Genomic DNA, 72089 nt, shown 5'->3' with positions numbered 1-72089 from the left:
GGAGCCTATCGTCAGTCCGCCTGTCTAGGAGCTGTTCGAGGGTCAAGTTCTGACTAACGCAAATCGTTCTAACTTCATGTTCCCTATCAGACTGTAGTATCGTATTGCGGTATATTCATGGCCAACCTGTAGTACCAAGGGCCCTGTTCCTCAAAACTATCGTTGCACTACGACTGTCGTAAGTTTGCATTAAAGTATGGCAGTTAGCGCTACGATTGCTTTGTTATGTCTAGTCCGTTAGCTAAATTAAAAAAGCTGAAAATGCTTTGAGGAACGGGGTCCAGGACCTCACCAACAAGCTTTGATGGCCAACCGGTCAACTCTAAAATCTATTACGGGTACCTGACCTACACATAACTGCCCTGCTGCGCATAGTAATAATGCGTTGATGACAGTGTCTCTATTTAATCCGACATAGTAATTTATATAAAATATACATCTTACTGACAAACGTATCCCACGCCAAATGAACCGAAAGCCATGTCCTCACGTTTCAGTTTCCTTGACACCCAACGTCACGCCACACGTTCCTGTCTGTGTATCTGTAACGAAGAAACCCCGAATGCATAAGGTGCAGTCACACCAGCAATATCCTTCTGATGGTACTTGTGGACAGATAGATTCATACTATCCTATCTTCAGTGTCACTGGCCTTCGATCTTCCAGACCTTGGACGATTCTTTACGTCGCCAGTGGCCACGTGCTTTCTGAAAAGTCAACTATTAACTGTGATGTTGGCATAGGACGTCCTTGCGAGGTATTTTCCTGGTCCCTGATATGGCAATATATAGCCCTTTTATATTGTTTTGTCATCTGTAGTTTACATGTTTTAGTCTTAATTACTTGTTTTAAATTGAAATCTGTGATAATCTAGTTGTTTTAGTGTCCTTTGCTGACAGGTTCTTAAAATTTACCTTTATTTATTGTACCGTTATAACGTGTTTGTAGTCACGATATGACTGGAACATTGCCGATATGACTTAAAATCTTAAAGGTAATTGTTTACACCTCAACTGAGTTTAATTTCTACATACAGTCTTCTTCTAGATCAGTTCCGAATATACTAATTTATGATATTTCAGGCTACTCATAAGAGGTCACCCTTGCCACTCCACCATTATTGGAATTTAACCATTACATGACTGTGCTGATCGCTTATGTCTCACCTGTGTAGCCATATCATTATTTAGAGATATGAAGTCAGTATTCTCGACCTCGGGAATGGAATATATACTATATACATCTCCCTGAATAACATATGCCCCGTCAGAGTGCCTACTGAACTATACCTACATGTGCACTATGGGCACAAATATGGGAACTAATGATTTGAATGTTCATATATGAAACCGTATCGTAGGATTGCAGCTGAAATACACGCATCATGTATGAACAGCACCTGTGAACACAGAAGCCAAGGTGTATGTGCCCACAGAGGAACTTATAATCTTTAATGCAACTGTGCTTAGATCAAGATTTGAAGTGACTCTGACGCAGTATCCCAGTGAAGAGGTAAAATGTGTGATTGTTGGTACGATAAAGAGTCAAAGAAGGTGAGCCGATAAATGGTAACGAAGAGTGAGCCGATACACCGGAGTGTTTGGCAATAAGTGTGTAATGGTCTACACGTTCGGTGAAGAACCCCCAACAGCTGAGGTGCAATGACCAGATTTAGCGTCTTTTGTTGGTTCCATTCGCTAGCATTATCTGCAAGATGACAATGTCAGATCATATTGTACCCATATCCACTATTTGGACGTTCGCAATCGGAGGGATAGCGTCAGAGATCCAGTGCTCCCCAACGTGATCCAGCTTCGGGTAGCTCTTCAGGCAGAATAACGAACCAGGGACAACCATGCTCAAGTTATTTACCTGTATGCCATAATAACGTGGACATGTATGGCCCAACATGGTGGACACGTCAAATATTGTTATACACCCCAGAAACATGCGCATCCTATGCATAACACCTTTATGGGTGACAACTTCTTTATTGTATTCACCTGACGAAGGAGCTGGGGACAATTAAACTGACAAGGGGCAGGAACAACCCAGCAATGTTGTGACATGCAAGTTACCATTCATAATGTTAGCCTTTCACTTGAAAAACAACTTCTAAATGGCTCTCACGAACCTCATTGCACATTTGCTATCATGTCATCAGTTCCCGTCTCTTAGATACAAGTGAGCGGTGCGAGATCTATTCGATCTGTCGTATTTCTGATTTTCTTGCCAAGGGGGGATTTTGGTACCGATTGGTAGCCACGCTACACCAACATTTTTTCTGGAGCTCAGAGATGACACAAGTCCTCTTCCAAAACATTATCCAATGACATTATTCGTACGTCTTTCTATTATGTTTTAATAGTGTTTAAGAACAATTTGCTGATTATTCACTAATACTGATTTCATAACGATTTCAGAATGTCATATTTTGTGAACTGATTTCTATGTTAAACTGAGTTTGGAAATATCCTAATTTTACTAGATGTTATGTCTAGTCCGTTAGCTAAATTAAAAAAGCTGAAAATGCTACATAGATGAAGCTCAACTACTTCCCCAGTTCCTCGGGGAGAATCTTGGTTTTGAACAAACCATATCCATGTTTTTTTCTTCCACAAATTAGGTATATTTGCCTTAACGTAAGCTTTCAATAAGGCAAAATGAAGATGAGAACCTTGAGGGACATAAGACTGAATTTATCTCCGACGAACACAAGATCATCCCATAACTGTAATGCAAAGTTATAAGCGTTGTGATGACGTAGCTGAATTCTGAAAGTTCGGGAAGCGATGCCTATATTGCTGTCTAAATATTCATCAAGAGAGAAGACACCATTAAACATTCACTTGATGTTGTGGGAGGACGATGAAAACCCAAAATGTCTATTAGTGATGTAAATATTCAGGTACCGATGTCCACCGTGTCCTGTAATAGTATCATTCCTCTTTTCACAAAGAGTGTGAAACAACGCGTGCCGTCAGTAATGCACTGGCCAAAATATCAGTTTAGCTTGAGGTATTTTTTATAATCGGATTACACAATGCATAAAGGATGTACAGCAACCAAGTTTTGAAAAGGGTTAGGCACATGTTTCATCCACTACATACAGTCATTTACTGCTCTTGGGGACATCTGTGTCTGTGACGGTATTGTGACAAAGTCAGTACGAGGTGTGACCACCACGAGCATCGATCACTGCTCTGCATCGTCTGGGCATGAACTGAACGAGTCGTCGAACCTGTCGTTGTGGAATCCTTCTCCACTCACCCTGCATTGCATAGGGCAGCTGTTGTAGCGTCTGTGGTTGAGGCTGTCGGCGTCGCACACAAATGTCCAATGGGGTTGGGATCCGGTGATTTGGATGGCCATGAGCATGTATTCGTGAGTGGACACTGGTGCTTTATAAATATTCCTATTATTATATATTTTACAGATTAAGATAGGTATGCAGCAGAGAGGGTTTGGGTTATCCTCGCACAGTTAGGCCGGTAGGCTTATCATCAGCTCAGGGCCCTCGCTCCCTCTACATGCAGCCCAGACAGCGAATGAGACTTCTCCCAAGAAAAACTGCCTATTTGAACCCACCAAACACTTTCCGGAGAATATGAAGGCTCCCCAAGGGCTGTGGAGAACCCGGGCACTCTCCTGATCTGTGCCAAGAAATCAGGAGGTACCAAACCAAGGGCACCAAGGGCACCAAGGGCACCAAGAACAAAGGGGAGACTGACGACAGTGTACTTGGAATGTAAGCGAGACATTTCAAAGGCGAGGTCCGCATATTTACCATGCTTTTCCTGAATCTTGCCAATCACATGGCTGTCAAAGGGGACAGAAAATTCAATCATATAAATAATTTCACTGGTTATATCAAAAAGGACAAGATCAGGTTTGTTGGCTGGAATTTGTCTCAGGCTGTATGTTGGCCTATTCCAGAGAAGTTTGAAAGCATCATTTTCCAGGATGAGCTGGACTTGTTCAGGGTCATACCATGGATGGGATCAAAGCCACAGACATGGCGGAGACGATAGTAAAAGCCATGCCATCATGTCTTTAAAGATATGCTGTTTGTGCCAAGAAAGGGCATCCACTGACAAGGTGTTGGACAGTCTCTGTAAATTCATTGCAAAGACGACATTTCATATTGATGTTTTCTTTAAGAATAAAATTCTGGCGATTGCGAGTGGGAAGTGACTGGTTCTGAGCAGCAAAAAGGAACCCTAAGTTTCACATTTGAGACCAGCCGACTTCATCCAAGCGATGGAGTCGGTTGGATTGTTGTTATGCTCCACACAATGCATGTACACACGATGCAATGGCCTCTCAGACAGCTTCTCCACAAAGGACTGACTCTGGGCAGACTTGGTGAAGGATTCACCTGGTTTACTCCCATTGCTGTACCGTCCAGCAGCACATCACCATCAACAAAATCAATTTCAAATTTCAGATTGTGTCCAATAACCTTGGCACGCTTAAAATAGCCGTGGAATTCCTTGCTTTCATCGTGAGTCTTGACGTGCATCACCAGGATCATCCGATAAATAAATATGTGCAAAATTTCACATTAAAATCCTGTCATGAAGAACCTCCACATTAATCAAACCTCGACATCCAGAATTGATTGGCATATATAAATGATTAACGAGAGGAACGAGGGTGGTGTGCTCTGTTATCAGACATGATCCTTCTGGTCAGGCGGTCAAGACTCTGGATGTCTTGTTTTGTCCAATCCACTACTCCAAAGGAATAGGAGAGGACTGGCACAGCAAAAGTATTGGTGGCTTTGACCTTGTTTGGAGCATTGAGTTCTGAGCTCTGGATTTTCTACAAACGAGATTTGTACTCGGCCCGAAGTTTATCTTGAATCTGGGCATTCTGGAGCTTGTCTCGAACTTGCATTCCAAGATATGTGTATGCCTGATCTTCCACAAGATGTTCAATAACTCCTCCCCCTTGTACCCTGGCCGATCCATCATCGGTTACCTTGCCACGTTTCAAATGAAGAGTATTACATTTGTCGTGTCCAAGTGTCATGCCAATATCATTTGAAAAGGGCTCGACAGGGAGAACCTGTTCTTTCAAATTGGTATCTCCTTTTGCATGGATCTCGATGTCATCCATGTAGAGGAGATGAGTAAGAGGTGTTCGGGATCTGTGCTGAAGAGGTCCGGGATGGTATCCCTCCTCCATATTGAGCAGAAAACTCAAAGGATTTAAAGACAGACAAAAAAGCAAAGGACTGAAGGAGTCCCCCTGGAAAATTCCCCTTCTGATTGGAATAGATTTCGAAGTCTGCACCTGCCCGTGTGAGTACATCTCAAGTTGAGTCGACCAGCAACTCATTAAAGACTTGAGTAAATCAAGTAGTCGCTCAGGGAGTTCAATACACTGAAGAGACTTCAGAATCCATTCTTGAGGGACATAGTCGTATGCTTTGTTGTTGTGGTGATACGCTTTAGCCTCTTCCGAAATCATTTCTGTACAAGAAGTTGATCCTTGCACCCCCAACATCCCTTTCTCGCCCCCTTCTGTTCTCTGTAAATTATCTCATTGGAAGAGTAGTAAGATGACACGAGGTTCGTCAAACACCCTGTGAATAATTTGCATTGAGTATTCAAACACGTAATGGGGCGGAAGTTTTTGGGATCAGTCAAGTCTCTTTTCTTGGGGAGAAGTATCTTGCGACCTTTGCAAAACCATGGAGGAACATCACCTGTGTCCACAAGAGAACAGTGAAGAAGTGGTGCTTGGACACAGGGAAACAGATTCCAATACCGGTTTCGAATGCCATCAGGCCCTAGAGCTGTATTAGATTTGGACTTTCTAATGACACTTTTCAGGCAATCTGGTGAGATGTAAACGACAAACGACCTAGTTACTTTCTTATGCATTGCATGGTCATAATCACTGATCCATGGTGCCTCCAGATTACATTTGGTGGGAACAGATCACAACTGTTTCCAGAACCTTTCACTGGCATCCATATATGGGAGGTGGTTTATCATGCTCACCATCACCACTTGTTTTAAGTTGCCTATAGAATTGTTTTTCATTATTCCTAAACATTTTATTTTGTTTGATAAATATGTTTCTCTTTTCCCATTTTTTCTTTCTTTCTGTCCAAATTTTTAGACTTAAGGGAATCGACAATTTGGAGAAGTACCTTTTCTGTTGTTGTCTTGTACTGTAATTTTAATTTTCTCCAAATTGCCTTTTGTCGTCTAGACATGGGATTCCCTGTTGATCTAAATTTCAGGCACAGCTCTATCCAGGATATATGTTATCTTGTTTGTGCTAATTTGAGTTGGAACCGTGTTTTCTTTGGTTTATTGTTCTTAGTATTAGAAGACTTTTCTTCGGAAACCGTGTGAAGTTCCTCCAAAGTTGGAGCGGCAGCATAGAAACAGCAATTAATTTCATGTAGCGAACAGTCAGCAGAGAGTTTGATAGAAATAATGTCATTTAATAAATCAATTTCATTTTTAGGAAAAGATATATTTGTTTGTTTGATTGGCCTCCGTTTTCCAAAAGGTTTTATAGCAGATATTTCATCATAAATAGAGTGAAACAAAATATACACAGGGTTTTCGGAAAGATCAGCAACTGAAGATGAGGAAGAGTGAGGGTCCAACATTTCGGGACCAATTGGCTGTAGGCCGGAAGAGTTTGTTTCCGGAAGAGGAAAGAGGTTAACGCGAACGTTCACGACAAGTTTTGGGTCTGCTGCCACTGGTGCATCCTGCTCATGCAAAAGTTCCTGACGGGCACTAGTTGTGGGTTGAACTGGCTCCCTTGGCATAAGATGTTTAAGCCACTGGAGTTGATTTCGGAGATTTTGCCCCGTCAGGTAAGCATACATGGGCATGGCATTGTCCCAATGCAGCTCAAGCAACTTGCCATTGATACGTGGATTATCAGGTCATCCAGTCGCTTTCGCACACTCTAGTAGCGTGGATTTTAAATGTTTTGGCCAAGATATTTTTGGTCAGGTTCTGTGCTTTCCCCTGGGGCAAGTCCCATCTCCAGTGTGGTTGGTTTGACTACCGGAGGATGGCTGACTAGGCTGCGGAAGTGAATTGAAACTTTCCTCTTGGCTATCTGTAACCCAGTGAGAGAACCAGCTTCGTAGGGTCAGCCTTTACTGGGTGATGTGCGTTTGGTTCAGGGAGTATGATTTTCCCCTATCTAGGCCCACCGCGGAGAGGTGTACCTCATGGCAACTCAGTCACATTGTTGTTGGCAAGGTAGTCCATGGTAACATGTACAGTATGCGCTTTGACGTTGTCTGGCGGGAATAAGGAGACGTTTTAAGGATTTCATCACGGTAGCGTACAGTAGTTACATTTCCCTGTACGTGCACCAGATCTGTCCTACCATTCAGGCATATGTCTGCCCACATCATGACACTTCCATCTCCGAATTTATCAACTTCACGAATACAGTGTCGAGTGTAACGTTCATTTCTCGGTAGACACGTGTCCTACCGTCATCGCGATACAAGAACCGCGACTCTTCACTAAACCAGATCCTCCTCTAGTGCACTAGCGAGGGTCCATTGTCGAACTTTCCTGCACCACTGCAGACGTGCACGACGATGATGATGTCGCAGAACTGGTGCTGTATATGGTCGCATTGGTCATATCCCATGCTGTCGTTGGCGATTTCTGATGGTTTGAGGTGATACTTTATGAAATCCAGGAACATTGTTGGCTGCGTATGTTGTTGTGATTGTCGGGTTGCGCAGGTGCAACACCCTGATGAAGCGACCCGGCGGCAGAGTTGTGACACTTGGCCTACCAGTTCTCGGTCGATCTCTTCTAGAGTTGTGGAGTCCAGTTGTTGTAGCGTTGCCACAGACGGGATATGGTACTCTGCAGAAGGCACGTTGAAGGGCCTGGCTACTGATGACTAACTTTCTCCAGCTTCCAGACGTCCAATGGCTCTGTTTCTACACTCTTCATCCAGTCTTGGCATCTTGAGGGTCGCAAATACGGAACAGCTTAGAGTGATTCGCAACGGGACTGTCACATTTTTCCCCATTGGTATGAAGTTTTAGTGCCCGTATTTTCATGTGCAACATGCTTACAGCTTTTTCTCCATGCGCGTTTTAATTCAAGGTGCTGTATTTTGGCCACAGTTCAGCAAATGTTGTGTTCTTGTGCAGTAAATTATTGTACGGGTTGTACTCACAGTTAGCAATGACATTTACTGTGATTTCGAGCATTTTTTTAATTAAAACATTCTACTTTGAAAAACAGATTTCAGCTATGCGTTTCGTTTTTAGTCTAGTATATTAACTAGTGAAAATGATGAACTTTCAACACTGAGTCATCATAAAATGATGCCCTTATACGACAATAAAGAACTATCGCGTGGGTCTACACATAGACGATGAAAACACCTTTGTCCGAAACACTCGCCATCATCTAGAATGTATATATTTACCAATATTCCAGCAATATTACAGTGAGGACACCAGCATTTGGCTTGCAGGGTTGTTCACTACTTTGATATACTACTCAAAAGCAGTTAAGATCCACACGATTTTGTCATATGACTAATAGCACTATTTCTTGACATGGCCATGGCGCTGATATTGGTGGAAACGGAATACATACCACATATTTAGAACATGACATGATCCGCTAATCCGGTAAAATTTCACAAGGAACGCAACCCACCAAATTAACGAAGTTTCATATTTTCTAACATTTTCAAGCTACCTATTATAAAAATCGAATAAATAAAAACTGTGCCACATTTTCACAGTGAACGCCTGGACGTACGTAAGAAGATGGATGAGAATAGCATCACCTTTTCAAGTTGGTTACTTGATCTGGTGCTCATTTGAGTGTTTTTCAGTAAGCTCACATCAGAGAAAAGATCCGTTTGAAGTTTTAAAGGCCCTCTGAAAAAAACACATCTCTTTGCCTTATGAAGATGTTCAGTTGAAATGCGTCATTCTCATAAATGGAAACTCGATGCATCTAAACCACTAGGTTTAAAAGTGTAAATGGGCGATTATGTTTCCAATCAGCCTTTTATGAGTTTCCGTTTCTGGAGACCGATATGAAAATCGATGCAACGTAGACATGTAGCCCACGTGTCAGTACGCTTTGTAATGATTTATTGACATGTCTGTATGATAGGAAACAAACGCAGGTATCAATAAGAAGCGTTGGGTGATATAAGCATTTAAAAGCTTTAAAATATATATCTTATCGACGTTGGGGCCGGATTTCTAGGTTCCCATGGATACTCCAGAATTGCTTGAATTTGTAAACTTGCCTGATCGATTTAAATTTTAATCGTGTTATATGCACTTGGTGCTCCTCTCACAAAGCCACCTTTACGAAGGTTAACCTTGACTACCATTCTTTAACATTGCACTGAAGTTACCTTATTGACTTGCGATCACCTTATATTGCTTTGTGGAAGGAGTTCCAGGTGTGTAAAAGAGTACATGTGTTGTTATGAACATTCTGTTTTCGGAACTGAGAGAAATGTAAGGGATTTCAATGACTAATATATAGGCGATGAATCCAAATGTAACTACAGTATACGCCCAAATCACAATGTTTTGTGAAACACCAGATTTGAATTAGTTTTGATTGAAAATGACATGTTTATGGTCGGTCTTTCCGTCACTCGCACCAGCAGAAGAGAGGTACGAAGACGGGTCCCCAACCAAGTCAGTGAATCTTAGCTTTCCTCTACGTACGTTGGAACATGCGGTGGACCAGCAGTAACACAGTATCTCCACAGAGTCTAAATACCGAAACATAAAAATCACCCTTGAGTGTGGAAAGGCAACAATACGTTATTGTTGAAGCTTAGTTGAAATATCCATTATTAAAAGAGTGAGTGTAGTTCCACACCGTACTCAGCAATATTCCAGCTATATGGCGGTGGTATGCATATAATCCAGTCTGGACAAGACAATCCAGTGATCAACAGCATGAGCATCGATCTACGCAGTTGGGATACAATGAGATTGGTCACCCAAGTCATCGTGGCTGACCAACCGATCCCGATAGTCGCCTCTTATGACAAGCATGGGTTCCTGAAGATCAGTTCTAACCCGGATCTTCACGGGTCATTATAAAAGAGATCTGTGTTCTGCGATGGTTAAAATACTATCGCTTTTTAAACACTGAACGATTGAGGAACTTTCATGTGGCATAAAACTAAGACACCTTCGTTTACTATAAGAGAGGTTATCTGTTGAATGGATGGATGAACTTTGATGTGATTCAGAACAGTTCCTTCTAAATACTTCATCAAAAGGCAGTGATTGTACGGTGCATCGTACGGTCCCTGCAGACGGACCTGTCCTTTGAGTCTTTTGGGTGAATATTGCTTTTGGAACACTTTCCGTGTGGTATCTTGAAGAAATTGCATGTAACATGAAGTTCGGACATGCCTACCACGAACCTTACATCATATATAGATTATGTGCGTGTATGTGCGTCTGTGCGTCTGTGTGTGGCCGAACATGGAAGGATATATGTTCATTTTGACTGAATTACACCTTCAACAAAATTAGGCTGTGTTAATTATGGTCTGCGACCAGGTGTGCGACCAGGTGTGCGACCAGGTGTGCTATTTTCTGTACATAATTAGCAGCCGGCTGACTACAACATTACTTCTCACACAAAGTAATTGAGTTATATCACATGTCCATTAATTGGAAGGAAAGCCAACCGTGCCACTCTTGTAGACGGTGACCTCTTTACCTGCCACCACGTGGGAGTCAGCTGTTGATAGATCATTATGAAATCTGAGATTCGAACCAAGGATCACGAATGTGGACATGATTCAGAGGTACGACTGTGGAGACTGGGTTTTTTTGTCCGTTAGATTGGTAAAGAGCTACTATAAACGATACTTTTGAATCTTGCATCAATATCTGGTATATTGTCCAGCGACATTGGCTGACGAGACCTCACATTCGGTGCTATGTGTGAAGCCCCGTCCATTTTGTCATCAGTGATTTGTGTAGACGAAAGATCACAAGGAAATGGATTTGTTCCGTAGGTCAGACGTCCCCCTCTACTGTCCACGCTCATTCCAAGTAAAATCGGCAGTAAAGCAAATATACTTTTCATTCTGCACTGTTGACTCCCTGTTGTTCAAGACACAGGCATTGACGATCCGCCCACGGCGATGTCTGGTGCATTCAATCTGGAACAAACGTCTGCATGTTGTGGTTGTGCCGCTCTGCTTTGTAACACTCGTCATCAACATATGAAACACACTGAGAATAAGGGACAAGACTCCACTGTAGCATGCTGGAATACAGATATTGCTGAGAAAGTAACTGCTGTTATGTTATAGCGTAACAGATCTGCAAACTACAACGTGGGTGAAATAGAATCTAGCGATTTGGCAAGACTCGTCTAAAGAATCTCATCACGCTGACGGTGACTCTTTAGTCGGAGGATAGCATTAAAGGAATCCTTGATGCGCTGATGTGCACTCGTGCACCAATTTTTGAAAGATTTGTTCATTTATCCCTTTCGTGTAATTCTAGCCGTCCCAAGTGGAAATAAGACAGACTTCTGCTGCAAACAGCAGTCTTATATGCGACCCTTGTTACGAGAGTGTATTTTCTGTAAATTGTGTTATTGATTAAGTGATAATCATTATTGGGTCTCAGTGTTTGGAGCTTTGAGTGATAGTGATTTTGGGTCACGTTTCGTATAATAAATGTTCAGTGCTATTACTGCTTTGGCAGCAGCCTTTAATGTAGCGCTTTAGAGTTACCTCCCTTTGAGTATCTGTTTTGATTAATTGTTGACCTCAGGGGGAATTCCACGTTAATGACGATGGAGGCACGTGTGCTCGCATATTCAAGAATCAGTGACTGTGTATATAATGGCTGGTTGTGTTGACACACACAGGGACACACACACGGATATGTTGGAGTAAATCGTTCGGTTAAAGACCAAACTACCTGCCTTCGTCAACGCTTGACCTAGCCGGCCGTGTAACATTCAGTAATACTGTTTCTCACTCTCAAACCATGACTTTGGTGAGTTGATATTTTATATTTGTGGGCCTACCTTTAGAATACAGCACCACAAACTTTAAAGACACGTCATAATACTAATTTACGCAAGAGCCACATCACTCCAGTCTACTGAGCTACAACATCACTACAGGTTTCTGAGCTACAACATTCCATGCCTCCAGGTTACAATATCACTTCAGGCAGCAAGGCAACTTTATCCTTTCATATCACTGCACAGCAACATTTATGTCAAATGCACAGGCTATTTTCTGGAGTTGATGTATAAATGTCTATCAGATGTCCAATGAGTCAACACTCAAAAGATACGTAAATAATAATTTATTCAACTTGAAATACAGTTGCATGTTTAACTTCTGTCAAGTACACAAATACCTGGACCACTGCACACATGTTTTGACAAATTAGTGTTTGTAAATTGATTATCCACTGACACATTATGAAACCTTATGAAATACTTTTCAGTGCACTGACAGATAATGGAACAACTGGTGTGTTGCAGTGGGGCGTGAAGTACGAGTAAATATACTTTTCTAATATCACTATAGCTTGTACACAAACACAATTTCAAAGTGCTTTTAAAACAAACTCAGTATATTCATAGCATTTACAAAATAGTAATAGTTCCGAAAGGTACTCATTCTTATTATATCAAATATACAAGTACAATAAAAAATACTTTAAATTGGTCACTGTTACAATATTTTTCACGTCATATTATGACGCTGTTCTGAAGATGAACCAATTGTAACTGACCTTTCCACTGCACCATTGTCCAATTTCGATGCCAGAAGCACATTACATCACTGGCAAATGGGAATAGGTTCTCAACACAGTATTCATCCATACATTTCAGTACTTCCACAAAACAGCTGACAAACCATCAAGGCAAAAGTCTGCTTCTGTTTATGCTGTATGAGTGTTTAATGGCTATTTAAACAGTGTCATCATGTTATCGTGACAGACAAGCCCTAAGCAGCACCAGTCTAAGATAGTTACCGTTTGGCTGAAGGAGCAGGCTCTGAGCCAATGAAACTGAAATCCAGAAACTTACTCACTCCTGGCATAACTAAGGGACAGCGAGGAAGTGAGTGGGGTGCCACTAACCTGGGCCTTCTTTCACAAAGCACTAAGGTGATGGTAAGTGACTAAGGTAACCTTAGCGCAGTGTTAAAGAATAGGAGCTAAGCTTAAGGTTAACCTTAGTAAAGGTTGCTTCGTGAAAGGTGCCCCTATTTGTTTGCAAATTTTTTTAACTAATCTAAACCATGGTTGGTTTTGTCAGTGTGTAATGTGTTCCAGGCCCCTCGTCATCCTGATGAGCAGTGGAGGTCCCCATCTCAGTGCCTCCAGCCTACATCATGTCCGTCCACCATCTGTGGCTCCAGGAAGCCACGGAACATGGAGCCATCAGCCAGCCATCTGGCTCCATAGCCTGCAACATCACACAACATTCTCATAAGTCCATACACATGTACACATACGCTGCCATTTAGGTTGATACAAAAAAAAAATGGCGATTAGGTGTCTCACTCTGAGAGTGTGGGTTTGAATCCAGGATGAATGTCAACCGAGCAGCGTACAAGAATCCATATTCTACTAAGAAAGTGTATACCCAAGAAAACTTTGACAACTTTCTAAAATGCATTTCGTATCATCAAAAATTTAGTAAAAATATTATGCCTGATGTGTCAACTCACCCTCTTCTTGTCTCATTTCCACTATAATGACATCATGCTGAAAATAGGAGGACAGTGTGCAAGTCAACCATAACACATAGAGCTGTCACTAGCATCAGTACACTAAGGCTAAGTACTGGAACTGAGCATAACTTGCAGGGGACACTTGCTAACATGGATTCCCTATATTGGTAAGGGCATTGATGGTCTTACGTCCCTGGCCAATATTCCAGGAATTAGACTGTGAGGACAAATGTTGTTTCCACACATAGTACCCTTGTACCAAATGCAAAAAGTCCCTAAAAGGACATACATTCAAACTAGACACATCTCTTTCTGAAAGGCTGTACCCTCATTGAAACAAGATGACAAAGCCATCACTATCCCCCCACAATGGCAAAATATCCTTCATAAACATGTCTAAAGTTACGATTATGCCAAATGTTTTGGTGTGCATGGAGCACAACCACCACTTTCAGTCTAAGTCAAACTTGTTGTTGCCATAGAAATGCCCTGGGGGATTTCAGAATTCCAAAACTACCAAAACACACCAGTACACCACCAGATCAATCTATGTGTCAAGTTTGGTGAAGAAATAGGGAATGGTTTCAGAGTTCTGCTCCAGAAAAGTGCACTACCACCAATTTCACTTGAAGTCAAACGTGTTGCCATGGAAATAAAAATATCTTATTCAGAATTACGAAACTATCAAAAGGCACCAGTATGCCACCAGATCTATCTATGTGCCAAGTTTGGTAAAGATATTTTGAATGTTTTTAAAGTTCTGCTCCAGAAAAGATAAATATGCCTGGATGGATGGATGGACGGAGAGACTACATTTTAATACACCCTTGTGGGGAATAATTATGAATAACAGAGCCCTGACAAAACAAACCGATGCATGAGCAGCAATTCATTAGACACATTACAACAACCAGTGTTCAGTGGCCACTGAACCATATCACCTCACTGTGGACCTACTTGCCCACAGTAAAACAAGTTGACAAAAGGGACTCACTGGCAGCCAGTGGATGTTGATCCAGGTGGCATTGTCCATGATCTTGTTCAATGTCTTAAGGGCATGCTGGTTCTTGTCCATTTCAGCTGAAACACAAACCATCAGGATGAAGGTGGCATGATTTACCAACAATACTTGTACAAAAATAGTTAGAGATAGCTGAAATTTTGAATAATGATCTATTTATTCATTGATACACTGATAAAATATCAATCATAAGTATATCCCTAACTTATTTTGTCCAGTATATTAAAATCTATACTTCAGTCAGCTAATTAAGTCTGTCAGCTGTACACTTACATCAGGTAACATGGTCAGTCAGCTGTATACTTCTGTCATCCATAAATGTCTGTCAACCATATAACACTGCAAGCCATTGATGTGTCACCCACATACCGATGCTAGCTACTGATGTTCATCATCCATGTCCCTCAGCAAGCTACTGATGTCTGTTGACCATATATCTGCAAGCTACTGATGTCTGTTAAACATGTATCTGCAAGCTACTGATGTCTGCTGACCATATATCTGCAAGCTACTGATGTCTGTTGATCATATATCTGCAAGCTACTGATGTCTGTTAAACATGTATCTGCAAGCTACTGATGCCTGTTGACCATATATCTGCAAGCTACTGATGTCTGTTGACCATATATCTGCAAGCTACTGATGTCTGTTAAACATGTATCTGCAAGCTACTGATGTCTGCTGACCATATATCTGCAAGCTACTGATGTCTGTTAAACATGTATCTGCAAGCTACTGATGTCTGTTGACCATATATCTGCAAGCTACTGACGTCTGTCGCCCATATATCTCTATGAGTTACTGAGGTCCGTCTGCTGTATATATCTGTCAGTGTTTGATCTTGTCTGTAGGGTATACTCACTCCCAGTGCTGGTGCCCCACCAGGAGTTGCTGTTGTCTCGGTGGAAGTGCTTGGCCAGTGCTCTCGCTCCCACCCACAGCTCTGAGTTAGGCCTGACAGATAGAAACAGTATCCTAGTTCGCTCTTTATATCAATATGTGTCTATTGATACCAAACTGACAACTCAAGGGCAGACGTCTGGTGACAATGTGCAGCCACTGGCTCTTATGACATGATCTGAGAACCAGATATGTTTTGTCTGTTTCTCTCGAATCTGAAGGTCCTAATACTATCATGTTTTGAATGCTCTGTTGAAGAAAAAACTCTGAGTTGTCCCAATCATTTATAATAATAGTGTATCCATTTAAACAGCGCCAAACTTCACACCAGATATGCTCATAGCGCCAACAATCAAAGCACAGTCCATTATTACCCTGGATAACCCAAACTGCTTGTTAGGCGATAGAAGTTTATAGTCACATGACCTATCCCACCAGGTACACATTTTCTGCTGGTTCATTGTATTGCAGTTGCACACAGCAATATTCCAGATCAGGGTAGGTTTTAAATAATCACGTCTACAGAAGACTAACCTGAGATGTATATACTAAGCCAAGAGCATCAGGACATAGTGATATTCAAACAACCAAATCACTGAGCTCTATCTACATGCAGTTAACTACACCATGCATTTATCTATCCTGATTAAAGTGGTAGCAAATATCAGCTTACGACTGTTTCTCCTTGAAGGATTTGACTAACTTCTCTTTGGACACTGGCCATATCTCCTTTGTTCCAACCGTTTTCCTGATTCCAAACAGATCCAAGATGCCACGCTTTCCCAACAACTGAAGCAAAGATGACATAATCAGGTGCTGACAGTACTTTATTAGAGTCTTTGAAGGGCATTTAGAAGTAATACACATAAGTAATAAAACATAAGAGTTTTTACAGATGACAACTTCTTCATTGTGAAGAGTCACGACGTTCGAAGTATGTTGTTACTTTTTCATCATTCACCTGATGAAGAACTAAGAACAAACCTCGACACGTCGTGACTCTTCACAATAAAGAAGTTGTCATCCATAAAAACTCTTGTCAGTACTTTATTAGGTTACAAAGGGCACCTTTTAGCATTACGCCACACTGTATAGATGTTTCTCTGCCATTCTCTTTAGCCCTCCTGTAATCAAACATACTGTTGTTAACCTGTGTTACCATGCATGACAGTTTTCATCACCTCGTAAAGTGTCCTACACTAAATTAACTGTGTTCTTGCTTGCACTTGGCTAACATCACTGGTGGAAACATTACGTTTAACCTTTTTTAGATGCATAAATGTCTTAGTTTGAATCACAGTTTAACAGAAAACATGGCAATGTTTCGTTGACAAGGATTATGCCCACAGTCCCACATTCCATCCATGGAGTGTCAACAAGTCAATTTTATTTGGATTTGCTGTTCAAATCCTACACTGGCAGTACAATATTGTTTACAGTTATCACAGATGTAACTAAAGTTATATGGAGCAGATGTTTACCTGAAAATAAACCATCTTCAAACTGTTTATGATTTATTTTCATAGCAACACGGGGAGCAGTCACGTCACTGGAAGAGCTCACCAGCCAGCCCTGATCAAGGATTGTTTATTTAAGCCACTGATACCATTGCCATTCTGTTTGTTTTTTGACTGTGTGTATTATTTTTGGCATCTTGAAAAAGAAATACAGTACGCTCTACCCCAATGTGTTAAAACCTGAACTAAAATAAAACATTAAAGCACTCGGATGCAAATGTTCTAATACACTAACTTATAATAGTTTCGGGCAAAAGTGTAGTTCATTACATTATACATGGAGGTAAAGAGGACTGTATTTCCTAAATACCGGTGACCAGTACAGGCCACTACTGACCAGGAGGACCTCTCGGATCCTGTACTTGATCTCCTCCCGTCCCCACATTGTCCACAACGTCTTCAGGCCCTCCAGCAGGGGAGTGATGGAGGCAATCATGGCGTTCCTGAAACACATCTCATGTCATTCATCGCTGTGTCTGGAATGGTGTTAGGTCCGGTGTTACAGGAAGGAATCAGTGCTCACTGTCCACACAGGTACCACTATAGAGGTACAGCTGCTGGTGTACCTTCCATCACTGTTGAAAACGTGTGCCAGTCTAAATGTCTGTTTATGTGATACAGCCAGCATTTTGTACCAATGGTGTTGGTGTTCTATATTAACATGTTGATTTCTTGATAAAATACAGTTACTTGATTTTACAGAATGAAAGAGTGAGTGGGATTGTGATTGGACATTGATGTGTCCCAGATAACTTGTAACAGTCATTCCACACATAATCAACTGTGTACTTCATCCATCATTTAAAATTATTCTCAACTGGGTTTAGTTGCACAAAGCGTTAAGGTGAATGTATCTTCAATACTTTTTTATTTATTACTCATTCAAGTCAGAAGACACCAATACACAAAATACATAATGCCACACTACAAGTACACAATAAGACATAAGTTAATGTTTGTAGATATTACACATACTGGAAATATGGCAATAGTGGTGACCATTTTCGGTCACATTGTAACATTTTACCATTCTTATTAACAATGAACTTTTCAGTATTGAAAATATCACCTAACATTTTAGAAATGTATCCAATGATAACTTGGTGTTTTTAATATTTGATACAGCGACGAATTTTTTTGGGGCAAGAAGTATATATGGTTCATTAAGTCATTTCCGCCAATAAAGACTATATTTTGTAAGGGTAAATCTTTCTGTTGTTTTATCTTCGATATATTCTTTCAGTTTCAGCCAGAATTTTTCACACATTCACATGCCCAATAAAAATGCATCAAACTTTCAGACATTAAAAATTATCAATTGAGCAACGTTCATCATCAACAAATTTAATTTTCAGTCATCCTTTTTCTGTATGTATATAATATTATGAATAAATTTAAACTGATAGTCAATCAGTTTAGTATCTTTCATGCATCTTCTATTTTTTGAAAATATGTTCCCAGGGGATTACAATGTCAAAGAGTTGTTGCCATTTTTCACTGCCATTATCTCCAATACATTAAAGTGGATTCACAAATGCTGTTGTACTACTTCTGTAGTTTGTGGATAAGGGCCTATTAAGTCACTGCTGTTCAGTCATACCTAAATGAAACCATGACTGACAACTTTAATAGGACTTGCCAGTGTAGCGGTCCTGCACAAATCAATCTGAATCAAACACTGCAAGCATGCATAATACATGTGATAATATTCCAGGCAACATTATTAGACTCAAACTTCAAACGTAGTTCCTGGTTTGCAGTTTAGTCTTCTGATCATGTGACCAAGACCCCGTTTCACAAAGCTCTCATAAGATCTTGTAACATTTCTTGAATTTGTTCATCTGTAAGAGTATGTTGTGTTAAAATGTTCCCTCCAACATGAGCAAAAAACAATGTGTTAAAAATGTGTTACAAAAAAGCTGCTCTGGTTTCTGTTAGCAACAACTGGTAGAAATATACCGTGTGAGCACGTCAACATGTGTAAAATAATATTCTGGGAATTTACTCATTTTGTGTTGCTACACACATACCTTGACTCTGCGTAGGTTTTCTCATCCAGCAGATCATACTTGGGCAGATTCAGAGCAGGGCAATATCTGTACAATACAAGAGCTGTGTTATCTTATCCATAATGCTTAAGAGAAACTGATGCTGAGATTACAGAATGTGCTTTGTTTACTTTTGACAACACTTATTTTGGCCAGTTCTCTTTTACAATTAGGTAAGTGAAACGAGACATTTATCACCACCATTTATGAAATATGGCAAATATATCATGTATTGCGTTGATATTGGCAATTGGTTATCTAGACAAATTGCAAGTGTAATTCCATTATTCCATTTTGGTAGTAGTACTGATCTGGAATTATAAGTAAACCATTTAAGAAAACAAAGATGCCTAACTATATGAAAAATTGTATGATGAAATGGTCTCTAAGACTACACACAAGACCAGATGTTTTCTGAATTCCTAACAAAGACCTAAACAGATACATGGTAACAAAGGGGCAACCATGAATAGCAACCAAACGCCAGTTAATAATAATAATAGGAGTACTTATATGGCACCTCATCCACATCACTAAGGGACATGCTCTAAGGGCATAACATACTGAACATCATTGTTATTACCCAAGATAACCCAAGGTGCCTGTTAGGCGCTAGAAGGCTATAGTCACATGACTTTATCCCACCGGGCACCCATTTTCTGCTGGGTGAACAGAGGCAATTTTGAACAAATTCACTTGCCAAAGGTGAGACCAAATGTTTCACATGTGCTTCGCTGTGGGGCAGGACTGATATCCTAGAAAGTCTCTGGAGTCAAACTGCCAAACACAGCCACCCATCCAAGGACTGTCCGAGCTTGATGGTGCTTAACTTTAACTGATTTGAGACCTGAGCACTACGCACAGGACCACTCGCAACTACAAAATTAGTGACAGAACAAAATTGTCTATGATCCTAATAAAGGAAACAATTTGTAAATGTTTAAAAGGCTCCAATGCGCTGGGTATAAAGATAGGTTTCCCTTACTTCTCCTCCATCCATATTGTCAACATGTTGCCCAGTTCACGGTACAGTGGGTGTATGGGATAACCAATAATTGTCTCCCTTGGTCTATATTCATTATCTTCATTCTCCGCCAAGAGAGTCTTGATATCATCTTCAGTCAAAAATGCATCATTTCTCAACAGTTCATCTTGAAGAACCTGTATCAAAATAACCAGGATTATCAATTGTATTATTTGTATAAATACATGCAGCACATGGTCTTTCAGCTATAGAGGCGCGGCCCTGCTGAGCACTGTCAAGGGTTCCTGGTTGTAGGATTCCATCATGGCTCTCGGTTAACACTAGTCCATTAGTGCAAGAGCAAATTTATTTCATATTGTATTTCCTCTAATAAGAGCCTGGACACTTGTTTTTTTCAATAGAGGTCCAGTCCTGTGGTTATTGTAGGCCTGGCACTGTTGTGCCTACTGGGTCTAATTTCTATAAGCGTTAGTGAGCTGCTATACCCCCTGCCTTTATCAGAGAGAGTCCTGGCGCATATTAGATACAAGGCGCTTATTCAGTGTTTGCCCTGCTCAGATAATCTAAGCTTGTAATTTGCAGTTGTTTTCAACTTCTTAGTTTAATGTTCGCCAGATAAGTACACAGATAAGATAAGTGCTGATTAAATACCTACCCTGCTTTACCTAGTTCCATATTGTTATTACACAATCAAGTTGATGTCTTGACAAAAGTTCCACTCTGAAGTTGACTCCCATAAACATGTCCACGACTCCCTCTCATGATGCAAGGGAGTCATGATGAGTCCTAAATTTTCATGTCTAGGGTTAACACTGCTTATTAGTGAGTGAGTATGGGTTCACGCCAGAAATGGGCTTTACACATTATGTCCATGTGGGGCCTCCCGGTCTTCGGCATGATGAGCAAATGCTTAACCACTAGTCTACCTTAACCCTCCTCAGTACTTATTAGAGGAAATATGGTATATTGACAGTATTAAAAGTTGACAGGTTGAATGTCAATATTTACAGTATGTTTGACCACAGGCCCTGTTATACAGTGCAAAGACCCTGTTAGTAACAGTACATACCTTGATGGCATATATATAACAGCTAATGATAAACCTAACCCTAAACTCATTATGTCCATGTGGGGCCTCCCGGTCTTTGGCATGATGAGCAAATGCTTAACCACTAGTCTACCTTAACCCTCCTCAGCACTTATTAGAGGAAATATGGTATATTGACAGTATTGAAAGTTGACAGGTTGAATGTCAATATTTACAGTATGTTTGACCACAGGCCCTGTTATACAGTGCAAAGACCCTGTTAGTAACAGTACATACCTTGATGGCATATATATAACAGCTAATGATAAACCTAAACCCTAAACCATCGAAGTTGTCATAATAAATAGAACACATTTCATGAGGTGGTTACGGGAGGAACTCATGTCCATGTGAGGAATGACATTGCCCCGTTTTGAAAAGCTTTCTGCATTAACATCATTTGACAATGGAATTCATGCTACTCTACTTGTTTGTCGATACACTTACTTCCTTGACATACTCGTTCATGACAAAATCCTTCTTCGACATGTCTGGCGATCAACTTTGCTGCGAGTGACTGACTCTCAATCTCGACTCGAGGTTACCAGGGTCGGTAACAGACGACGATATTTCAGTTAGATGCTGGATAGATTGCCAACAAACGCTTACACAGTAAATGCTGTGCCTGCTGTAGAGCCTAAAGTTACGTGTCAATCTGTGGTTGTTTGTTGCTTGCGTGTGATCATTCGAGAATGATCTGGAAAACCATCTCTTACACTACAGTTTCATCACATACAGTGTAGGGAGATTGTAAACACTAGTGCAAGGGAGGTAATCCTAATTTATGATGTCGTAATGACAGTCGGTAAACATTTTAGGCTTGACGAGGCCCTCCCTGGGCCCACGGTATGCTTTGATGAACAAGTTTCTTTTATCTTAAAAGTTTAGACAGGGATCATTTACCGATGCAGGGTCATTGTTCTGGGACAATGTATTTTACACCAGTCTAACATATACATGAAAATAAATATGAAAATGACCACACAAAACTACAAGCAAAACCTTATAAAGGAAATATAGGATATATAACAGAGTCGCCAGTCTATATTACTCGTCAAACCATATTCCGTTGGACATAAAAAGCAAAGCTTTTCTTTTTTGTCTTTTGATTCCATTCCAGTTCTCAGATATATATCACATCTCTGAAGCATAGATATACATGTATATTCATATAGATCCACAGAATATCGTGTCAGTTTCTGTAGAGGATATTTATGAGTAAAGAAATAAGGCTACTTACTATGTACCGAATACATTGGGAAGAGATTGGAAATATCAATTGATATTATATTATAAGAGCGCGTCATTGCTCACATAGAACAGCAGATCTATGTTTCCACTTCCTTATAAAGGGATCTAATTTATTGTTTTTCCTGGCTATATACATTTCGATCGTAGGTGTCTTTTAGTAAGAAATCTCTCAAAAGAGGACGCAAGTTGTTTAATGTTTGAAACATAAATGAATCTTTTGGCTAGAAGTATAATATGATTTAGTATTTTATTGTTTGAATAAATTCCAAACATGATAGTGAATTTTGTTAAAGAGACATTACACTAGAGGTGGGTATTTAGAAATTGTTCTACATTTTGCCAAGAGATTTTAACTAAATCACAGTAAAAGAATGCGGTGTGTCTTCTGAGATATCCTTACAGAGATTAAATGCATTAGTATCCACTAATTTCATCTTCAATAGTTTCTTTGTATAGATTATTCTGTAAATAAATCTGTATTGGAAGTCTAACAGCTTACAATCACTGGTACATTTCCTGTAGTATCTCTCCAAATTATATCATGTTTAAAGACAGTATTCCAATACTCTAGTACCTTACAGATATTGTTGTTCTCCATCAATTTATCATAAAATACACTTGAACCTTTAACATTTGAGATCATATCTTGGTATACACGTTGGTGTCTGTTCCACCACACTGACACAGTGTGAACTTGTTGGTCCAAGAAATAGGACTGGCCGTATGTGTATTGGTATTTACTTATCACATCACTAAACTGTTGTGTATGATAACTTGTAATCTTTATTAATATATGTGAAATTTAAACAAATGAAGGTTTCGGTTTACAGGTGGCACACAGAGAAAGAACCCATTTTGGGGAAACTGTTGGCCTTGCCCTTCATCGCTTCAGAGATCCGTGAGATGTTTACAGAGCTGACCGTCACCCTCATTTATTATAATAACAAGCTTCATCAGCTAGTAGGTTACACCCAATGGATCTACAGGAAAACCTGTCCTCCTTCAAGCCTATCCTGCTTCCGACAGACAACAAGAACAAAGAATCACATTGAAGATAGATATCTTCAAAATAATATCTAATTATTTCAGCTATTTAAGTTATGCTTAATCTACAATCATTCCATATATATTAACGAATTTAATGTGAGTTAATCAATGTTGAGCACGACAACATTTCCTTTAAAATTTCTTATTATGTTTTCAGGTTGGAACCAGCGCCTGAATGCAAAAGTTGCGACTCAAACCCTGCATCGGGAGGTGTTCCTGTTCCCAATCAAGATCCTCCTGCTGAAGGAGAGCAAAGTGAGAGCAAGAAACAGGGACCGACCCACCAACACTTAAAAGGAGATCTTTGCTCCATGGGAATAGTTCAAGGATGACCAAATTTCTGTTCAGCGCTTCTGTCAAAAGTCAGCCCACGAATGTTAGAAACAGAAAAAAGCATGTGATTTCCTGTATGAGGAACGTCTGCATGAGGGTTGTAATATTCCAGTTTGCAAAGTTCTAGGTTGTTTTGATAAGTATTATACCATACAAGTTGTGATTACACAATGCCATTTGTTGACAAAGAACTATGCATTTACAACCAATAAAGGCATTATACAAACCTTTCATTTTCATCTTGTATTTTTTTACAAAATTATTCGTATTACAGGAAATGTATCATAAATAACTAAATAACATGTTAAGAAAATAATATGGAAGTTGGTAATAACTATTCATTTATGACATATATTTAACCGTTTTAAAATTGGGGCATTTTGACTACCCCTGGCGTATTTTTTACCAAATCTGGGGCGATTTGACTGGCACCCCGTCGGAATGAACTGTGGTGATTTGGAGATTTTACGTGCGCGTTCCAGTATGTCTGTATATATATATTTTTCCGTCAACCTTCCGCTACAAAGTGGTTGTGCGGACCCAGGATAGCCACTTTGTTAACATAACTACATTTCGTTTGGATTCAAATGAGAACAGTGAATGATGGTGTAACTCAAAATAGGGATATGTGCCAAAAACATAAATAAGACACGTATTTCTGAAACCTCTGCGCCTAAGAGGATCTGAATATGACGTTTTGTCATCCCACTATCGGAACAGAAAGACAACAACTTGGAAAAATGCACACGATTATCGAACGTTGAGTTATTGAATGTGTTTCATAGCTCTCAAATCTGAAAACAAAGCCGCAGTTATCGCCAAGAAAGCATGGAGCATCGGTCGCTGCTGGAAGCAAAAGTAACTGTAATGGGTGCTTTTCACCAACATGTGGCAAAATACGACGATATGCAAATAACGGCACCCCTCCCGTCACTCAAAGCGCACAGGAAAATGGCGGACACCGGAAGCGAAGTTTCTCAGGTCAGTGTTTATTTCTACATTATCAGTGACTTTTAATTTTTCATCCTATAGCACATTGTGTCCATTGAATTTCTAGGATATAACTCGACTAAAACATATTCGTAAGTGTGATTGTGACGGTATATTTTCGGAAATAAGTGGGTTTCAAATATTGTACCTATCGAGGCCTTGACTGAAGTTACAAAATAGGTTGTTTGGACATTGAATTCTCGATAAAAGCCGATGCAGGTTATGTTTATAGTTTTATTCTGTTTTATATTTACTTTTTATAGTAGAGCAAAGTATTTTAAGAACCAAGATCGAAACAGACAATTCCTAAGACAACAGCATCAGTGACATGTGGTAATCACCGTAGACTACGTAAATCACCGTCGACTACGTAAATCACCGTCGACTACGTAAGTTATGTCCTTGCGTTATTTTTGTAGTTTGCTTTCTTACATTCATACTGGTGTTTACAAAATATCTAGCCCGAAATATTTTCCAGGATTAAGATACGTTTTGCTGTTTATTTTTATTATGTTATATGTTATAATTATGCCCTTTCATATTATTTTCTTATTTTAAAATTTTAATTTATTTTATGATATGTGGATAATGATATTAAATATCTTCAGATATTAGTCAATCATATTGAAGTTGATCACATCATAGCTAAATTAGCTGAGGAATGTACTTGATCATGTGCTACTGAATATATGAACTTGTATCGCTACATTTCCTGAATATCTGTCGTAGTTGATAGCAGCCATAAGAGTCAGGACACCACATCAGAGTTTGATTCAAGAATCCACCAATGAGGACAATGTGGAAAGTGCCTCTCAAGCAAGTCATCAATAGGACTTCAGAATACATGCGATACTTGAAAGATTTTAATTTTCACTGTGATTTTAGTGGGAACAAATACCGCACCAGTCAAAGATTAAAAGAACATGTTGCCAATGAACACTCCGGGGCCCGGATTCACAAGATCTTTGGGAGATCCATGGATCCTTTTGTGGCATGAGGGAACATGTGAAGGAGCACAGAGGCGAAGTGCACTCATGCAGCCAGTGTAGCAAGACTTGCAATACAAAGGCCAATCTTAAGAGACACATTTCATTCGATTAAAAACTATTCAAGTGTGAAGCATGTGACAAATGTTTTGGTACCAATGCCCAGTTGAATACACATTCAGTGATCCCAAGTATGCTTGCACTGTGAGCTCCTCCACATCCGTTTGCAAAGCGAGTGTGGAGAGACATGTGAAAACAAAACAAGGAGGCCCTATGAGTGTGATATATGTGGCTTTGGTTTTATGGCCAAGAACTCACTTTGCAAACACAGAAACCGAAATAAGTGACAAACCTAAAGCCTGTGACATGTGGGATTGTTACCAAATTGTGATATTTTGTGATAGTTGATACTCATTAACATGTATCAAATGTAACATTGATACATTGTGATAATGAAGAATGTCGGGTAATATTTGTGTCATACATACTTCAATGTTCATTGTTATTTTTGGCATTAGTCATGAGAGAAAAATATGACTATTACATCTCATGAGCTTTCATTAGTTAGAGTAGCTTCATCTAGTGGAAAAGGTATTGTGTATTTTTGAAAATTAATTGTATGCCAGTGCCATTTATATTGTCCATGTTTGTTTTATTCAGCATGATATATTTCCTTGTGACAGTTTGTGTCAGTGAAGAATCTGGGGTGGACTTTGTGCCATACAGTTCAATATATCTGCCTTTGCTTTAATGTCAATAGCATTCACAGCATAGGCAGCAGGTTAGAGTAGCTTCTTTAGTTGTTATTCTAGAAACTATCTTGTAACAGCTGGTGGAACAGCTGTTTCCTGACAAATAGCAGTAGGGACCATCTCAAAATATCACAGGTCACATTTAGCCTCGCTCGGTTTATCAACCTCATGCCCAGAATCGCGTGTGGCATTACCCACTGTCACCACTATGGGGGGAGGGGGAATGGTAACTTCATGCATTCCACTAGGTAACCAGTATCCTCGTTCTGCCTCGTCCTCAACTGTGGCCACACACCGCTTCCATATGTCGTTATGCAAGCCTCGTATACTGTTACCATGCATAAAACATTTAAATTGCATGTGGGCAGACTCCCGGCATCAATCGTCATTGGTGTGCACCTTGAAAATGTCCACTGGGAATAATCTCCAACACTCAACCCTTTCCCCGAACCCTCTCTGCTACATTTTTATCATAATCTGTAAAACATCATAAAAGTAATGTTAGCGGTAAAGGATAATTAACTGATGGCATTCCTATCACCGGGGATAACAAAATACACGTTTGCTCCAATAAAGAAGTCAAGACTGCCAAGTCGTGTCACGACATCCAAGTGCATATCACCATGATAACGGTGTGATCTACATGCACCGTCTGCACCTGACACGGACCATTATGTTTCACCTGACTGTTATTCTAAACTCTCTTTCTCGGTGAGTCATACGGGTGATCATGTATTCAGTGTACCCTGTGGAACCTTTAAGGAAGTGCGTGTAAAAATATTAAATATTCCGACATACATCTCCCCTCCAAACACCTGAAAGGTGCGTAATATAATACATATGTTAATAAACGAGACACTGGCAGGCACTAAACGTAAATTTTAAACAATGTATCAACCATTCTCCAAATATCGATGACCCCTGCTTGTCTCACGTGACATGTATAACCGTCAAACAGACGTGACAGCGCTCCAGTTATCAACTTGTTGGCCAATAATGGCTGATCAGTAATTAGAACACTCAGTTATAACTGCATTACTAATGGGATTTGTGTCTCGAGGCATGTTGCAAAAAATGTGTCGCAATGAATGTCGTACACGCCTTATGTCCAATGTCAAGCAGTTCACCTAACGCCCAAGCATTTAATGTCAGTATGTTACAACTAAAGCCACGTCTATCTCGCATATTGCTTGTAAAATAATGACATTTAGGCCAGGAGCATTAGACACAAACAACAGGTAGCGTTGAAAAAATAGCAGAAAGCTGAATTGTTCAGGAAAACTTCAGAACATCATTGTCATGCGCAAAATACAAAGTTCTGCAAATTCTACCTTGTCGCATTTTCAAACAGATATTTTGTCAGTATTTATGCTATGTGATATATTAAATGAAAGCTCATTTCACAGGGATTTTAAACATATTGATATCATGCCTTCTGGCATTTTTAAAATGGCCGCCAGTTTCAAAATGGCCATCATTGTACATAAAATGATCAAAATACATGTAGTTTCACAAAAATGTTTCTTTTTAATTAATCATAACTTGTGATATACTAAAAGAAACACGTTCTCAAAAAGAATCTACATATATTACTTTTAACACAACACACATTACACATAATTTCATTCTTCACTACTGAGTACATCCTATGCAAAGCAATGTGCATTCAATTCCTGCTGTTCGACAACTGCACCGTCCCTTGCACTCAAACTTGCATCCAAGAAGATATCATCGCCAAGACTTTCTCTGGAGCAATAGCTTTATCTGTCTCAATAGGAATAAGGACCCCATCCTTGAATTGCCATCCCCACTCTGCTGGTGAAAGCTGGTGCTCTGGGTAGCTGTGGATTTCAGCGGCAGTAAAAGTTGGGGGATGTGATTCCTGTTTGGAAAATGAAGAAGACACTGAGGCTCGATGAATAGATTTTTAAGTACATGTTCTAGCGATGTTCGTCCAGTGATGTTGAGTCCACAGCTCCATAGAGTTTAAGCATGAACATCTCTCCAACTTGTGCAATGTCATCATTTGAACTGCCGGATTGAAGGAGAACATACAAGCTTTCTTTCTGTCCTGATTGTAGATGGCTGATGCCATGAAGACACTTTTTAAGAACGTCCATATGATCGGTTGGAGTGTCCACATGTTTCATGTTGCTCTGACGGTTTTAAACACTAACGTTTACCGAAAGTCTTTCTTAAATAGGAAAAAAATAAATTATTATGGTTTGTTCATTTAAGTCCCCAGTATAACTGGAAAATAGTACGTCCTAGAAATTATTTGAGCAGCAGGACATTCAAAGTGATTTTTTCAAGGGACTGATTTTAGCAAAAAAATAAAAACAAAAATGTAACATCTTATCATTTGTTTATCTTTATCATTTATCTTCATTTGTTGAGTCTTTGAATTGTCTGAAAATTAAAATTTACATGTTTGAGAAATATCATGATGAAATTTGCAATTTCCCGTCCCACTAATGACCTTGTTTTTGTCAGGCAAGTTCACTTCCAGTGCGTTTATCAGACAACATATCACATGTGGATTCAATAGTAAGGTGTTTATTTTTATTTTTTATTTTTGAAAAGAAGAAGATGAAATCATCTTTCTTGAGAGAATATTAAATCTGTTGATCAATAACAACTGAAAATGTGTCAAGTCAACCATAGTGGACATTCTGTAAATACATTTGACGTTTGGTACCAAATGCACTTTTGGTCATTTTGAAAATGCCAGAAGGTAGAATTTGCACTTGGCAATGATGGTCTGAAGCTTTCCTGAAAAAAACCCAGATTTCTACAGAGTTCAGTAAATACGTCAGTATACTATGAGCATATTTATAATCGGTAATCAGTTCCAGACCAAGCAGTGATCTGTATGAAAGGGATCTCTGCAGGTTCGTTATGGCGGTGCTCCTTTCCCCAAAAGCCCCAGACTTCCTCTATTTCACAGCTAAACAGTTTGTTCATATGACTCGTTTGTTTCCAGATATATCTCAAAGGCATCGCACATGTAAACTTGATCAACTCTCTTCTGTGTTGTCGGAAAGCAATAACATGGCGATAAATACATGAAACTGATCCCCTTGTCTCCTGCAGGTAGGGGCTAATGATCCTGACAATGAAGTTTGTTAGTATGTGAGTGTAGATAAGGTCACGTATACATCCATTCCACATATACCTTGCCGCCAGTTCTTCTCCTACGTGGAGAGCAACCATTGGTGAAGTAATTCTCAGCGTAATAAGAACATGCTCTCAAGTACCGGAATCATTGTAAGAGTACTTAACTTAGTAAGAGTTCATCGCATGCCAAATTGAAAAAATAATCATTATCTGTCTCTCTGTCTGTCTGTCTGTCTGTCTGTCTGTCCATCCGTCCGTCCGTCTGTCTATTCAAACACATTCTTGGTAACAGAAATGACGAACGCGGTTACAATCACAACTGAATGGTTTATTCAAGTTTAGACAGCCTCCCTTAAAATGTATAATTGGAGGGCATCTATTACTGACTTATCTGATTTCATAGATAACGTTTCATGACCAGGTCAACTGCTCGCAATGCAGCCTCCGACCATCCTTGTAGTTTGTTCGGCCACCAAGAACCAGCCACATGAAAGACTTCATGGTTGAAAAATGGCTTCAGCATATAATCCCGAGTCTCCTCCATCCTGAAACCTGGCTTATAAATGTGCCATCCAGCTCTAAATGGATATGTGTCCCACAGTTGCATCGCCCCTCCTACTGTTTCAGGAATGTAGGACACTGGAATTCTGTAGATTCTGCTCAAATAGGAATGCAACCTATTCCTTACTTCTGTGGACACCCTTTGTGCCCCTGGCAAACTTCCAGCTATGGTGTTACCTTGGCTTTGAAGTTCCCGCCAGAGGGCTACAGAACTCTCGCCATCACTATAGGTAGGCAGGTGGATCCAGTAACCATTACTGCCCTTTCGCCAGTCGTAAGTAAACTTGCTTGGTAGATTGGACCTTGCATGAGTGATGTTCTCATTCACTTTGTTAAAGTCCGTCCAAGGGTAGGGATAGGCAAGGAAGACTTTTTGTGCCTCTACGGGAATAACAGCGTTCATTCGTCGACGAAATTCTGTGCTCTGATAAGGTGCAAAGGTCACCTTTTCCACACAGTCCTTCTGTATAGCTAAGACCACCTTTCTGGCACACACATGCCTGTCTGGTAGCTGCAATTAGAGAACATTAATGTTGGCAATGCCATTCGCCTTAAGGGTGTGTGTATGCATTATGTCACACGGTTTACGTTGATCGATATAGACTGAGCCAATCATATGGGGTCTGGTGGTCCATTCTCATGCTCCCCAATTTACTGGCCAGAACTGCGTCTCTTAGGAGCGCCAGGTACCTATGATCTTAGGTTGAAACCCAGAGTAGGTTCGTCAACGTCATACCCATGCTCACACATTTCACAAAAGTGGTAAAAGCTAGTATGTGACTTCGGGGTTCCAGTCATGCCAGTGAGACCCACGAGTAGTGACATTGTGCCCGAAATGCTGCATGTGATGAATGTTTACTGTGTTAATACAACACTCGGGCTTGAGCCCCGAGTCGTAGCGCTATCCCACTGTGGAAGGGGGTCCTGGATATGATGGCGACAAGGACATATCAGTTATTCGAATCCAACATGCTTCTAGTTTTGGTACTTAGCTGACCGGACAACTTTTACCAGTTATGTAGAATTTCCATCTCACAGACAGGTGTTTATTAAGTAGGACAATGCTTTACCAATGTTGGTTTAGTGTAGCCAGCCACGGTCCTGGTTGGACGGAAGGTCAGTCTGTAGTTGCCAGGGCGTCCTCTCATGGATGTCAGCAGGTGGTTGAGGTGGACGGAATGTCTAGAAAATGAAATGAATGTCATCTTGAAAATACCATACTGACAGAATTGATACACGCCGTGTGTCATAAATGTTCTGTGGATTTGTTAGGTACAAAAACACAATCGCTTCATACTTACACCAACGACAGTTATTAACTGCCTTTTAAGTTTGATTTTTGGAGATTTCTTCAAGTCTGCTTTTGTTACTATTATTCCATTCCATCTACACTATACTGATTGCGTGGGCGTACATATGAAAACACGAGTTGCCGAAGACCAGTTCCGGGATTGTCACGAGCTTGTCTTACGTAGCACATTAAATACTGTTTACCTTGGACTGGCCCGTAAAAAGGCGCTCAATAGCCGTTTGGGAACTTGGTCCATGCCATTCTGTACAGTTTTCAGGTCGTCAGGGACGCCTGAATCAGTGATAAAGGTCAGGAAATCGATTCCAATTTGAGCGCCAAATCTGCCAGTTGCTTGATGCCAGACCAAGGCATCCCGTAAATAGCTGTAGGCTTCTCTGCTTGCGTAGCGACTCAGGAAGTTGTCCATGCTGGGGATACAGCAGAAACGATACTGTTACGTGGCTAGAACATATGGTAACCACGTAAGAATACAATACGTCACACATGTTACAGGTTTTAGAAAGGTACTGTGCTCAATGTACAATAATGCACTGATTTGAAATCATGTTTGGCTACGATCCGATTCGCAAACGTTAAAGCAATGGGACGAACAACAGGCTTGAATTTGACAATGGGCAATAAGTACATTAAGGATATCTTGGTAAAATGGGTTATAGTGTATACTGACATACCTCATGGTGTACAGTGGGTAGCCGTCCGTTGTGTGTATTTTGTAGATCTCCGACTCAGAGGGATACGCCAAAGCGCTCATGTTGGTGTTCTCTGTATATAACTTCCTGAAATATGTCAATATCACAACATTCGATGGGTTAAGAAAACAGTAAGCTGTAAGTGTTCTTCAGAAACTGTTCACACTCTCCCTGATCTGTTTGACTGGCATATTAGAAGTTCATGAATGATAAAATATTTAGCAAGATAAGAGCTTAGCTTAGTGCCGAGGACTGGGTTCGATTCCCCACATGGACACAGTATGTGAAGCCCATCTCTGGTGTCTCCCGCCGTGATATTGCTGGAATATTGCTCAAAGCGGCGTAAAACTAAACTCGCTCACTCACTCATTCAAATGTTTTCATAAAACATATTACCACAAAAGGTCACTGGGGCTGAGTCTCTCGCTTGGCCTCAAGTTGTATGGTGTCTTTGGCCCACCCAGTTCATCCGGCAGAAGATGACGACCACGGAGATAGTATACCGTCTCGTTCCGGTTGCCGTAGTTTAAAGGGAAGTCAACAATATTGAGTCCAAGCTGTTTTGCAGTATACACAAGAAATGTGTGTTTTTTGGGATTCAACCTCATTGCTCCGAAGTCTACAGTCGTCCCAGGAACAGTTGGGATCTGGGCTGTGAACATGCGGCCTCCAATCCTGTCGGAGTACTCAAATATGGCTAGTTTCAGTCCTCTGTTTCGGAGCCGGTAGCCCGTGTATGTGCCACCGATACCAGCACCGATGATCGCAACATCGAGACAGTCATCTTCGTGGTTGTCTGTAAGAAAGCGACGGTTTCGACATATTTGGGATTTAGTCTTGATAGTGACGCTGATACCTGTTCTCGAACTCACACAGCGGTATTGCTTTTGTATTGTGGTATGCCTGGCTCAACAGCGCTGTACAGATTAGGTATTTGTTAAACTGCTAAACTGACATAGCTTTAGTTATCATGTGGGTGAGTGAAATTAGTTTTACTCCACTTTTAGGAATGTTCTAGCAATATCGCGGTTCGGAACTCCAGGAAATGACTTCACATATTATGCCCTTGTGGAACCTAAGCGTGACGAGCTATGGTGACGTTAAACCATCTCACACACACTGCTCTGTACACTACAGACATGCATAAGGTTCTTACATAGAATCAATCACCTGGTCGCCCACGTCGCCATGATCCGTTGTGCAGAGTTACGTCCCTTAGAAAAGTATGGTTATGGTTTGGAGTCCAAGCCTCGCCCCATTTTGTTTCTAGAACTTTTCAGCACTTTACATGTGCTTGTTATTTTCAAGACAAGTGTAAACATCCGTGACATAACTGAAACACTGTCACTGCGACCTTAAAGAACTCGCTCACTCACTCACTCACTCACTCACTCACTCACTCACTCACTCACTCACTCACTCACTCACACTTGCTCACTCGAGTACTCATGCCTCGTAACATGAGACCAGCATACACTGGGTTGATTCGACAGAAAGGTTATGTTCATATCAATATCATAACCAAACACACAGATGTCATGATCATGACGTATGTACATTTTCTAAACTTACGTTTTAATTTCTTCTTCAAACACTAACTCGAAGTAGATTATCTGTATAAAGAACAATTCAGTTTGGCACACTTTTGGTATTTATATTTCCAGTCTCTTGAGGTAATTTAACAGGATTTTAGAAACAGATTCGTTTTGGATGATTAAAAACATGTCAGTTAAGGAAATAACTCACATTCGGGCCATAACCCAGGCCATGTACAGGTGACGAGAGGCAGGAGCACTGGAAACAGATATGTGTATATCACGCAGAATGAGTGGTTAAGTTGGCAGTGGAGAGTCGTGTACATGAAAAGGTGTGACATTTTTAGTGTGTTTAATATGCCATTGCTTGTGATATATGCGAGAAGCGATTAATCTGTAAACCTTTAAACACGTAACTAAAAATGAGTTCTCATAAAACATTAGTAGTAACATAAATATAAAACAAGAAGCAAACTGTTATTTACAGCTAGCATGTCTGTTGGTGGGAACAAGCTGAAAATACTCACAAATAAACAACAAAAAGGTCATGCTGTATGTGCGTCCTCTCACTAAAAAGATAGCAAAATAATATTAAAAATTAACTCCGCTGGTGCACGTGCGTACATAACTTCTATGAATGTGTTGTTTAATCCTTATAACATGCATGTCTATGTATGTGAAGTTCACTCTCACCTTAACATCCACCACTATTTGGTTGCGAGAGATTTATTGCTGTATCACCAAGAACTGACAACAGACATTAACGATTTTATAACTGTGAAGAAATCAGTTGCATACACTTGTTAGTATCGTGAATAGTTACTTTCACCCCGTGGGAATGAAAATGTAAAGTTAATTAAAAAGAAAAAATGTTTTGCGTTTGCTTATCCTCAGTCAGTTCCTTTTTAAGGTAACGGTTCTTTTTGACTGCCTCGTGTTTAACAATCCGAGGTTGCATGATCAGAAAACACGTTACGACTGTCACGTTCCTCGTGAGGTAAGCCACGGTCCCACTGGTTGGATGGAAGGTCACTTTGACATGACCCATAATGTACCCGGATGTTGGTTTGACATTAGGCAAAATTTAAATCTGATGTTAATGAGATAATATTAGCTCATCACCAAATTGCAGCAACACCCATACGCCCGCCGGCCCACACGCAAGCCATTGTATTATCATTGCCAGAAGCATTTCTGGCTTGACTTGCTTGTGTATAAGGGGCTACGAATCAGCTTCAGTATCATTGCTGCTTTGAAGAAGGAGGAGAAGAAGAACTGTTGTGACAAAGTTTTGCTATGATATATTTCCGTTCAATAATTCCGTACATTCGTCTACACTATTCGGATTTTATGTCTTAAAAGAATTAAAATGGTTTTACATACTTTAAATGGACATATTAGAATGTCAGTATATTACTATAACCCACACCCACTGTAATACGTCCATTGAAAGTGTACAATATAGTTAACAGTGGCCTTCCGAATACCCCTAAAGCCACCGTGTATCCACCGTGCAGTACAATGTTGATAATACACGTAGCTTGTTATGACACAGCTTATTATCAACTGAATTGTATTCCTCTATTCCTGCAACTTACGCTGAACATGATAATTACAGTACTATTTGCACTTCCACAATATGAAGAGATGATTAAAGTGGAGACTTAATATCTCTCAGATGAGTTTATTTCATCTTTGATTTTCAACTGAAAATGTATTGAGAAATATAGACAACGAACTGAACCGTCGCATTGTCTGTACAGAACTCCTAGATGTTTATATAAATTTGACTAAAGTTATTTTAAAACCTCTTGAAATAATGACAGGACATTGTTCGCATGTTTCAAGATGTGTACCGGACCCTACTAATGTGTTTTGTCGGAGCAAATATAAAAGAGATAAGAGATCATGGGGTTGCAAATACATTTCTTTCCCATGTCTTCATTGAATCAACATGTATAGTTTAAACAACATTACACAGCCTCAGCCCTTAACAAACTGTTGCAGGACAGAATAATGGTTCAATAAACATAAGCACATAATTAACTACGTACAAGCACAAACTCGGCTTACATTGCCTTGCTCATCTGTTAATATTATTAATATCAAAACGCTCAGTGGACATCACCCTGGACTGAAGCAAAGACCTTTGCACACGAATCAGCGCTTCACCAGGTATCTTCTAATGCATCTAAGCCAGAAAGATTATACAGTGACGATCACCGGCTCACTTTTCTTACCTGTCTTTATGAGGACATCCTGGTTACACTGTAACTGCTTCCGTGCACGGTGGCAGATGCCAGATATATACACTACCACGTGACACGATGCATGTCACCTGAGTTGACGGAAAATGTCATGTTTGTTCGTAATCATAGGATTGTCTGTAAAACACTTTCTTCCCTGAAACGCTCGGATCGACAGGCAAACCCGACATCCCTGTTCCTAGACTGACATGTAGTCTCTGCAATGAACATGTATTGAAGAAATACAGTTGTTACGTTCACTTGTAATTGACTTTACTGGTCTATTCTTGGATGATTGATCGGCATTTTAGAATTTGAAGAAGATAAATATTTTTCTGGGCTTCGTCACTTTTATTCTTTGAAAACAACGTTTCAGGGCTTATTATGCATCAACTACCACATAAAACGGAACAGTCATCCGAACGGATGACGGGGCCATACCAAGAAACGTATTCAAAGAAGAAAAGATGATGCCCAGAAAATTCATGTTCAAGGTCTCTAGTTGTTAACGGTTTCAGGGTCAGGTGAATGTGACCGGTGAACATCCGGGTTAGAACTGATCTTCAGTAACAGCTGGTCACTGAAGAGAACATGTGCATGCATGTGGGCATTTGCAATTGTTTTCTTTTTGGTGATGAAAATCCAATTATTTGGAAGCTGCAACCAGTGAAGACGTGGGTTAGAATTCCTCTTGAGCAACCCATGCTTGTCGTAAAGGGCGATGCTCATACCGCCAGTCACTGGATTCATTCACCCGAGAAGTGTCCGAGACGTATGTCAAGTGTGTCTGGGAATTCTTAATTGAATTTACAATTGTTCGTGTATACGAAAATATCTCAAAACAACACATGATACAAAAAAACCAACATTTTGCAGAACATGTACGAGAGTGTAAACCCTTATACCTAGTTTTATCTCCGATTTTCAGAGCTCAACTAGTACAATTTTGCTGCCCATGATAATTGATTATTCACAGTGAGACTGATTACTCTCTGTGGATGCCGTTCATATTTTCGTTGATACAAGGTCCATTGTGTTACAAAGAAAAAAAGGCAACAAATTGCCTGTTGATATTTATGTGCGGTTGTCCATCACTGTCAATGTGTAACCTCCTTGTTCAAACTATCCTGTGAGTTAGCCTGTGTTACGCAACACACAGTGCACAGTAGACAATATCCTTGTTGATTTATGCTTAATTTCTGCCCATCTTTGTTTCGTGTGGAAATGAAGCGTCTCATATATTTCAATATCTATTCGAATGATCTTGAGAACCCTTACGTGTATTATTTGAAATAAACCCTTTTCCTTACCAGCAGCCTTCACAGTCAGTGAATGCACCAATTGTATCCATACACATTCCATATACATTTCTGTCTGTAAAGAAAAATATACGTATGTGCGTGTGTGTTATTCTTCTTTGCAGTAAATATTGATTTGTAACTTTGTTAAATTTGGAACACAGCTGTTAACCTGAAGATTTCAAAGATTAAATTTGTGTTTCAATCAGGAACTGACAAGTGAAAGTGTTGTCTTAATGAATTGAACTTAGTAATTTTTGTCATACAGTTGCTTTTTTTAAACGTGTCTTTTTTACCATAAATGAAGCAGGTTTAGCCTACCGTTTAACATCATCTCATGCCGTGTCCTGTCGTCCACTGTTTGTTATTAGTTGTATTAGTTAAAAGTGTAATATGTGTTGTCCAATATTTGTGCTGATGATGGCTTCGTTGCATCTCAGAACTGATACCTGAAGGTGCAGGGTGTCAGTACTGTTAAAGATTCTGATTATGTCTGACGCCATAGGTCGCGAAAGTGATGTCCCCCGCACAGATCTCATAAATATATTCATCATGTTGAATGATCATCAGTTCTCACGGTTGCTGCACTGAATCCATCCATCACAGATTTCAGTGCTACTTCCATCCTTGTCTTCCGAGGTCTTTTCTTCTCGCCCTTCACCTGTTCATTTTCTCCATTAGTAGATTCCTTTCTTTTATTCTTTCTGCTTCCCGTGTCTGATGCATTTCCTTCCTTTTAGTTTCATTATCAGCATGAGATATAATGCCAGCATAACTGTCACCAGCATCCTGTATGTTTGCCTGTGCTGTATCATCAGCCTCACAGGATCCCCTCCTTCATCCTTCTCGGCCTGTGTGTCCATAACCTTCAGAAGCGACGAGACTGGTCTGGCACCAAGAATGACGCGCAGTGGTTCAAAAAACTTACAAAGTTTCCTTCCCTTTCCACTTTTCTTCAAGTTTGATTTACACAGTCTCTACGAGCTCTTTAAGGTATGCAATCTCCCTTTACATTGGTCAGATGTCCTGCCCAATCAGCACTTTCATTTCATTTCAGTCATTTACGTCGCGACAACATTGTGAACCGAAACATTGTTGCTATGGGGGTTATCCCCTTATTCCTCTTTACCGTTATCTTCCCATACTGCTAATAGGTATTTTATTTCGTCGTCATTCCAAGCGGAACCGCGTCTCTTGGCAAACCGGGTTGCTTTCCGGTTTGACATTGTCGTGTGCCCTTAATGGAAGTTAGACATCAGCTTATACATATCTGACCAGTAAGGCGTGCAAAGTTTGGGCAGGAAACTACCAAAAGTAGCCATTATGAAATCCAGCGGGAAAATTACTCACCATGAATAAACTTGCTATGCGTTTATACGAGCATATTTGCTTAGGGTAGCAAAAGGTAAACATTTACTCACCGATAGTGAAACATTTGCACCTGTCAAGAGCAGGAGTTTAGGGTACTAAAATTTGCATGTGCATATGCAGATAATACACACGTGTTCAAATGTCTCCGTATAGCAGACAATGCTATATTAATACTTTGAAGGATGTTTTAAATGATTGTTATATTTGTACCTTCATAATGGTGTTTTATGATTGCTGTCGCTGTGCGGTAGAAAGTGTATTTTGGGACTGCTCTATTTGTTATTTACAGGGTATACTTTAGACAAGTGCAGAATACCGAGCGTCAAATCCCACGTATGAGTTTTTCACAGAAGTATAAAATGTCTGTTTGTCATCCAACAAGGAAACAGATTCATATCCTTAAGCGTCTGCCACTCAATGTTAGAAACGCATGAATACATACAAGACGAGAACGAACCACAAACCCCACGATGTTACCTGGTAGAAGCAATGATGATAATACGAATACCAACTATCAATATACATTAACAGTAGTAAGTGTGGACCGTGCACAATACTCCGGTACAACGCATGACTACATACAAGACGAGAACGAACCACAAACCCCACGATGTACCTGGTAGAAGCAATGATGATAATACGAATACCAACTATCAATATACATTAACAGTAATAAGTGTGGACCGTGCACAATACTCCGGTACAACGCATGACTACATACAAGACGAGAACGAACCACAAACCCCACGATGTACCTGGTAGAAGCAATGATGATAATACGAATACCAACTATCAATATACATTAACAGTAATAAGTGTGGACCGTGCACAATACTCCGGTACAACGCATGACTACATACAAGACGAGAACGAACCACAAACCCCACGATGTACCTGGTAGAAGCAATGATGATAATACGAATACCAACTATCAATATACATTAACAGTAATAAGTGTGGACCGTGCACAATACTCCGGTACAACGCATGACTACATACAAGACGAGAACGAACCACAAACCCCACGATGTACCTGGTAGAAGCAATGATGATAATACGAATACCAACTATCAATATACATTAACAGTAATAAGTGTGGACCGTGCACAATACTCCGGTACAACGCATGCTCAAGTCAAAGAGGTATATCTTGAAATACATTTGGTGTATAGTGATATGTAGTACAGTTCAGATTCAGAGATCTGTTCCGGGAACGAAATGGAAGCCGAAGTGAGCTGCAAAGGACAGGTTTTATGTCACCTGAGACGGTGAACTTTTCGGAGCTCATCTAAATATTTGATCTTGAAGCACCAATGAGAAAGCTAAAGCTAATGCAGACATCTCAAATCGTAGACATGTTTTCTCCAGTATCTATTATACCTATTTACAGAAGTGAGACTTTACCCTTTAGCAGTGTACAGATGCAGCAAATGTGTATTATTTTAACGTGCAGTTGATATCAGGGTGAGTCATTAAGCAGAATGTAAATGTGTATTTGATACTGACTCCTGTGACACGGTGGGAAGAAAGATCTGCATAGAACATTAGTCTCACATTCTGCAGATAGGTAAGTGAGCGAGTCTACACATGTCGACTTCAAGTATTTGTACTTTCTAACCATATATACAGTGAAGCCTCGTCAGTCCGCACGCCGATAATCCGGATATCTCGCCTCCCTGACGATTTCAGCTTGTTACCAATCAACGCCTATACAATTTGACTCGATAATCCGGAAATTCGGTAATTGCATATTTCAAATATTTGTATTGTACCATGAAACCAAAACATGCCCGATGTGAATCCCATTTTTTTAACGTAACCATATGTTTCCGCATTTTTTCAGGTGACCAATATTCTTTGCATGTGTATGTTAGGCGTTGCCACCACTAGAACAGGATGCGCTGATCAAAGTACTGTTTGATAGTGATTCACATTGTGGTTATCCATGGAGGTATGGGGATTTCGTATGATGGCGGGAATGGGCTAGCTTTTTTTTTGAGAAAATATTTGTTGTCATTGTCACTAGCTTTGGTCATAACATTTATTTTCCATCTAGGCATTATGGAGCGTATTTATTTCAACTTTCTCGGAAACGTTTACTTATATATACATTTTACTAGAACTGACTATACATTATATAAATTTAGATTATTATTACAGGATATTTATATAGCACACATATCCATGCAGTTAGTGCTTGCTCAAGGCGCTGGTATTTGTTTCCCTTGATCACTGGAAGTCAATCTCAACTCCCTGAGGAGTATAAAACTCTTGCCTCCACTAGGGGCACCAAGTGTATTGTGACTCCCTCATCTTAACGAGGTTCCCACAGCTGAGTGGACTGGGACGCATAGTCACAGTACTTCGTCCAACTTACTGCACGTATGTGTACCCGCAACTAGGTGTTTGCACGTATTCGTGTGGCCACAACTAGTCCTGTACTAACGGATTTAAGTGCACAGGGTTGCGCACTGTAGGGGTTGTGACAACATGGAAAGAGTCTGCATGACTCCAAGGTTTTTACACCCGGTCACAGGTGGGCTCAGTTTCGACACCTCAACCTTGCTGGATCACTAGCTTGGCGCTTTAGCCAGCTCGTCCATCGTGATCACAATCACTCTAGTCATCGATTCCTTAGGATTCCCGGTGAAGACAGGTCTTCAGCAACCTAGGTGGGACCCTGAAGATACGGGTCAGAACGGGTCTTCAGCAACCTAGGTGGGACCCTGAAGAGACGGGTCAGAATTGGTCTTCAGCAACCTAGGTGGGACCCTGAAGAGACGGGTCTGGATTGGTCTTCAGCAACCTAGTAGGGACCCTGAAGAGACGGGTCAGAATTGGTCTTCAGCAACCTAGTAGGGACCCTGAAGATACGGGTCAGAATTGGTCTTCAGCAACCTAGGAGGGACCCTGAAGGTACAGGTCAGAATTGGTCTTCAGCTACCTAGAAAGGACCCTGAAGATACAGGTCAGAATTGGTCCTCAGCAACCTAGGTGGAACCCTGAAGATACAGGTCAGAATTGGTCTTCAGCAACCTAGGAGGGACCTTGAAGGTACAGGTCAGAATTGGTCTTCAGCAACCTAGGAGGGACCCTGAAGATACTGGTCAGAATTGGTCTTCAGCAACCTAGATGGGACCCTGAAGGTACAGGTCAGAATTGGTCTTCAGCAACCTAGGTGGGACCCTGGAGATACGGGTCAGAATTGGTCTTCAGCAACTCAGCGTTTGTCGTAAGAGATGACTAATATAACAGCATCATGTGATCAGGCTCGAGCTGACTTGGTCGGCGCATGTCATCGTTACCCTAATGTGTACGTCGATGTACATTTAAATTGGTAATTGGATTGGTCCAGACTCGATTACTTACAGACCTCCGCCACATACCTGGAATATATCTGAGTGCGATGTTTAACAAAAACAACGAAAACAAACAAACAAAAACCCAAAACAAACAAAAACCTCAAACAAACAAACAAAACAAAAAAAACAAAAAAAACAATGTAGGCATAAAGACGACGTTGTGGATTTGATGGTCATCTTCGATTATTTGGCTGACTGCATGCTCTGGCAGTCCAACATGTTTGATCGCTGCTTCCAAAGACAGCAGGATCTGGTCCGACCTGAATTGATTATTCATAAACAGCCCTTCCTGAAACTTGAATATAAATGCGTGTGGCCATGTACAACAGCAACACCAACAGCAACAACAATAAATGACATACTGTTTTCGTTATGAAGAAAATAACTTCTAACACTTAAAGATATGGTTTCATCGGAAAGTGCAAAACAAAATGGACAGTGACTACTTTACCCGATACGGTAATAACGTAAGAAAATTACAAATGTACCCTTCTCCGCTAATTGGACTGACAAATACAGTCGAGCAACGTTATCGAGAATGTACGTCTGATATCAGACAACGTGCCCTCGGACCGGCAGTCCGCAGACTCCTTCTGGTTTTGCTGGCGTAGGGTCGGACTCTCATTCCGGCATGGGTCTTGGTATTGCTTTAAATTAGGTCTCAATAATTGATCCTCCTCGCTTCTTTATTTCGCTGGTGGCAACATGTTTCCACAAGTCGGTTCATGTTCACGATGGCACCGAGGTTTCCACAGTACATCCTTACATCATGCATGCTAAGAACTTGCCGTCAAGAAAACAGCACTTCTAATAATGTGGACATCACAGCCAACAAGCGATCTACAACTTCTGAGATATTATGTGAAGGACATGCTGTACATGTGCATCCCCGTATACTAGTGTATGATTGACAGTTTGGACAAAAAAGCTCTCATTTCCCTTTTAATTTAGGTGGTGTGTAATTGAAGCGCATGCTCACGTCGATGTCGAATGCGAGATATAAATGCAGAACCTTAACTACAATCACGTCCAACGTATATCTTGAAGACAGAATTGTGTTTTTGTGTTTGGAAAGTGAGAACAATATAGTTTTTAGAAGTGTGTGTGTACATGGTACCGTCCTTCACATCCGAGGTAGGTTATTACAATAGTATCACTGAAGTATCACTGACCCCAATTAATATATCTTGACCACTGTAATGTGAAGTTTGACACTGTATGGGAATCATTTCAGTCAGAATATCTCCACGGTCTGCCTCCTTGCTATGTGGTGCGCTGACGTCGACCGAAATACAATACTACTATGGACGATAAAAGTTACCAAACTAACGTGTTTCCTCACACTTGCAGGTGCTGGTGGGCACTGACGACCTGGAAATGAAGCTTTGGCTGTGTCTATGTAAATAGTCTTGTTCAAGAGTTTATATGTGAAAACAAGCTTAGGGTTCATGCCAATACTGGTGTTTCTATAAGTGCTAGTGCTTAATATATAAGTTTACGTGAAGCAAGACTTAGTGTTATGTTGGCACAAGCGTTTATGCCAGTGTTAGTAATCATGTAAGTGCTAGTGCTTAATACACACACACACACACACACACACACACACACACACACACATACACATCAAAGGTACGTGAAGCAAGTGTCTATGCTAGTACAAGCTTTTATGCCAATACTAGTGTTTGTGGGAGTGCTAGAGTGCTAGTGGTCATACACCAGTGCTTATGTGAGTTCTTGACTATCGACATTCTACCAAGCAAATCGACTGGAAGAGACTAATTATACACAGAATCGCTACCAGATACAGCTCTGAATAGACAGAGCGAACAAGCAATTATCTAGACTTTGCGCAATTCATTCAGAATGCCACATGATGTTCCAGGACCAGCATCAGTTTGGATCCAAGCTATATATTGCTACTCACTTCAAGGTGGGTATCAGTTCCACAACAAACTGAGACATGATGTCACCTGTGCAACACTGCCTACTGGTCTTCTGAGACACATGATGTTCCAGGACCAGCATCAGTTTGGATCCAAGCTGTATATTGCTACTCACTTCAAGGTGGGTATCAGTTCCACAACAAACTGAGACATGATGTCACCTGTGCAACACTGCCTACTGGTCTTCTGAGACACATGATGTTCCAGGACCAGCATCAGTTTGGATCCAAGCTATATATTGCTACTCACTTCAAGGTGGGTATCAGTTCCACAACAAACTGAGACATGATGTCACCTGTGCAACACTGCCTACTGGTCTTCTGAGACACATGATGTTCCAGGACCAGCATCAGTTTGGATCCAAGCTGTATATTGCTACTCACTTCAAGGTGGGTATCAGTTCCACAACAAACTGAGACATGATGTCACCTGTGCAACACTGCCTACTGGTCTTCTGAGACACGTGATGTTGTCATGTGACCATTTGAGGCACCATTATGACAACTGCGGGTCAGTCATCACAGACAGATACACACATCAACTGACATATTCTTTCCAGGCGTCTGTACACAATGTACACCAACATGAGCACTGATACTTACCCTTCAGAGTCCGAGATATACAAGATATACACGACTGATGGCATGCCGCTATACACAATCACGTATGTCATACCGAACGTGAATACAAGCCTCGTGTTAAACAGCTATCTATTACGATTCATTTGTCAGTTTGTGAGACGCCAGCCTCGGAATGTAGATACTTGTCTACATGAAATTATCTTGCTGATGTATCATGGTTGTGGTGTATCTATATATGAAGTGTATATCTGTTACAGACTGTAGATACTTATCAGGTGTATGTCTGTTGCAGAATCGATGAATTCCTAGCCCGTTATGCTAGCAGAGAGGCCTACAACCATTTACATGATGCTCTTGTCTGGGAACACGCTACAGGAAGGTTTGGTGCATTGATAGGTCTGATTTTCCTGGAATACGGTGGTGTAGGTTCCTTCGCTGACCTGAAGACTATCGATAATGGCATAGATCAGGTGCCTAAAAGACTCCTCACCAGATACTTACTGTCCAGTCTAAGGTAAACTAGTGTTGTCAAGTAAAGGTAAATATTGTCAAGTGCAAGCTAAATTAATATTGTTAAGTGTTATAAAGAAGTCGCAATGCATAAAATGTCTTCAATAAAGCGAAGGTTATTGTTTTTAAGCGTATAGTAGTATTGTCAAGAGTAAGGTAATGCCGCCAAGTGTAAGGTAAAGTAGTATTTCAAGTGTAAGTTAATGCCGCCAAGTGTAAGGTAAATCCGCCAAGTGTAAGGTAAAGTAGTATTTCAAGAGTAAGGTAATGCCGCCAAGTGTAAGGTAAAGTAGTATTTCAAGTGTAAGGTAATGCCGCCAAGTGTAAGGTAAAGTAGTATTTCAAGAGTAAGTTAATGCCGCCAAGTGTAAGGTAATGCCGCCAAGTGTAAGGTAGTGCCGCCAAGTGTAAGGTAAAGTAGTATTTCAAGAGTAAGGTAATGCCGCCAAGTGTAAGGTGAAGTAGTATTTCGTATTTCAAGAGTAAGTTAATGCCGCCAAGTGTAAGGTAAAGTAGTATTTCAAGTGTAAGGTAGTGCCGCCAAGTGTAAGGTGAAGTAGTATTTCAAGTGTAAGGTAATGCCGCCAAGTGTAAGGTAAAGTAGTATTTCAAGTGTAAGGTAATGCCGCCAAGTGTAAGGTAAAGTAGTATTTCAAGTGTGAGGTAATGCCGCCAAGTGTAAGGTAAAGTAGTATTTCAAGAGTAAGGTAAAGTAGTATTTCAAGTGTAAGGTAATGCCGCCAAGTGTAAGGTAAAGTAGTATTTCAAGTGTAAGGTAAAGTAGTATTTCAAGAGTAAGGTAAAGTAGTATTTCAAGTGTAAGGTAATGCCGCCAAGTGTAAGGTAAAGTAGTATTTCAAGTGTAAGGTAAAGTAGTATTTCAAGAGTAAGGTAAAGTAGTATTTCAAGTGTAAGGTAATGTCGCCAAGTGTAAGGTAAAGTAGTATTTCAAGTGTAAGGTAATGCCGCCAAGTGTAAGGTAAAGTAGTATTTCAAGTGTAAGGTAATGCCGCCAAGTGTAAGGTAAAGTAGTATTTCAAGTGTAAGGTAATGCCGCCAAGTGTAAGGTAAAGTAGTATTTCAAGTGTAAGGTAATGCCGCCAAGTGTAAGGTAAAGTAGTATTTCAAGTGTAAGTTAACGTTGTAGAGTAGGACTATGTTGTCAAATGTAAGATAAAGTAAGTTTGTCAAGTGCAAGGTAAAGTAATATTGTTGTGTAACGGAAAGCTGAAGGAAAGATAAAGCAAGAGTAAGGAATACCATTATGTGTTTAACATTGCGAACAGTGGCGTTTAGAGATGGAAACGATGGAATAGTAAGACTGTAATCTTTCGAAGAATATGGACTCCTACTTTGGGGTCATATTTCATGTTTAAGACATTCGATTCACCTAAATCGTCAGCTGGTGGCTATACAAGGACGACCTGGCAACTACAAATTGACATTTCGCTACACCCAGACTGTCGATGGCTATGCTACGCCCACTAAGGTGATATTATTTATTCACCTTGCTAACCAACCATCTCAGGGAACAAGGTTATTCGCATGGTTGTGTGATATGTTTGACTGATTCTGAATGGAAACAAGCTGGCACTTTAATGGCTACTATATATCCACGATCCCATGTATGTATGTATGTATGTATGTATGTATGTATGTATGTATGTATGTATGTATGTATGTATGTATGTATGTATGTATGTATGTAGAGAGAGAGAGAGAGAGAGAGAGAGAGAGAGAGAGAGAGTAGTAACTGTAGTAACTATGTCCACCAGTGACTAGATTCCATGATTTACATCTGTAACGTTAATAAGGTCCATCATCGTAGTAAAATTACATCACCTACTCTTTCAGTTTTCAGACAGGTATGTGTGTGCCAGAAAGGTTGTCTTGGGTGTACAGAAGGATTGTGTGGAAAAGGTGAATTTCGCGCCATAGAGACTCAGTAGCGAATTCTGGAGCCAGGTAAACGCTGTACGCCCTGTCCAGGCTCAGAAAATATATCTTGCCTACCAGAACCAATGGTGGAAACGCCGATATCACCCATGGGAGATGCGATCTTCCCAGTGACTTCAGCTACGACTGGCGAAGGGGCACCAATGGCTACTATATACACCTCCCGTCTTACAGTGATGGATCGGCTAGTGTTGCCAGCTGGTGCAAACTTCAGAACCAAGGCAGCACCATAAATGATAGCATGCCAGGAGCTCAAAGAGTCACAACAACGGTGCGGTAAAGGATACACACGTACATGAGCAGATTGTACAGAATACCAGAGGCAGATATACCGTCAACTGTTGGCTAGGCCATGCAACTGTGTGATACATATCCATATACGGCGTCATGGCATTTTTTCAAACCGGGACGTCAAAGAAAAAAGGTACTTTATATTGTGATCAGGCTCTCCAAATATATTAAGGGTTTAAACAGCTTTGATATTAGTACTTTGAATTTACTAGATGAACGCCATCAGAAATGGACATTCATCTGGTTGATTATTTGCCTTTGGTAAGAAGCCTCTGCATGGCCACTAATAGATATGATCTATGTGTTTTGGCAAATGTAAGACTGTCGAAATACATTTGTCTTCCCACGATATTTGAAAGACTAAAAGCGGGAGAGGAATTTTCGTTTGGTTGTTCATTTTGTGGCGCTCTGTCGTCTGAGATATCTGAAAACGGACAGCCAAGCAGAGATGCTGTTATTGTGATTGAGAGCAAGTCGGATCTATCCCTCTTTAGCGTGACGTGCTGGTCTATTTGTTACCTCAGAACTCTGCAATACAGGCTTTTACCAGTAAGCATCAATATATTGGAAAGATACAGTTTGAGTGTTATTTTGGTTTTTGACAAATCTTAATACCTCGTAGCATTGTGTCTTCACAACACATAGTTTCTCGTGATTACAACCCACTTGATATAACAATCTTAATGAATGGTTAAGTCAGCTTCAGTGAATGAAAATACATTTCTTTACCTGTGGAAAATGTTCATCGTCTCGCATACTATAGTCGGTGTCTTCAATAGCGTATTCAACGCGTCTTTGTATAATGATTACGGAAGCAGATTGTAAGCTGCTATTATTGATGCGTATATTTATTCCTATAAAGAATGTCTTCAGTTTGTGTTTTGCATTAATTACTTTTCTTCGTAGCACAATGTGTTCCACTCTATAATCTGTTGAAAACGCCAAACGTTATCACCCTGTGGATCCTGACTGAAGAGAACTGAAAAGAACTATGCACGGAACAAGAACTATTTTGAGAGTCACAGTTGATATTTATGGGCAGCTTCAAACTCGTAATTTGAGGCGTCGCGCTTTACTAAGCAGAGTTGCGTCCCTTACATGCACCACACGGTGGCTTTATTTTGGATCATCAGTTCACATTACCGTAACACGCCAGGTTAGCATAATGTCACAGAATCTCACTTTATGAAACACAATTTGGGAATAATATAAATTACTTCGGACAATCAATCAATCAATCAATCAATCAATCAATCAATCAATCAATCAATCAATCAATCAATCAATCAATCAATCAATCAATCAATCAATCAATCAATCAATCAGTCAATCAAATCAATAAAATCAATAAAATCAATCAATCAATATGCGTACTGAAATAAGTATAGTTATTTCTGGAATGTATATCCCAAGCTGTGAGGGCTGCTTCAGTTACAGCGATACCTAACACCCACGATGTCACCCTGACACCGCAATGCATTATCCGACTGTATTCAGCCATTGCTGATTATTGATTCTCAGCGGCAACTACTTAAAGCTGTTGAATGTATAAAACATATAAAAATAGTTTTTCAACAACAACAACAACAAAAAGGTCCAAATCTATTCGCATTTTAGAGCATTGTCGGTTTAGAAATAAAAATAAAATCAGACATATTACATGTTTATTTAAAAACATCCTCAATAACTTTTTCTTAAAATGGCATTGAGAGCTACCATTCAGTGCGGACCTTCAACATGGCGGCCAAGGTATTCCCCACTTTCGGTTCGCAAATCAATTCGGAAGGAATAATTTATTATATGACTGCTCAGTTTGTATTAGTGATAGATCTTGTAACGGTATGTCATTGCTAAGGGAATTACATTGCATCTGGTTTCATTAAAATCAGTTAGATTGAATAATCCGTCCATAAGAACCCCTACAGGCGCTTTTGCCTTGTGTGTCTATGGAAAGAGTTCCGCCGGTACCCCTCTCCATTTACATAGTAAATTTGCCCCTTTCCCTGTGTAATATTCCAACACTGACATAAGTTCACTGATTGTTTTTATACCTGTTGTGGTTTAATGAATGTATATTTACCGTGTGGTATGCGTGTCAGATTTTATCTGCCCCATATTACATGAAGTGCAGTCACCTATTTGATACAAGGTTCAATAGCAGTGACACAAACCCCTTCCGTGACTGATCTGACATATTACATGAAGGGCAGTCACCTATTTGATACAAGGTTCAATAGCAGTGACACAAACCCCTTCCGTGACTGATCTGACGTATTACATGAAGGGCAGTCACCTATTTGATACAAGGTTCAATAGCAGTGACACAAAACCCTTCCGTGACTGATCTGACATTATGTAGATGTAGGCTGCAACTGATTCGTTAAGTACGCAGTTATGCTGTGATGTATCCCAATTAAATAGCAACTGTTATTTGAGTGATTCCACAGGAAACCATGAAGACTGTTTCTGTAACACAGCTTCTAAATAATACCGTAATAACCCCCAATTACGTATACCGTTAGATATAGAATAGTCATACACATGATGAAAATGTATTCAAACTGCTTTAAAAGGTTGTGGTTTGGTTACAGCATACATCAAGGGTCATTCATCCAGTTCATTAAGAAAACAGGAGGTAGTTGGATATTTACAATAATGGGTAGGAAGATTTTTTAAGTCTTAGGTTTGATAAAGATGGACACTGAAGTGAAACATTGAATTAGTCTCCAATACAAGTACTAGTTCTTTGTGATTTTATGTATTTTGTAATGAACATTTTTGCTTTGACAATTTATGGTTTGATATTCTAAATTTTACAATCCACTTTGCTGAATTGTAGGTACGCTGTATCAAATATTCATCACAGAGTTTTGTGTGTATTTGTGGTTTGCATATATATAATGTGGTTTTGATCCTGGAACGTGTATTCACTTGTGCCTATTTTAAATTAATGTGTTGTACAAACAGGTCGAGAAACAGAAGCTGTAAGGAGATGGAGATCCATACAGTGCAAGGCTCGACGTCCATAATACGATCTTCCAGTTTCGATATTTTTGGAAGAAGTCATATCCTAGGTACAATGCACGTCCGTACCCGTTCGTGTGCGTGCTTGCGTGCTTGCGTGCATGCATGTATGTCTGTAGTGATCAGATGTTTTTGATATTTTCGAATTGAAACTTAGAGTCTTTAGGGCTGACTTTAAGCTAACAATATTGTGCATCAGAAACCTGAGGAAGCAGGAACACGTATTTGACATACCACAATCTCTTTATCCTGATGTGTGGTAAATGGTAGATGTGAGGGTCTGGATTATTTGCAGATCAATGTTAACACAGTCTTTATGCAATATTATTTCAAGTAAGTCAGTTTAGGGGTAAACTGAATTCCAAATGTATTTCGGAAAAATATTTGCATAATGTCCAATTTCCTTCAAAAGATGGCCTTAGAGTTTGCATATCATCGACTGATGATATTTATATTTTGCTATTTACATATTTCACTGCCGCAGTATCTTGGTTCTCACCTCAATGACATAGAAGTTGCTTCTATGCACGAAGGCAGTGGTCTTTACCACTCTGCTAAAAGCCAGTTATGAAACAGGTGAGTTCCTGGCAGTTAACCACAAAACTGTTCAAACTGACTCACCCTGACTCACTCTGATATCTGCTCCTGGTGTATTATGAATTGTTATACATTTGTTTCTCATGTATGCATGTGTGTGTGTGTGTGTGTGTGTGTGTGTGTGTGTGTGTGTGTGCGTGCGTGTTCAGTGTATTATTATGATCATTACTCACACGTGATCTGATGTTTTTGTTTCTTAAAAAACTAAGATACATGCTGTGTTGATGAGACTGATTGTGCTTAATACATGTACCCACCTTTTCTTGCAGGCGACCTAAGTCAGCTGAGAATGTTGATTGTGTCCCTGGTTGGCTGCGTGTTGTTCTACATGTGCCTCATGTTCTGTATGGTCATTCTTGACAGACAGATATGCACACGAAAGACACACATTGGCAGGAAGGTGAAGCATCTCCTGCTGCATCTGTTGAAGATGCCACACTTTGTGAAGACATGTGTGATAAGAAGCATTCGAGTAGGATGGTCAATGTCAAGGCGATGGTGTTCTACACTCAGTGGCATGGGGCGATCTCTTCAGGATATTTCAAGACATCTATGTTTAGAATTCTATACATGTCTTGCATTAGAGATAACACCGCTGTTTGTTGATTTATTTATGTTTCCGATCCACTCTGGCATTAAGGTTTATGGTTTGATCTGTGAAGCTTTGATAATGTTCTGTTACTTTGTGAAAAACGTATGTGCTGTGACACATGACTTTGGAATGACTTTCGTCAGTCCCCTCAAGCGAGCATGGGTATGGGCAGGAAGCTGGAAACTGAAGTGTGGTTGTCATAGAAACAATTTGAAAAGAGCTCAAGTGTGTTCGAACCAATAGACAGGATATAATAAACACGATAAACGATTAAGTATGTGTGCATTACCATTCAAACTTGAACATGTTATTTAGCTTGCAATATGTTGCTTAGAGCTTATGTCCTTGGAACACATTTAAGCAGCCATACAAGGATGTATCTTCCACACTGATTTGTGTGTGCCTGTGATGCAGCTGGATTTGTGTGTGCCTGTGATTCCGTGTATTTCAGGTAGTTTTGTATGTGCCTGTGATACAGGGAGATTTGTGTATGCATGTGATTCCATGTCTGGCAGGTAGATTTGTGTGTGCATGTGATTCCATGTCTGGCAGGTAGATGTGTGTGTGCATGTGATTCCATGTCTGGCAGGTAGATTTGTGTGTGAATGTGATTCCATGTCTGGCAGGTAGATTTGCGTGTGCATGTGATTCCATGTCTGACAGGTAGATTTGTGTGTGCATGTGATTCCATGTCTGGCAGGTAGATTTGTGTGTGCATGTGATTCCATGTCTGGCAGGTAGATTTGTGTGTGCATGTGATTCCATGTCTGGCAGGTAGATTTGTGTATGCATGTGATTCCATGTCTGGCAGGTAGATTTGCGTGTGCATGTGATTCCATGTCTGGCAGGTAGATGTGTGTGTGCATGTGATTCCATGTCTGGCAGGTAGATTTGTGTATGCATGTGATTCCATGTCTGGCAGGTAGATTTGTGTATGCATGTGATTCCATGTCTGGCAGGTAGATTTGTGTGTGCATGTGATTCCATGTCTGGCAGGTAGATTTGTGTGTGCATGTGATTCCATGTCAGGCAGGTAGATTTGTGTGTGCATTAGATTCCATGTGCTTCAGGTGGATTAATGCGAGCATTCCATTCCATGTGTGACAAGTGGATGAGTCCATGAGATTCCACGTGTGCTTCAGATGAATGTGTGTGATCACGTGGTTCCATGTGCACTTCAGATGGATATACGTGTGAATTAGATTCCATATGTGTTGCAGGTGGATTTGTGCGTGCATGTCATTCCATGTGTGCGTCAGGTCGATTTGTGTGTTCATGGTACCCCATTTGTGCTTCAGATAGATTTGTGTGTGTATGTCATGTCATGTGTGTTTCAGATGAATTTGTGTGTGAAGGGGATCCCATGTGTAACAACAGGTGTATGCATATGATATTGTCATGTGTGTGAGACATGTTCACACATGACTGGTGTATACATAAATTCATATATCCTTTTGTATACAGGCTGACATATGCATATATCTTAGGTCTCATGTGTAGAAACATGGACTTCAGAACGCATGAACTGGATCATATGTAAGAGATGGACTTGTGTATTTACATTCTAGATATCATGTGTAACAGGTATACTGGTGTGTGCATGTAGTAGGTTATACTGGTGCGTGCATGTAGTAGGTATCATGTGCAACAGATGGACTTGTGTGTGCATATGGTAGATATCATGAATAGCAGGCGGACTTGTGTGCACATATGATTGATATAATTTGTTACAGGTAGACTTGTATGTGGATATGATATATCATCTGTAGGAGATGGACTTGAGTGTTTATATGATTGATATCATGTGTAAAAGATGGACATGTGTGTGGATATAATAGATATCACGTGTAACAGGTTGTCTTGTGTGTGCATTATATTACATGTCTGTGTCAATATTATATATTGTTTATATAGTGAGCAAGTCACATAACATGATAATTATGATTTTAGAATGGCATCTGAAGGTCAGAGCAACTCAGATTAACACGATAATGAGCATGCATAAACCCACCGCTATTGGCATGTTTTCATGCCATGTGTTCAAAACATTGACAGATAACATACAAAATGGGAAAGATTTTTACTGTAATATGTTGAATGATATGTTTTGTTTTGTTTATTGTGTTTTGATTGTTGATGGGATATGAAGTTGTTCGTTGAAATCATAGTGGAAATTCGATACAAAACCTCATACTGGCCTCAAGTGTTTTCTGTCAGACCACTGGCATTAACCTAGCATGATTTTGGAATTTCATCATAATATTCCTCATCATTTTATGGCATTTATAGTAGAAGACTCAGTGACGAGTTTAACAGTGACGATGGGCCAAATCCTCCACGTCACACATTTCTTCCCAGGAGTGATCGCTGTATGAGTGCTATGTAATATGTCGTCAAAGATTTCAAATGACATTTGTCAAAGGTGAATTGTACAGAAACTACATTTATTCTGCTGTTTAACAATACATTGCATTATATCATGAACTATTTGGATATTGGTTTGTATTTGATTTCACTGTTCCCATACAGGTTATGAATATGTTTTCCTCGCTATGAATCTTTCATCAGTTGGAATGGTACAAGCTGTTTGAGCTATTTCAACGGTATCAGGCTCCCATTTCTCGAAACTTGAGTTTTGACTCAAGTTCGAGGTTATATTCAAATTTGAGAATATGCATTTCCCCAAATGAACTGAAATCGTCATTAAACTCAAACATTGTAGATAATTTGAGTTTGGCGGATAGATTACTTAAGTTGTTTGGGATTTTTATTTTAAAAATGCATTTGACTCGTAAAAAATCAATTTTTCCAAATTGTCAAACTCAGTTTTTTGAGTAAAATGTGTTTTTGTTCCAGAAATCGGGAACAGGTCATCCATGTACCTGAAACGTCAAGTAAACTTTTTAGTCAAATTACAGTGTGTGATTTTGCCGATACTGCTACCAACAAGTAAAGTGTGCTTACTTGTCTAAATTTTTGATTTCCGAATTCCTTATGACGTTATATCTGAGAAAGTCAAGTATTTCAAGTAAGTGAGATGTGCTCTCATTTATAGCGAAGTCTCTTTGACCAATGCCCTACCAAACACGTGACAATCCCTAAACGTCTTCCACCACTATTTCATATTCCACCATAATTCTGCAATAAATGTAATGACGACAAACAAGGAAAAAACCCGAAAAACAAATCAACAAATCAGTATGTCTGACATATTTTCAGAAAAGGTTTTACTTTGTCAGTGTTGACATGTTTTGTCACTGAATGCTTCTGCTTCCTATAATGTATGATCTGTATCCACAATCTATTTAGAGCGTTACTAGTTTAAAACACGTATACACAGAAACATGGTACAAATACCGATAGGAGAGGTTATTTGGTTTGCTGCCAGTATCGGAAGACGTACCCAAGGGGGCGGATTCAGTATCAAAATGTCTGTCTTTGGAAAATGTGACTTAAAATAGATAGTAAATAGTTTCAAGCTCTAATCAAAGAAAAAAACCCAGCATCTAGTATTTAACAGGTGATGTAAATTCGTATAAATGCACTTTATGATGCTCCATCAGTTGCTGTGTTTGATGGACATGCCACACCATGTTATGTTAATAAAAAAAAACCTCAGTAGATACAGTGTTTGTATCATTGATTCAACGCCAAACCAGTCTGAATCGCTTTTTAAGCAGACATTTAAGGTAATGCAGTGAAGAAACATACATGACCAGAGCACTGAAAATTATGGAACATTAAACGGTGATGACACCAGGTGTTTGCGACAAGTATTTACGTGTCGTGCCTAGGCGTCTACAAGCGTCATTCTCCAAAAAGACATGTCATTCAGTATTGTAGTGAGTCAGCTGGTATTTATCGTCACATCGGCAATATTGCATTGTAGTATTGTGGAGAACAATTAATTATTACATTGTGTATTATGAAAATTAGAAACTAAATCTCTGTTGATGAAGAAGAGCACAACCGCTAGTATATCACATATATAATTATATCTAAAACAGTTTAACTGAAGAGGACAATACTGTATGAAAATGGGGTATACATTGCCAACAACTGAATGCCGATCACCACACCAAGGACTGTGGGGACTTGCAGTACAATTGCTTCCTGTATGGTACCTAGATGGATTCACACCACCCCCTCACCTGTTAGCAATTTAGGCACATAAAGTCATACATTAAATTTACACATATGCCAAGATTAAAAACCATAGTTATCCTACTCTATTAAACATAAAAAATACGTTTGCAGTAGAAAATACATTCTGGAATCGCTAGAGGGATCATGTATGATTTCATATTCATTTGCTGCTGACAAAGACCGAACTGGGTAAAAGGCTGCTGCTTTGTTGTCAGAACTTGCAACATGTTCATGACTGTACCACGCCGGGGCTACTCTCAAGTTTGATAAAACTGCCTGCAGCCTGACTCCAGCCATGAAAATATCACACGAAAATGGACTAACGACATATGCAGTTTGAGAGAAGTGACACGTGAAAACTTGTCTCGAAACATCTGGTACAAATGTGTTACACGTAGGACATATCGATGTTAGCACAAAGGGTGGGAAAATGGTGAAGAAATGAAACTTAGCAGATATGTTTTACAACACTTCCCACACAACATACTAAAAATCCCCCAAATCCCAATTGGTGCTAAACTCATAGTGCACGTGCCAATATGGCGACCATATGCAACCTTCTGCTAATGTTGAAGATCAAGTGTGCTTTACAATTTACTGTCACAATTTCTCTATATTTCTGTACATAGCTACATAAATGTTTGACATCTGAGTGAATATATCTCAAGATGGTTGACAATAATTTCAAAAAGAAAAACAAAACCACATTTCAGAGTTGTGACCCTTTTTTGTGCTATGTTCATATGTTTTTACCCTTGGTTGACACAAAGGCCTAAAATGATAAGGCTCAGATATGTCCAAAAGACCTTGAAGTGTATTGTTCAATGTCCTTTTCACCACAAACCACTAAATATAAGGTGATAAAATCATATTTTAACATTGTGACTGAAACTGAAAAATTGAAAGTCAATGAATATTCAATAAATTGCCCAATAATTGCTTGATTTTTACACTAAAAAAATCAAGCAAGTGAAATCTTAGAATTTAAGTACTACTAGACATTTCCCTGCTTTAAAAAGTGTTATCACAAATAACTGATATTAGAACACCAGGACAATCAGGTTGGTGACAAGTTACAGATGCCTTGTTTTGCTTTGTAGCAACATCCCCTTTGTATTTTTGTTTGTAATCCTTTCAACAAAACCACTGAGAGTATTAGGCTGGTCACCCTGTGATTATGAAAAGCATCATCAGCAGGAGTGTAATGGTCAGTTCACAAAGCATTAACTTGATGTTCTAACGTATGATATCCACATCTGATTTCACTTTGCACAATTGTTCATCTTCAGGGTTCCCAAACTTCTGAGAATACCATGCATCGATAAGGATCTTGTGGCCACTATTTCTAATGCGAAATCACGGTTTCCTTCCACGAGTGTTAGAAATGTTAACACCATCACCAAAATCAGCTAGCAATGTTGATCTCAGGAATCTTTTCAATACATTCAGTCTCAACATCAACATGAAACGGCAATTGACCTGAAACCGAAAATATTCGAAATAATTTTTCAGCAGTTCCATCTTTGCGCCTTATTATACTTTGTAGTAAGGTAGTTACATCTTTTGTGACGGAGACAATATCACGGGAGATAAACCTTTGCTGCATATGATACAACATTCTGTTGGATCCATGGCGAAATAAAACTTGTCCATGGAACTAGCAAATTGAACGTCATTGCTATTCCAAACAATTCCAAAATTATCTTTAAGAGAAAAGATGGAAGCAAGGATTGGAAATGGTGTGAGAAGTACATGCAATCGTTTTCTCAGAGCTGATGAGCAATTATGGACGAACAGAGCCAGTGGTTATGATTTCAGTCATTCGTATCTTCTTTTTGGAATAATTGTTGGTTAAGGGTCAGTGCTTTTATGATTATTGCGATTTTCAGTGGAAACGAAATTATAATGATAAAAATAGTTATTATATTAAAACTTTCAGAAAATGTTCAATTTGCCATGAAAGTGTCAAAATATTTACTTCTAAGTAACGCAAGGCAAATAATATTTTTTTTACATTTTAAATTACATAAAATTTTATATATGTGCACTATAATCTATCATACCTGGCAAATTGGATGATATTATAGTCATGAATAAACATTTTATGAGTACGTTTGCTTTTAAAACATGATTTTCTTGAAAGAAAAATTATATTAGTATAAGCGTGTTTGCACGTGCACCGTGGATTTAGCTTAGATAGGATTTTAGGGGACTCTTAGTATGTGATGCAGAAAGTTCGAAAGAATATGTAAGCCAAATTTTGTGTTAGTGATGTGCAGCTACAAGTGGAATAATAACGCTTGTTAATAAAGCTTTTATGCGTCAACTACCTGAAATAACAGACCGCAGACCGTGTTATGTTTTTATGCATGCGTTTGCATTGAATTATGACATGTGGCTTTCAGTTTCGAACACCCCTTACCTTGACACAAACCGGCCTACCATGAACTGCCAAGGGCAATATAGAAACCATTGTATAAACAAAACAATTACATATCATATAACCATTACACATATCTTATTTGGTAACAGACCTAGACGCTCGCGCTTTAAATGCCCCTCAACCAGTCTTATGAAATAACTTCCTGGTAAATGTGAAAATGTATACTATAAACCGAAAACGGATCGAAAGGCATAGTGTTGTTATTAGCTTTGGGAATCGTGTGTCACCGAATGAAGACGTTCGTTCTTAATCATTTTAAATGTTAGCAGTAACTTAAACAAACGACCATAGAATATACATAATCTATGATGATCTATATCCGCTTTTGAAAATCATGTCCTGTATTTTGATAGCTTTATCACGTGGCGTTTAACGGAAGTTCTGCACATTGCGTGGAGACACGATTTCACTAAGGTTTGACACGAGAAATCTTGACGTACATTGACTTTTACATTAACCATGATTGATCGCATGTATTGACTTGCTAATCAAAACTTACCAGCTTCATATATGGCATTATGGCATTATGTTAATGCTTCCGTGTTCGTTTTTTATAGCCTAGCCTTCATATTGAGTGTTTTTAACCAGTTGCTTCAACTGTTTCTAAGATGATAATGCGTTAGAACATGCACAGCCAGACATAATTGTTTGGTATCAGAGAGAATCCTGGTTTATTTAGCATCTCGTATACAGATAAACGCACACCCAGCAACTGATGATAAATGGCAAGTGGTATTGTGTATTCATGGCACTGTGTATTTATGTTTATTTCCCATGTGGTGTAACATAACCAATGTGATATCTCACATGTGCACACATCACTTTTGTCAAGCAACCACTGTTTCTTTATTTCGTCGTCTGTGACGTCATTAAACAACTGATTGCATTAAATGACATCCATCACATACATATGAGAAAACACATCAGCATGTGTAGACATATACAATGGCATCCACCACACACGTATGACAGCACACATCAGCACATGTATACATATAAAATGACATCCATCACACACGTATGACATCACACATCAACACATGTGGACGTATAAAATGACATCCACTACATACATATGACATCACACATCAGCATGTGTATACATATAAAATGACATCCATCACATACATATGAGAACGGGTATCTCAGACAGTCATATCTCTGTCTATAACAGACCTTTGGGTACATTCGATGTGATGACAACCAGTTGCAGTTGCTATTTTAGAATTACAATGAGTAAATTGTGAATGAACTGCACTTTGACTGAGGAAATAGTAATATACACATGTTTCAAGATCAAGAACTGACTTCAATATTTATGAACAGTTCAAAGATTCATCAAGACGACTGCCATTACTACAGTTTTCTTTTTGGTTTTACGCCTCGTTCAGGAATATTCCCGCTAGAGGGCGTTCCATGACTGTACCAAAGTATCAGGTAACGATTGAATGATTAACTTATCCAAACTAACCCAAACCACGTAAACACATACACTCTTTACCTTTGTTACCCATACTATCTGTAGTTTCGAGCTTTCTGCAAATTTGATATGGCAATTTATACTGTGTAAATACAAATTAACCTTCACATATACTTGACATAATTATGTATAGAAGCTCTCGATGGAATTTCCCATATTCACTCAATACCATAACATTACAAGGCGACTTAGCAATTTAAGAATATTTTCATGAGGAATGTGATCAAAACAATCCTTCTCCATTCTGTATTTAGATGATCAATGATCAGGGTGATCAGCCATCATTAATAGTACATATATAATCTGTAAGGATAGAAGTTCCATCAACATACTCACCTTTACCTATGGTCACACGTATGTTGGCTTCGTCATGTGTTCCTGGTATTGTCACTAAGATTGTCATCTTCCACTCATTGTGGGTCTACCCTTTCACTGCGGACACTCATGCCAGTCATAGAGACACTGCACTCACAGTTCCCGTTTACTTACTGCTCGTATGGACTGAGTGTGTTAGGCCTGGCGGTTAAACTCACATTCAGTTCAACACATGTGCTCTCACATCAAGTCAATAGCCCAAACTCTACAATTTGTATTGGATATCGAGATGAATTTCAGATAAAACTGCGCATGTCAAAAGCGTTTCAAAGCTCTCTCAATACATCCTATCCACTAATATCAAACAACATAGTAATACATGTTTCACAATATTGAGAATGCTACCTCCTCGAATGGAAACAGCAAAACCATTTCCAAAATAGTAAATTATGGCCCTTGCAATGTGAGACATGCACCATTAAACGAGGGTTTTGTTAATAAACATATATTACCTCTTATTAAGATCCCTGCAACTGTACTTTCAAATCAGTGTCATGTTAGTTTTCAGATGAGGACAATGCAGTTAATCGCCAAACTGATCTGCTTTCTAGCACTACCTCCCGGAATCAGATGTATGGAGTGTAGTGAGGAACAACACATGAATGGCAAGATTTTAATTACTGATAATCTACTTCTTGCTGGAGCCTTTAGTTAGTATGGTGATCTACCTTCAATTGTTAGTATTTTTGTCTTCTATAGTTAAAGGTTTTTTTAGATTTCATTACTAGTTTTAATATACATCTGTGATACACTAGTTGTTTTTACTATCCTTTGTCGACAGCTATTTTCAATTAATTACCTTGTTTTCATCGCTATATGGCTGCAGTTTTGCCGATGCGATGTAAAATTTTAACTCACTCACTATTTGCAGAGATTTAGTACACTTTTCTCCTATTTAATTCATTTTTCATAAGGAAAATGGGGCTGATGTTATTATTACTTTATCGGTCTGATTTAAGCAATACGTAAAACAAACCCCTTCAAAACAATTTATAATCTGTTGATTACTTTGATGCAGGACCATTTAATGCAGATGTATGTGTTCCCCATGAAGGGGCCATAATGGAAGCCAGGGAAGGCGTGCGGTGATGATATGTTTTATTGGTCAATTTAGGAACAGCATTTAAGGAACTGAAACCTGTCAGCACTAAGAGATAAGAATCCATTGAAAGATGTTCATGACATATACTGACTCATATTAACGATTCGGCATTTGACAGAAATTTCATTATAACATCGAAAAACTATGTTTGTCGTAATAGGCAACTAACGGGATCGGGTGCTCAGGCTCGCTGATTTGGTTGACACATGTCATCGGTTCCCAATTGCACACATCGATGCTCATGGTGTTTTATCACTGGATTGTCTGGTCCAGACTAGATTATTTACAGACCGCTGCCTTATAGTTAGAAAATTGCTGAGTGCGGCGTAAAACTAAACTCACTCACAGCATGGTTGTATGCCAACTTTAGCAATACTACAACAATATCACAGGGGTGGAACACCAGGAATGGTCTTCACACATTATACCTAATAGTATGTAGAGAATCGAACTGAGTGACGAGCAAACGCTTTAACCAAGAGGCTACCCCCACCGCAACACGATACACTTGCAGTTGTCGAGGCTCGTCTGCACATATATGAATCATGATGTAGATAATGTTTGAAGTCATAAACTAACCTAAACTAAATGGTGATTACATAGTTTAGTAATATTTTCCCTCCACATCCCAACAGGTATTTCCCACCCATCGGTGCTCTCGCTTCCGATGTGTAGCTTGGTCAAACCACAGGATACACCAGACGTGTGTGGAGCAGACGACAACGCCTACTGGCGGGAAGTGCAGCAGTGTCCCGTTCCCATACACATACCATGGCTCTGTAGATTGCTAGGTAAGTGAAATAGACACTTCCAGTGATGCCATTTAAAACCAATCCAAACTCGGACGCGCATACACACGTGCAGACATACGCACAATTGTGTTCATGTGGAAGGATAGATACACCGTTTCGTTAACGCTAGGTCTCCCCAATACATAAGAGTATTGACGAACAATAAACTCTTTTAAACACTTCCAGCAATGCACTTCTCCTATGGGGCATTACTGTTTTATGTTTATTACGACAGCAGATCCACATGTGCACCCGCCTATGCATTATAAAAAATAATACATTTTGAGATCACTTTCATAAAGACTGAATTACGAAATATAACGCAAAAATTATTTATTACGAATGTGACTATTGCTCTCTCTTGTATTCAGATCCTCCTGTGACTTTTCGTCTTGGCCTATTGTATCAATTAATGCTCGTGCTGGAACTACTAGTCGTCACTACCTCAACCTTCTTCCTCTTGCTATACCTTATGGTAAAACTGGACCGACAACGACACCTACGGAACAGGAACATCAGACGTCGACTCCACCAACTGATGCTTCACGTGTATATGTACTGTGGGGCAGGCTTCCTAGCGGAAATCGCGAAGTCGGTGTATGTGGAAACTTGCGGATGGATTGGCCGACAGGGCATGAACATAGATGAACAACGGGAGAGGTTGGAGGAGAGAGTGGAGGAGAGGTTGCAGGAGAGAGTGGAGGACAGGTTGCAGGAGAGAGTGGTGGGGAGGTTGCAGGAGAGGCAGGTTGAAGCTCCGTGTGACTGCGACCCGTTTGCTGGGATAAGGAGGTCTCATGACGTCGACGATGATCAAGCAAGTTTCGAGCATGTTTATGCCTGAGTCCATTTATTCACGTTGTTGTCTAACAAGAACTAACTTCCAGCGTTGTGATAGCGTCATCTTTGGGTCTCTGGTTGTACTAATTTACAACAGGGACACATTTGATAATGAGTGGCAATCACGTATTTGACTGTTGCATGACGTAATCATAGTATGCATTTTGTTGTGCCTCCGTGATCTCATCGACTAACTGGAAGATTCAGTGTTTGAATGGCATGCGATGCATACTGTAGACATTCATTGTAAAACTGTGCCCCAGTGTGATACGTACAAATATCAGATGATGTAGTCATCATCCCTCAAAGTTACAGTTTTACACTGAAATACCATGGTTAGTAAATGGCAAATATACAAGGGATACAAGTAAACCTGAGAACATTCTATGCAATAAATGGTGTTATTTAAAGGGCCAGAGACGGAGTCCATGTAAATAGTATAGTTAAATCTCGTGTATGACATCTTCCAACCTACCTCATGATATATGTGGCTGTTTTAACACAGTTTTAACACACCAGCACTTGGATGTCATTAGGAGGAACATGACATACTAAACCGGCACTAGTGTGAATCTTTTAGTCACTGGGGTTTCTAAACACACTTACATTTATGCTGTATGTACATTATCCATTAAGTGACGAATATGTAGTATTATACATCTACTGGTTTATGACATTAATACTATCTGCGTGTGTTGTACGCAGAGTTAATTGTACCTCAGAATGAAATACAGCATTGTCATATTCATAAATTTATTCTACCTCATAATAAACATTTTATTTGTTTTTGTTTACTGTTTGCCCCGTTTCAAGGGTTATCAATAATGTTTTATATCCAGAATCATGCAGTTAACTGTTTACAGAGGTAGGATATGTTACAGCATGCATAACTATTATGAACAATGCACTCTGTGCTAATGACATCGACATTTTTGCTGTCAGAAAAAACACGGTGTATTAAAACTGTTTTCAGATATAACGATGGAGTCGTGTTGTTATGTAACGTAATTTTCGTTGCTCTCCGGAGCAAGTGAAGCATGTTTCATGTCCTGGACACTCATTTGTACCTACATCTACAATAATAAGACTGTTCCGCACTCCATGAAGAGTGCATCGATATAATCGAACCTGGACTAGACACTAGACATAGACTACTCGCATCTGAGTGAGTGAGTGAGTTTAGAGTTTAGTTCTGGGGGTCTCCAAAAATGGCTTCACAAATCGTACCCACGAGAAGAATCGAACCCGGGTTTTGGGCGAGGCGAGAGCACGCCTTAACCACTAGGCTCCTCCATCGCCCTCATCACAGCAACTTGCCACGGGCTGGCGGAGTAGAAAATATGAGGTTTTAGCTGGCTGCTGTACCCGGTGCAAAGACAGGAGTTAGGGAGTGTAGTTTTTCGCCGGCGTGATATTCCAGCAATATCACCATGGTCCCTGGTATGGTGATCTATCCTCAGCTGTTGGCGATCTATAGCCCTTTTTCACACTGTTTTGTCCAAAATATTATTTTCTCCATTTTAAGATATCTGCTAGCTAGTTTTAACAAAGTCTGTGGTATTCTAGTGTTGTACTGTCCTTCGTCGACGGGATTTTATATATTATGTGCCTGTATTATAAATTTAGACCTAATTTTTGTCACGATATGGCTGAAATATTGCCGATATGACTTTAGATCTAACTCACTCACTCACTTCAGCAACATGCGAGTAATCGAACCTAGGTCTTCTCGAGACCGTCCATCGCCCCTCGAGGGATAGCAAATGCGTTCAGAAACTATTTCATAATTGTAATCAATCTCTGGAAAGATTTGAATTTATCCAGCATTTCTGATAGGACAGTTTCAATAAGTACGAAACAAGGTAGAGTCTTATTGTATTACAGGTAAATTGTTTTCTGGATGTGTGAATATTCTGTCTGCAACAAAGTTAAGTTGTCTTTTAGGCATGCTAGGTCTAACTGTATAAAATGACAAAGTCGTAAAAAGGTGACTGTTATTTTGTGACAACGTGATGGAGAGACACATAATAAATCATTTATGCAGGTGTATTCAACATATAGGAAGTTTACAGAAGAGTGGTATGAACGTTTCTCTAATGAAAGTTAAGCTGAATGTTTAAATAGAAATTTATTTGTATTTTTTATCTGTTATTATGTAACCTTGTTGATAAGGGAAGCCCATTTCCACTGTCCCCCAGTCGTGATATTGCTGAAATATGGCCTAAAAGTGGCCTAATACTAGACCCACTCACAGTAACCACGTAGGTCTCCCAGCAGATGGGAATTGTTAAAAGTGTTCTCAATCAAAGGGAGATAAGTCAAGGCTCACAGGACAAACAAGGTTTTACTCACGCAGTTGGCCAGTTTCCAGCTTGAGGTTGTCTTTAAGAGATATGTAAATTAACAGATTATCACAACATTATACAACTCGACGATATATTCATGTAACACTTTGTCGTTTATCAGCGGATGAAATTGCGGAAAGGAATGGACTCAAATGTACATGACTCATCGGGATTTTCAGATGCCTGGTAGCTATAAATAGCTTAGCGGAAAATACACAGCTACTTTCGTTTTGACATGGGTTTTAGGGAAATGTTTGGTGGTCGGGTAAATACATAACCTGTAGTCTTAAAACCTACACGCAGATGCGGACCCTGAATATTCAGAACTGATCGGGAACAGAAGTGTGTCGGATACAGCTTTGTTTAGGGTTGAACGTTCTTGTGTACATTATCAGCATGCTAAACCTCATCGTGTACTCCGTGTTACTGGTTGAGTCTAGCCTTACTTCCCCAGTCCAACGGGTATGCCCATCTGGTCAGTATCTGGACGAAGGAAAAGGCACGTGTGAACACTGTGGACAAATATGTGAACACGCTGCGATACAGCTGACCACAGACCTGTGTCTGCGACATTGCCCAGGTAGGTTAGTGTAGCCAGTATCCGCCTTTCTGGCTTTCGCTTCGGAGTAAAAGGATAAAGATTGTTCGGCTGGTAGACAGAATGTTGAGTCAGGGTACGGCTTCCATGTTAATCTACAGTATGGGAGTTAAGTAGGTTTGCGGTATACAATCAGCATTAATTCGGACTAGTGCAATACATCTCATTACTCCTTTCATGTGTAAATACGAATATTAAATGTGAAGATTTTGTGAACAGAGTTTATTTGATTAATGTATTTATCAGAACAAAACCATCCCGCCAATTGTGCCATGCGTGAACAAGTGAAAGGTGAAATGTCCGCCCGACCCTAAAGGCTCAGTAGAATTACGTCCCTTGGCCTTAGAGAATCACCAAACATGTATCTGGCTTTGCCCGCTCCATTACCACATTCTTTGGTTCACCTGAGTAGTAAGGGCAGTAGGGTAGTCGAGTGGTTAAAACGCTCGCTCGTCGCGCCGAAGACACGGGTTCGATTCACCACATGGGTACAGTGAGTGAAGCCCATTCTGGCGTTCTCCGTTGTGATATTGCTGGAATAGTTCCAAAGTGACCTTTGTCTCACAATCTTCTGACTTGTGAGGACTATTTATTTATCACTGGATATTTATATAGCGCACATATCCACGCGACTAGTGCGTGCTTAAGGCGCTGGTGTGTTTTTCCTCGATCACTGGATGTCAATCTCAACGGCACATTGTACCATCGTCATCAACTCCCTTTGGAGTATAGACCTCTTGCTGCGTCTAGGCACGATATAACTGGAATACTGGCGTTAAACCCAACTCACACATTCACAGTCCGGCTATATGACTGGATACGCGATAATACCATGTTGGAAGCAATTGCAATCTCTCTTATGTAATGAGATATGTTATAGTTTGGGCATTGCGATAGTTTCTTATATGATCTCCTCATTTCAATGCAGGTTACATGTTCCAAGGACTCAAAGGGGTGGAAAGTGTGAATGTTAAGGACCAAACAGAGTTATGCCCCCCTGACACATATCTGGACAAGGTCGTATTAAGGTGTGAACCATGCGCGGACATCTGTACTACAGACGACGAAATAAATGGCGCATGTGCACAGATGTGTCCAGGTGAGGTATAATTCGTTTAAAACAAGGTTTTTGGAGCACAATAGCTCGAAGCATTTTTACAATTACGTATAACAGGTTAAATTCAGTGACTTGTTTTTGATATTTTCTGTGAATATCTTTTAGATAGATAGTTTCGAAGTAGTGCATACATTTACATAATATGTTGCGTAGGTGTGTTTGTACTTGTTGTACATTCTGTAATTCTTTTTCTTGCACCCAGGAACAAAGAACAAAATGTTCTCGTACAATTCTTTTTTTCTTATTTTGCTGTAATTCCGTGTAACTCTCATTCTGATGCCTCCTTTATTAATGGCATTGTGTGTCACACGTTGACGGGTGTGTGACTGACGACCATGTGAAAAGTTATGGTCTCGGGTTTAAACGCTGCACTTATGCTACGGATGACTGGTGTCCAGTGACCCATACCATTCACATACGTTTTACATATTCCTCTAACACCCGAATGGAAGCTGTTGCAGAGGTTTTAGATCTCATAATCATAAAAATGTCGGAGATATACACTCGGCGTCGTTAATGAAGGGTGGCAATGTTTGAAATGCACCTATACACAGCTGAACGATCAACAAGCTTTACAGTAAAAGAAACAATAATACAAATTAGGTCGTTGAAATATCATTTACATTCTTTAAGGTTATAGGCCTTTTGGAATCTGTTCAAATTCAGCGGTAGCTTACTGTCAGCTTTAAGAGTCAGAGTGCTATTGGTAGACTGGAGCAGCCAGTGGGTATGTGGAATATGCACGAGGACCAGGTCACCCTGGAGTCACAACAGTCCGAGATAGGCATGTTATTGATAGGCATACTATTAACACTGCGGTACGTAACGGGTTCATCAACGTAGCAGATCATCAGACAACACTTCAGTAAACAAGACAACATTGTAAACATATCCTGGAGCCGTTTAAGAGCAGTTCTCCCACCACTAACATCACGTCAGAGACAGGCATGTTTGAGATGGAGTAGACATCGTGGCTGCTGTAATCAACATCTATGATCTCGTGTGCTCTTCACTGATGAAAGCAGATGAAATTTATCCTTCCTTAATGGCCATCAAAGGTTTTATTTATCGTCGCAAGGGCCACGCATAACCGATTTGGCGGGGTCCGTCATAGTGGGGATAGCTCCTACTGGACGAACTTCACTGCAGGTGGTCGACGGTAATTTTACTGGGCAGCGATATCGGGATTCTGGCTCAGTACCATTCCTGCAAGCTGTGCATGTCTTTTATAATGGGCCCTCTTTATTGCAAGACGACAACCCTTGGCCTCATAGGCTCAGGCTTGTCACCGAATTCCTCTGACAGCAGGGTGTAAAGCAAAGGGAGTGGTCAGCATGCTCGCCAGACCTCGTTCCAACTGAGCACACGTCATGTACACACGTCACCCAGTGGAACTTCCTGGACTTCGCAGAGCTCTAGTAGAAGGATAGAATGCGATGTTTCTTCAAGCTTTCATTGTGAACTTGATAAGCATGAGAACAAGGTGCACCTGTCTTGGATGCACGAGGATGGTACACACGATGTTGAATGACCGAGTGCTTCATGTTTGTCATTTTCATATTTAGGGGTTTGGTCTGTACAAATGATGTTTGCAAGTGCTGTTTGAACATATTCTACATGTTTTCGTCTATTTCAGATTTCCCCAAGCCAAAAAGCAAGTTCCCTTTTGTCCAGTTGCTGTGGGCGGTGTCCGCTGTCTTGGCAATCATCTTAATAGCCATGTTATCCTTGATTACTTTCCGGCTCTGTTCTGGGCGATGTAGAAATGGTGTCAGAGAAGATGTTTTAATACAACGAGTTTGCAACAGAGCACCACGTATGTCCCTAACATTCTTTACAATTTTGAGTACGTATGTTAATCAGAGTGTCCGTATCTTTCGATAGTGAGAAAACTCTACTGAATCGGTTTTGTACGTCTCTGATATGAAACTGACGTTTGAAGAATGCTTTTTATACGTTACTTTAGGAAATTAACGGTTAGGTGGATCACGGAATCGTTGGCACAAACATAGAATTGTTATTTTCAGGTGGTACGACATATATGATATTCATCTGTCTGTTCATATATTTTCCTGTTTGTTTCTACATTGCCTTATGAACTTCAGTCTTGTTCCCAGGGTTGACATGAACATGCGGAGACGAAGGCTGTTGTCCGTAACCATGTACAGTCACAGCGGATATCCTTATCTCTAAATACATGTGTAACATTACACTATCTCCGTCTAAATATAGCGACACGTTGTCACTGGGGCTGGGCATGTGGAGCATGATGTGGACACACAATAGTTTGCAGTCACCTTATAAGGAAGAATGTGAAATTGATCTTTAAGGGATGTTCAGTTAACAAGACTGCCTTATATGAGCTTTCTTCTTTCAGTTATAAAGAATAAAAGTGCAGCTCCGACATCGGAGCAGAGTGTTGAGCGGTGGCTGACCTACTTAGATGCTGATGATCTGCAAGAAGACTGTCACAGTAACAGAAGCTCCATTCTGAACAACAAGGAAGAGTCCAGATGATCGGGAGCACCTACACGATAACTATCATGTGTGTGTTATACAGCTCCACTATCGCCTGTGCTGTTCGCGTGATATGTTGGACGTTATGCAACCATATTATGCACTTAAGGCTTTTGCCAGTGCTGTTCAATATACTGAAGATATACACTTTTACCGGGTCTCAAAAGCTTTGTTAATCTTGTATAAACCTTGTTGCAAAAAACTTGCCCAAACAATAGAATAGAAGAGGGTGATATATCTATAAACTATATACAGTATAGTTCGATATACTGCATGACGGACACTTTTCATATACCCTGTGTGAATCTGCACACATACAAGTGAAACTTTGGTGGGTTTCCCCTAAAGACTTGATGAGATTAATACGACTGAGATGATATCTGTATTTTCTGCTTCAGTTCGTGAGTTAAGGAGTCACTGGCTCTCTAACAGAAAGTATTGTGCACAGATTTACACACGTTTTAGAATGTAACAACGTAACGATGATTTGTGAATGTTTTTGTCATTTATGAAATTCAAGACTGAGCTGCACAAATTCTCATTTGAACTATTTTCAAAATGCATTTACACCGGGAATTCTATAATGAAGTTTGGGGTGGACATTTGACTTTGTTTTGTAGGTGTTACTTCTTGACTGAAAGTCTTCATTTATTTATTAGTGATAACTAAATAGTTGTGATTTGTCCAGAATGTCGTAGCTGACAATCAGAATAGTTAGTCATAACGCCAGAGGGATCTCCTTTGCATAAATATATACTGTAAAAAATGTAGATGATATTTGTGGAGAAACTTCTGTACATACACGATGTCTAGTAATGAAGTGATTTAGGTGCCAATAGCATTTCCAAAGAAATGAAGCTTCCAAACAAATCATCATAGCATCTACAAAGTATACATAACGAACATGAACTTCATGAAATACAAATGTGTTTTGTTCAGATAGTCTTTCAGGGGGATTCTAATACACTGGACTAAACTGGTTAGGGATACATGTCAATTTTGAAATGATGAATAATGATCTATTTATTCATTGACACACTAATTGATGAAATATCAATCATAGAAATATCAATATCCCTAACTTATTTTGTCCGGTGTATTTTGTTTAATTCAGTTGCGTCGTGTAATGCTTCTGCCAAAACTCCACACCTTGCTGATGCTTAAGATGTGTCCACAGCAGTCATGGACATTTATCTGACAGATGACTAGTGGGCAACCACTAATAGATATGGTCTGTGTGTTTTAGCAAATGTAAGACTGTCGAAATAAATCTGTCTTCAGATGATATTTGAAAGACTAAAAGTTTGAGAAGAGTTTTCGTTTGGTTGATCTTTTTGTGGCGCTTTATCGTCTGAGATAATTTTTGGGTGAAGGTACATATGTGTACCTAACTGGCAGCCAAGCAGAGATCCTGTTACATTGTGCTTGTTTGATCCAGTTAACCGGGCGTCTCGCTATCCGAACGATTTTCGAGTAAAACCAAAACGTCCGGATAAACGGGTTCGACTGTATTGTGAGTGTAGTGACCGTCATTGATAGTAAATCTAAACCTAAATCTAATGTAAATCTAAACCTCCATGCATGTTTAAATAGTTCGTCTGTTCAAAACAGGTAACCAAAAATTAAAACAATCTCTCTCTCTCTCTCTCTCTCTCTCTCTCTCTCTCTCCCCTGTCTCTCTCCTCTGTATATGTCTCTGTCTCTGTATCTCTCTCTCTCTCCCCCCCTCTCTCTCTCCTCTCTCGTTAACGGGTTAGACCCGCTGACATTGTTGACACGTGTCATCGTATTCCAATTCGATATTCATGTTCGTCATCACTTGGTTGTCGGCACTCTATTATTTACAGACTGACGCCATGCTGATATATTGACGAGTGCGGCATAAAACTAAACTCACCCACTCTTGTTCGGGTGTGGAAAAGTGTTCTAGGAGATTGGCTATGGAATTTGAAAGTTCCCTATCGATATCAGATCATCGATACAACTGAAGCTTGGGTTAAACACTTGGCCACATTACCCTTGTTGGGCTCTGCCATTCTGAGAGAAAAGAGCGTGTGTCTTACTCTAGCATTTTATATACGCCATTAATGCGGACCCCGACATAGTTCATGTCGTCTCCAGTGACTTCCCTTTTATATTATAAGTTACTTCGATATGTACACTTACTGTTGGCGTTAAATAGCGATATCATGGCATCATTTTTTGTTTGTATTTTATTAATGGAATAATGCTCCAGAAGTTGATATCACAATCATTTTTTTCCAGTAGTCACAGAGAGAACTTGATTCAAGGACAGAGAGAAGCATCTATTACAACTCTGAATCAAACCATACTAGTATATGCACATCACAGATCGAAACACCTAATGCACCACGCTTGAGAAGCCATTACAGACAATGCAAGTAAAAGTATTGACTAAACACGTAGTGTTCAAGTACCTGCATTGTATATCTATGATTATTGTTTTTAAATCTTTTTTATTTATTTCAGAGAGGTATAGACGCTGGTTACACAACTGGCAAGATAGGTTTACCAGTTTTAAGCATAAAATTATAGGTATACAGAGTCGGGGAGTGCACGACTACTGCCGTAAACTTCATGGTTACATGCATGTTCGAGCTGGTTATACAACAGCAACAAAGAGTCAAAGTAATAAAACACAGGTGTACAGAGTCACAGAGTGGACGACTCCAGGAACA

The 72089-nt window shown here is 39.9% G+C and overlaps 5 protein-coding genes and 1 pseudogene across 5 annotated transcripts; 4 read left to right on the top strand and 2 right to left on the bottom strand.

Annotated features, from left to right (window-relative positions):
* Positions 1 to 12337: 12337 nt before the first annotated feature.
* On the bottom strand, positions 12338 to 22060 carry LOC137285161 (uncharacterized). Its single transcript, XM_067817400.1, has 9 exons — positions 21740 to 22060; positions 20206 to 20381; positions 19203 to 19268; positions 17510 to 17615; positions 16329 to 16444; positions 15618 to 15709; positions 14729 to 14814; positions 13732 to 13768; positions 12338 to 13466 (listed from the first exon to the last, which is right to left on the bottom strand). The coding sequence occupies exons 1-9, from the start codon at positions 21779 to 21781 to the stop codon at positions 13372 to 13374; spliced, it is 816 nt and encodes a 271-aa protein (XP_067673501.1). The 5' UTR covers positions 21782 to 22060; the 3' UTR covers positions 12338 to 13371.
* An 8021-nt stretch (positions 22061 to 30081) lies between these two features.
* LOC137285151 (aplysianin-A-like) lies at positions 30082 to 36171 on the bottom strand. Its single transcript, XM_067817375.1, has 8 exons — positions 36106 to 36171; positions 34393 to 34434; positions 34077 to 34124; positions 32727 to 33126; positions 32313 to 32417; positions 31824 to 32048; positions 31400 to 31511; positions 30082 to 30840 (listed from the first exon to the last, which is right to left on the bottom strand). Exons 2-8 carry the CDS (start codon positions 34412 to 34414, stop codon positions 30166 to 30168), a joined length of 1587 nt encoding a protein of 528 aa, XP_067673476.1. The 5' UTR covers positions 34415 to 34434; positions 36106 to 36171; the 3' UTR covers positions 30082 to 30165.
* Positions 36172 to 42876: 6705 nt separating this feature from the next.
* On the top strand, positions 42877 to 48452 carry LOC137284007 (aplysianin-A-like; annotated as a pseudogene).
* Positions 48453 to 49122: 670 nt separating this feature from the next.
* Positions 49123 to 55272, top strand: LOC137284139 (uncharacterized). Its single transcript, XM_067815826.1, has 3 exons — positions 49123 to 49172; positions 50391 to 50497; positions 51314 to 55272. Exons 1-3 carry the CDS (start codon positions 49123 to 49125, stop codon positions 51877 to 51879), a joined length of 723 nt encoding a protein of 240 aa, XP_067671927.1. The 3' UTR covers positions 51880 to 55272.
* Positions 55273 to 58576: 3304 nt separating this feature from the next.
* On the top strand, positions 58577 to 63792 carry LOC137284172 (uncharacterized). The gene is made up of 4 exons (XM_067815892.1): positions 58577 to 58639; positions 60582 to 60685; positions 61818 to 61973; positions 62345 to 63792. The coding sequence occupies exons 2-4, from the start codon at positions 60589 to 60591 to the stop codon at positions 62815 to 62817; spliced, it is 726 nt and encodes a 241-aa protein (XP_067671993.1). The 5' UTR covers positions 58577 to 58639; positions 60582 to 60588; the 3' UTR covers positions 62818 to 63792.
* A 1554-nt stretch (positions 63793 to 65346) lies between these two features.
* LOC137285150 (uncharacterized) lies at positions 65347 to 70289 on the top strand. The gene is made up of 4 exons (XM_067817374.1): positions 65347 to 65738; positions 66685 to 66855; positions 68510 to 68689; positions 69251 to 70289. Exons 1-4 carry the CDS (start codon positions 65555 to 65557, stop codon positions 69388 to 69390), a joined length of 675 nt encoding a protein of 224 aa, XP_067673475.1. The 5' UTR covers positions 65347 to 65554; the 3' UTR covers positions 69391 to 70289.
* Positions 70290 to 72089: the final 1800 nt, after the last annotated feature.

Source organism: Haliotis asinina, chromosome 5, assembly GCF_037392515.1.
Source record: "Haliotis asinina isolate JCU_RB_2024 chromosome 5, JCU_Hal_asi_v2, whole genome shotgun sequence".
In the NCBI taxonomy this organism is placed as follows: Eukaryota; Metazoa; Mollusca; class Gastropoda; order Lepetellida; family Haliotidae; genus Haliotis; species Haliotis asinina.
This window is presented reverse-complemented; position numbering and strand designations above follow the sequence as displayed.

Bases quoted from the DNA above. Each gene is read 5' to 3' on its own strand.
- LOC137285161 (XM_067817400.1), bottom strand. From the start codon at position 21,781: ATGTCGAAGAAGGATTTTGTCATGAACGAGTATGTCAAGGAA. The intron at 19,269-20,205 runs GTAAGGGAAACC...TGTATTGTACAG, and splicing joins ACAATATGGATGGAGGAGAA to ATATTGCCCTGCTCTGAATC. The intron at 17,616-19,202 runs GTATGTGTGTAG...GATGTGTTTCAG, and splicing joins AAAACCTACGCAGAGTCAAG to GAACGCCATGATTGCCTCCA.
- LOC137285151 (XM_067817375.1), bottom strand. From the start codon at position 34,414: ATGACCTTTTTGTTGTTTATTT. The intron at 33,127-34,076 runs GTGAGTTATTTC...GCTTTCTTACAG, and splicing joins GCCTGGGTTATGGCCCGAAT to ACAACCACGAAGATGACTGT. The intron at 32,049-32,312 runs GTATGTCAGTAT...CTGTATCCCCAG, and splicing joins TACCCACTGTACACCATGAG to CATGGACAACTTCCTGAGTC.
- LOC137284139 (XM_067815826.1), top strand. From the start codon at position 49,123: ATGGCATTGAGAGCTACCATTCAGTGCGGACCTTCAACATGGCGGCCA. The intron at 49,173-50,390 runs GTATTCCCCACT...TTGTACAAACAG, and splicing joins CCTTCAACATGGCGGCCAAG to GTCGAGAAACAGAAGCTGTA. The intron at 50,498-51,313 runs GTACAATGCACG...CTTTTCTTGCAG, and splicing joins TGGAAGAAGTCATATCCTAG to GCGACCTAAGTCAGCTGAGA.
- LOC137284172 (XM_067815892.1), top strand. From the start codon at position 60,589: ATGAGGACAATGCAGTTAATCGCCAAACTGATCTGCTTTCTAGCACTA. The intron at 60,686-61,817 runs GCAAGATTTTAA...ACATCCCAACAG, and splicing joins TGAGGAACAACACATGAATG to GTATTTCCCACCCATCGGTG. The intron at 61,974-62,344 runs GTAAGTGAAATA...TCTTGTATTCAG, and splicing joins ATGGCTCTGTAGATTGCTAG to ATCCTCCTGTGACTTTTCGT.
- LOC137285150 (XM_067817374.1), top strand. From the start codon at position 65,555: ATGCTAAACCTCATCGTGTACTCCGTGTTACTGGTTGAGTCTAGCCTT. The intron at 65,739-66,684 runs GTAGGTTAGTGT...ATTTCAATGCAG, and splicing joins GTGTCTGCGACATTGCCCAG to GTTACATGTTCCAAGGACTC. The intron at 66,856-68,509 runs GTGAGGTATAAT...CGTCTATTTCAG, and splicing joins ATGTGCACAGATGTGTCCAG to ATTTCCCCAAGCCAAAAAGC.